Source organism: Bidens hawaiensis, unplaced genomic scaffold (assembly GCF_021521415.1).
Source record: "Bidens hawaiensis isolate Kalapana, Puna unplaced genomic scaffold, B.hawaiensis_p1.1 tig00028250_1, whole genome shotgun sequence".
NCBI lineage: Eukaryota > Viridiplantae > Streptophyta > Magnoliopsida > Asterales > Asteraceae > Bidens > Bidens hawaiensis.
Window position 1 is genome coordinate 2,956 of NW_027494601.1, and position 62,465 is coordinate 65,420.

The following is a 62,465-nucleotide window of genomic DNA, read 5'->3' on the forward strand; positions in this document are numbered from 1 at the left end:
GCACCACAATCTCACTCAAAAAATAGATACACAAAACATAAAACAAAAAATGCATTAAAATTGGTCAAAAACTAGTCAAAAAGAGTCAAAATTGGTAAAAATCTTTGAAGTACTTGAAAATTAATAGCTAACTTTAAAAACCTATATATATAATTTAGTGAGTGTGTGTGTATGTGTATATATGTATATTTATCTATATCAATTTAAGCATCAATTCAAGGTTAAAATGAAACCCTAACGTTGGTTTCTTGAAAAATCAAATTCTTGCTGATCACAACATAAACTCATAACAATAATAACACACTCCACAAGTAAACAAAACCCCAGAAAAACCCTTCAAATTAAAACCCTAAAACCCCCAAAAATGAAAATTTTAAAGTGATTAAAACCATATAAACCCCAAAAATCAAAACCCATTTGTTGAAATCATGTGGGGAAGAGAAAGAACCTATGCAATTGAATCACTGTGAAAGGAGAACGTGTGGTTAACTAAAACTAAAACTAAAACTAAGTTTATATGATCGGCATTGTGATGTTGTTAAGGATCGTACGCAAGCCAAGCCATCAGGAAATGAGTACTAATATTTATTATAAAGTGAAGAAATATTAATTATTATATATATATATATATTACATTTGTAAAGATCTTTGTGCATAATAGGTTGTACATCCTGCATTCAAACATGTATACCACTCCACGTTATTCACCGCCTCTCTATCACACCCATGTGTCCCTCCCGTTCCTTTGTCACCAAAAATACCTTCTGCTCTCTCTTTCTCACCAAAAATACCTTCTTCTAATCTCATACTAATTGTCTGATAGTGATTTCCTCTTTCGTTAGAACTTTTCTGATATCGAATTTAACTTATGTATCATGATTTAGGGTTTTGGGATTTTTTGTTAATTGGGGAAAATCATCTTTGTTTTAACCTAACGTTGTGTTTGTTAGCCCGAGCGCTCACAATTGCTGAGCTAATTGTGGTTTCGGCTACAAAACACACAGATTGTGAAGAAGGTGAACATGACTCAGTTTTTCACTATCTCAAAATCAAAGGTAACCCTAATTTTATCCCCAAATTTGTTTTAGTGTTAAATAACATTAGATGTTAATGGAAGTTTTTATTCAGCAATGTTGCATTTCAATTCATCTTTACCTTTTGATTTTTTGAACTTCTGTTTGATTATAGTTGCCTATTTGCACAAGTTAAAGTCATGTTTGCAAATTTTTCTCCGTAAATATCAGCAATTGGGAAAACATCTTTTGGTAAGATTCAATACTAGATAGGACTTTAAGTGCCTTATATTTGTGTGTGTTATTATTTATATTGTTATTAGTATTATTACTAACAAATAAAAAAAATACACCTTCACAGGTGTAAAACAAACAGCTGCAATCAAATCAAAACTATTTGAGGCAATAATTGTCAGCCCAACCTCAACAAACATCAAAAAATACATAGACATGTATGCTCCTAAATAAGAAATAATTCTAAGCATGTGACTTTGCATTAAAACTTATCTAGATGTCTCAAAATTTAGGTAACATTGAATCGTATTGTTAATTAGACAACTTTATATATAATTTAACATTAAATGAAGTTTGTGGTTTACAAAAAATTGTTTGTGGACATTACTATTGAAACCTCGAAATGTATACAACTATAAAGTTACATTTAGGTCTGTAACGGGTCTGAGCGTTTGGTTAAAGATCTAATAAAGATGGACACTTACACATATATTGAAACTGACCCAACCCAATTCTCTAAAAATCCTGACTTGAACCGGGCAATCTAGCAGGCTTCCATGACCAGAAACAACCCGTGACAAACGGGCTTAACTTATTTTTTTGAACCTATTGTGTTGGAGAGGTGTGCATCGGTCGAAAAATAGTAAATTAGGCAGAATCAAAATGTAAAAAGGTTATTTGTTATATGCTTCACATGCATAGCAACAGTCATTGAGGTCTTCACCCACCGTAATACTACCATATATATATATATATATGAAACTGTTTTTTGTACTTATGATTTGTGTTTCTACCATCTCAAATGAGTCTTGAAGGCATTGAAGTATGCGAAGAACAAACTGCCTCATAGCCGGAGTTTTTGGGCGGGGTAATATATGTTTTTTAGTTTTAACCTTACACTTGGTTTTTGAAATTTGATCAACACCCTTACGCTGGGCCTTTACTATTTTCTCATTGTGGGTCATATTCTTTTACATATCACATTAAGCCTATAATAAATTTACAATTTGCTCAAACATAAGCCTATAATAAATTTACATTGTTTTTCCAGATCATGAAAACTATGGAAGATGTAGAAGAAGCCATTAGCCTAAAAGCTACCATATGAGGCAATAATAAGCCAAAATAGGCCACTTTTGAGGACATTTCATTTGGTCAAAACAACTCAACTCTAAAGTCAAATCTGACATTAAAATGTGAGACAAATGAGCTCAAGGTCATGTAAAGATGGCAGTTCAATCGTTTGTAAAATTGGCAGGGATAAGCGAAAGTAAAGGTGCTGCAAATGTCACTAAGCAACTAACATAGGTAAGCATACATCTTTTGTAAAGTTTGACAATGGAAAGGAGTTTATGTTTATTGTTTCAAGATCTACAGTTCGTTAGTTTTGTTAATCGTCATCAAAACACCGCCGCATCGCGGCGGGTCAAGTTACTAGTTAAAATACAAATTAAAACAAAAATGAGAATTTTGAGAAAAATTTAATCAGTTTATCTTAAATTTGGATGTTTAAGATTAATAATAAAAATTGTTGAAAATGTAATAACTCATTTATGATAATTTTCTCTCTCTGCATGCAAGGCACATGTCAATTCCTTCATAATTTTAAAACGTCAATAATTTTTTCATACGTCTATAACTTTTTCATACGTCATTTTTTTTTAAATTTTTTTTACCGTAATAACAATCGTTTTTGTATCTTTAATATGAATATCATGTTGTTATATAAAATTAAAAAAAAAGTTGGTGGGTTTTTTTTATATTGTGTTACTAGCTTTAGAGCCCGTGTAACACACGGAATGATCTAAATAATTAAGTTATAAATAAAGCAATACATAATGCATATAGAAAAATGCATTACATCTATGCTTGTATCATTATACATAAATTGATTTTATTTAGGAAAATTGGATTTTAATAATCCCTATTAAATGGTATTAGCCGATAATAATCCCTATTCGTTTTATCGCCATTGGCGGTCCCAAATTCAAAAAAGTTGGCCCCCAATGGCCCCCCGTTAAAAATGACTTAACGGCGTTATAGTTTTTCCTGAATTTCAATCCAATGTTTTAGGGCTTTTGATTGTTAGGAGGATACGAGTCGATTGGTGTAAAAATTAGTTTGAAATAGTGCTTCAAAATGACGAAACAATGCTTCAATTCGGGTGTTTGAACTTACAATTAACCAAAATCGAGTCGTTTTGATCATTGTTTCGAGCTAAGTTTTACACCAATCAACTCGTATCATCCTAACGATCAAAAGCCCTAAAACATTGGTTTGAAATTCAGAAAAAACTATAACGCCGTTAAGTCATTTTTAACGGGGGACCACTGGGGGCCAACTTTTTTGAATTTGGGACCACCAGTGACGATAAAACGAATAGGGATTATTATCGGCCAATACCATTTAATAGGGATTATTAAAATCCAATTTTCTTTTTATTTATATCACAAAATGATTTTTTCAAAAAAAAAATGAACTTAATAAAAAAATAATGCACGTGCAAAAACATACACAATAACACTCCGCCTATTGAAAAATTTATTCGCAGTATCATTGATGTATAAGAAATTTGGTTATGAACCATTTTCAGAGAATACTTCTCTTATAATAATAGTTTGCTTCACTTGAGCGTAATTTTGTATGACATGTTTCACATACAACATTCTGATTACTATTCAATAAAAAGTCAATGTTGACACAAATGTTTCTAATTTGATAAAAGTTAGAAGTATTGATAGGCCTGGAGGTGGCATGTCAGAAGTGGTTTTCATTTTTTTTTAAATTTTAATAGTCATGTGAAAAATACTCAATGTGCAAAATCCCGAATATTTTGACTATTTCCAAAAATTTCATTAAAAATAAATTCGAAACTCAGTCACATTTAAAATTCTAACTTTCATTTATTTTACATTTTCAAGTCCAAACTTTGAACCCGTAACAAGTTTGACGATAAATCTATTTGCATTCTCAAAATTTTAAAAATATTCAGATTACCCAATTTTTACGCGTAACAAATTTTAGCCAAATGTTGTTAATTTGTACAAAACGATCTATTTATCAGCATTTAACCCGTAACAATCAAATTTAAGTTTCTCCAACAACTCGAAACAATCCTTGATAAAAAGAAACCCAAGAAACTAAATATGATAAACTTTATTATATTTGAAAGTGATTGATATATACTATACTTACAATTTAACACATATATGTATAGTTTACTAAATTAACCAAAAAATTAAATATATAGATTTAAGTCATATATTTATAATTTATAAATTTATATGACAATGTACAATAAATAAATGAATTTATTTTAAAAAAATGGATCAACTTTTAAGCATATTTATAATTTAATGATTAAAAAAATTACTTTGTAAATTGAAAGCATATTAGTGATTTTTTTTTTGTTTTTTTTATTTATAACCTTCAACAATATACATAGTATAATATGTTAATGAAAACACTTAAAACTATATTCTTTTCAATTTTTAATAAACATGGTTTGTTATAGATTTTTGGATTTCACCAAGTATGTTGTGAAATATATTCTAACAATATACATTAATATAATATGTAGATATTTATTTGTATAAAAGTGTGTAAATATAATATAAATAGAGTTTAAAGAAAAGTGCATAATTTAATTAGATATAAATAAATGGAGTGTAAAAAGAAAGTGAGTAATTATTGATTTATGTCATATATTAGTTTTGGAGGGAAAAAATTGTGAGGATTAACCACAAACTGGCATGTGTCACATTTATTTTACTTTATTAGAATAGGTAGATTTGGTTGTCCATTGTGTTATTTAATTGAGTTTATATGCATTGTGTTATAGATTTTGCTCATTGTATTTTCAATTGTTACCCATGTTAAAGATAAAAATTAAAACAATGATTGCGTCATTGTGTCTTTGTGTCTTTGTGCTCAACATTAGTCTTTTTACTTATTATTGTGTTTTAGTCATTGTCTTCAACATTCAATTAGTTTGAGAAAAATAGTGGTATGTTCAATGTGTATTACGTTCAAGACATTGTGTAATATGTAGTTTTCATTGTGTTTTACGTTTAAGGTCATTGTGTTATATGTATCAATTATTATGTTTTACGTTTCAAGTTAACGTGTAATATGCATTCATTATTGTGTTTAGTATTAGATAATTTGTTGGTATTTTTCATTACATTTACATATTATTATTACACAACGGTGTTATTGGTATTTAAAAAAAACACAATGGTGAGTTGAAAGACACAATGACGAAAAAGCACTAACAAACAGAAATACATAATAACAAAAAAAGACACAATGGTAAGCAAAAATACACAATGGCGTAATTTTTTTTATTTTTATATAACAAAATCATACTCATATTAAAGACAAAAAAATGCTTGTTATTATGGTGATCTTTTTTTTAGAAAAAAATATATGAAAAGTTATAGACGTTTTAAAATGACGGGGGGATTAACATGTGATTTGCATGTGGAGAGAGAATGTAACACCCCAACTTAGGGCCTAGGCGTGTGACCAATAGTTGGTACATGTTTTGTAAATAGATCAGAGTTGCGGGTTTTATTTTAGCGGAAGTCTTTAATTAGATATTATTATATTAAAAACTCGGGTTTAAATACCCGTTAGATATTTCAAATACTTTCTTTAGAAAACATAACTCTTTTTTTATTTTTAAAATAAAATATCTGAGCCACCAGATAACATTTAATGACTATATCTCCAATCTTTAATCATGTCTTGCTTGTCTATTTTAACCTTTCTATTCTCATGTAAAATGGTTAGAAAATACGTCAGCACACAGCTGGTGAATAACGCTGACTCTTTGTAAAAATCTTTTCAATACCTTTGTGATACCAACAATCATACATTTGTGACTACTCATTAGGCATCCAACTAAATTGGGATCAAATTACCCTAAGTACATTGTACAATTAATTATATACACAATATCATTTATCTGAACAGTCCCGTAGACTTTCAGAGGCATGTTGATGATATGCATGGCCTCGGGGAAATGCCGAGTCACCATGTATGAATGGATCCAGACACATGTATACTTTTAATCAGAGTGTCCGTTTCTTATTATTGTAACACAAGGTTTTAAGGATTCGTAAATCCTATGCAAACATTCTGACTTTTAAAGAGTTTATAAAAGGTTTGAGGCGTATTCACCTTTTCTGTTTATAATCAGTTTCTGATACCGATTCTTATTTTCTGATTCTGCTTCTTGTTTGGTTACCTCGGACTTACAGTATGAGAATAACCTTTGTATAAATAACTAGATCATCGATCTAGCTTCAGACATTTAGTCTATTTTGTATAGCTTTAACCTTGATAAAATCATTTGTTTTATATAAAACATTTGGACCTTTAGTCCCTTTCTTTATTTACCAATTATATATTTGTTTCTTCTTCAAGAAGAAACATTCATTTCTTAACTATAACCTTTTGTATAAATATTATATTTCTTAATCATAAAGAAATATTATTTGACTATAACATTTGCTTAAGAAAAGTTATATTATACTTAATCGTAATCAAGGTTTGGGCTATACCCCTGACTATGGTGTAAGCCATTTATAATAATAAAATAATAACTTAGACAAAACTCCTACCTCACACGGGTATTCGGAGTTAGATATTTAAAACCTATCGAGCAACACTTCTATTTTATATCGCGTATCGAGTTTAAAACGTCACCGCTTATTATATACCTCATCTCAAAGACTCAAAACCGGCCGGGCATCGGGTAAGTTTGGAAAAAGGTAAATGTGTATCGAGTCAGCCACTCATGTAGTCATGTAGTTGAAAACCCAAAGCTTAAAACACAAACCAACCTCCATCTCGCCGCTCAAATCATTCTCAACCGGATTTATTTTGATGAGGATCTTAAACCGAATGTGTGAGATGCTCAGCTGTGAATATGGTAATGGTTTGGGGATTGTTGTTAATTGAATTGAGTTTATGTGTGCAAATTAGATAAGGTGTGTACCGTTTGGTTATTACTATTAGCCTCAACAAAATTAACCAATTGGTTTTTGGTCAATCGGTTCGGTTTATTTGGTTAATAACCATTTATCATATTAGAGCTAAAACTTTAACTTAGAAATACATGATATTGATGCATAAATATATTAAATGAAGGTATAATTGTATGAAAATATGAATGGTTCGGTTAGGTTAAATTTACTTAACCACGGGTAAAAAAATAACCGCTAACCGGATTTTGGTTGATTCGGTTTTCGGTAAATTTTGGTTCGGTTATTGCTCGCCCTATGTTGATTATTGTTGTGGTGTTGCAGGTGAGTGAATGGGGGAAACTGCTTGCAGAAAATAGTGATGATGAAAGCAAACGAGACTTGTCGGATGCATTGTATGTACAGGTATCAGTTTCAAATGTTACAGTTTTTTTAATGAGTTTTTGGTAAAATTTCAAAGCTCTATTAGATAGATTACAGAACATAGTTATGGTAGAAGTAGGGGTCTAAACGAGGCAAGTCACACTTGAGCTACTCGAGAGTCGAGATCATCTTGCTAAAAGTTCGAATCGAGCCGTACTTTAACGAGCTCGAGCCTAAATATAAGCTTGAGTAATAAACAAGCCTGAGTTCAAGCTTTATCGAGCTGGCTCGTGAGTATAAACGGACCTATCATTTTTATAATTGTTTTTCATTTTTTTACATTTATATTTACATAATAATCATAATTAAGTATAAAACTATAGTAAAATAACAAAATAATGTGTTATGTTATATATAAAAATTATAATTAAAATATATGTAAATAATATTGATAAATGTATATAACAAAACAAGTTGAGCTCGAGCTCAAAACAATACTCATGAGCTGAGCTCAAGCTTTAGAAATAGAGCTAGACACGAGCCGAGCTTCGAGCTCCAGTAAGTTAAACGAGCCGAGCTTTAGCTCAGCTCATTTACACCCCTAGGTAGAAGTAGAACTCACTCACCATTACCATACCTATTTGAGGGAAGTAGGTTCTGTTGGTAAACCCAAATAGTCAAAGGGGCATGTGCGCATGGGACAGGAAGATTTAATTTTGGCCAAGGTTAAAGCATACCAAGTTATGGATATTATTGAAAAAGTGATCCTTTTTCTGTTAAAAGAACATTAAAAGCCTATAATTTTGTTTTAATAGCCAGTTTGTACTGCGATTTTGCTTTGATAACATTTTAATGATAATAAAATAAATAATATTACATATTAAATATAAAACATTATCACCGAAAAAAAACATTAATTTAAGAATGTGCATAGATTATAGAAAAATACAAAGGCGAGGATGGGATTCTTAAGTAATGACAACTAGTCATAATGTCTTAACCGTTTATGCTCTCTCACTTTTCAATTTCAAATGCCTCTTAGCCAACTAAGGTATTAAGAAAGCTCACATCTTTAGATATATCAAGTCATCAAATTTATATCATGGGAATCATCCGCAGGGCACTCGTTAGATGATTTATCCAAACCAACTTCAGGTGAATCATCTGAACTGATATTAGGTGGACCATGATTTGCCTCAGAGGGGCCCACTTTACTTTCTAACATCATACAGCGGTCTTTTAGATGCCTGTTCTCGTTTTGTGCATCAGCCTGATATTTAAACATGAGAAAATATTAAAGAAAATAATTTAGTTGATAAAAAGGAAATCATCAGATTTATGTGAGCTACTAAAAATACCAGATGCTGGTTCAAGAAAATGATATTCTGTTCCAAACATCCAATTCTGTTAGCTTGCTCGCCTGTAAACGCCATCAGATATTCCACCTTCTGGGCCAACTAATAATATCTACAGAGTGATGTTTAGAAAAAATTACATGATACTTATAGATAATCAGAAAAATATATAACAGAAAGAGTTAACGTGGCGATTTTTTTTATTTCTCTCTAACGGGCCGGAAGCTGCCCAAAATGTACTTGTAATTTATAAAAGCTCCTAAATTGTCGTATTAAGAACAATTAGATTGTTATTAATCATTAAAATAGTATTCTTTTTGTGATCATATTAACACACTAATTATTGTAGAAAAATCTTGAATTTCGTAAGCATTGTTCAAAAAGCTTGCAGCTTGCTCAAAATAGGTCCGTTTGTAAAAGAGCCTAGCTGAGCCCGAGCCAAGGTAAGCTCACCTCGTCGAATTTAAATCCCATATTTTAATACATAAAAAATATAACCCAACTTTTAATATATATATATATATATATATATATATATATATATATATTTAAATAAATTATAGTTTTTGTAATTTATTGATTATGAATTACGTGTATGCAAAAAAATATTATTTTCTCTTTTTACATACATCAATAGGTGTAAGAATATAAAATTAGCTTTTTTTTTTAAAAATAAGTGAGCTGGCTCGTTTGCCCGTTTAAATTAAATCCCAATATCCCATAATGTACCACACACACACACACACATATATATTAGATAAACAAGTTGGGTCGAGCTTTTTACGAGCCGAGCACAGGCTCAACATTACAGCTTGTTAAACCGAGCCGAGCCCAAGCCAAATTGGCTCCACTCGGCTGGTTTACAGCCATAACGACGAGTGTTAAGTCAACCCAAGCAATAGCCATTTTGACCCGTCACATAACCCACCCAACCCACCACCTCTAAATAAACCATTTGCAAATAAAGACCTGAGCTATAACAGAATCTTCCATTGAAGAAGTATTGGCTCCGACAGTCTTATCATCTTCACTGGCTGCAGCAAACGAGACTCCAGTAAACGGGTCAAAGAATTTGCGGTTTAATGCGGGCCCTTTAAGCTTCATGTTCACATTTCCCACTACATCTTCTTTCCCAACTGTATCCGAATGTAGTACATTCTTGCCACTGAAACCCATACTCACTTTTTTCTCTTTAGGCCCACTTTCCGCTCTTTTAGGAACAAATTGGAAATTCGTTGTGAAAAGTGAAGCAACAACAGGTTGAGATGAAAACAAAGATAATAATCTGTTTGTTTGAGCGTGATCTAACTCAAACCAGAAATGGGTTCGATTATAATAATTGTCCACAATTGCGGGTTTAAACTGATCCTCGGTTAGCGGTTGGCGTGGTGACCGTACACGTACTTGAACCTAAATAATGATAATAATAATAATAATAATAATAATAATAAGTTTTTAGTGTTTGAATAATTTTGAGTATGATTATCTTGGTCATATCAGTTTCTTAATAATAGTATTTCAAGAAATGATTATTTAAAAAAAGTTACATAATTACTTATATTATTTACCAACATTTTTTATTCTTAATAATTATCTTCCAAGAAAGAAAAGGCAGTACTTTATCAAGTTGCATACCAACAGTCTGTTGATATCAGCGAGTACCGTAAATATGTAAAATTAAAATAAATGTTTATGCATCTCTCTACGTGGTGCATAATGATTTAAAGAGACGGTGTCTTTTGTATAAAACTTAAAGCACAAGGAACAAATGCATCATGCGGTTTTCACAGTTCTCAACATATTTCTTGGCTCGGATTTGAGCAATCTCCAATGTGTGTGTGTTGAGAACTGTGAGAACCACATACTGATTATTGCAACTTTAAAAGACATTCAAAACTCAAAACTTGAATGAAGAGTAAAACAAGCATCAAGATACCTGAGCAGCAAAAGGTGTTTTTTGTTTGCCTTCACTAGTCCATGCGTATGGGTCTATATTTTTTTGGCCATGGCTTGCGGCTTCAAAAACACTGTGCAGTTTTTTATTCGTGTAGTTGAATAGAAACAATGGCAAACCGGGACCAACTCTTTCAACATATTGAAGGTGCTCCTTTGGTAAACCTAATACAATTTCAAGCAATACTTCAAAATTCAAAATTGTCATTTCCTTGAGAGAGAAGGGGGTGTGGTTAATGGGTCATAATGGTTCAAACGGGTCATTTTGAATACAGGTCAAATTGACCTTAAACAAATTTATCAAAAGTTTTTATTTGTTATAATTAGGGCTGCTAAACAGGTTGTGTTCGTGGTTGAATTGACGTAAAACAACTTTATCTAAAAGTTCTAATTCGTTATAAATAGGGCTGCTAAACGGGCTGTGTTCGTGGTTGGCAAGTCAACCACGTACCTAAAACTCGTGTCACGCATATGAACCCGAACACGACATGTGTATTCGCGGATTGACACGAATGCAGCCCATTAAAATTCTAAATTTACATTCTTGTTTTGAAGCAATTATGTTCAAAATATGCCATATTATTTTAAAAATAAATAAGTTTTGGCATAAGAATTACACTAGTAGCTTAAGTAATTATATGAAAACATCTTAAAAAAATTATGAAATAACAAACGCGTCGACTAGCAAGCCCGCCAGATAACACGACCCTTTTAGCGTTACGTATTTGTGGGCTCGACCCTAAACTGATAATTTTGCATAAGAAATACACTAATGCTTACATTATTATACATAAAACATTTTATATAACTAAAGAAATAAACTAAAGGGCCCACGAACCTGCCGGGTTGACACGAACACGACCCCTTTAGCTAGACGTGCTCACAGCTTCAACCCAAAACTAATTATTACTAAAGTAAATTGTTTCATACAAAATAAATTATTACTAAAATAATAATTACAGGTCAAATAACAGGACTAACCAAAGAGTTGCTTAGAAAGGCATTCGTTGATTGTGAGATTTGTCACACCAAAAATTACACTGCCAAGTTGATTTTTCCCTAAATTTCGATTTGTTGACCAACCGTAATTTGACTCTTTCTTTTTTGCCCCCATCTTCAATTTCAAGTTACTGAGAATATAAAATGTAAACATAAGTATAAAATGTTGATTTGACTTTTGAGAGTCAAACAAGCTTTTGTGTACATATAAAATTGACATAGTTTATTAAGCCATTTTAACATGTTGCAACCGATTTAATCTGTGTAGGAAGCACCACAATCTCACTCAAAAAATAGATACTCAAAACAAAACATAAAACAAAAATTGCATAAAATTCAAATCTGAGAAGAGCAGAGTTAGATTAGACACCATCACACCAAAAACAAAGAAGTGAATATATTATTCAGCAATATTTCACACCAATAGAGCACATAGCAAGCACATGATAATGAGATCATACACTAAAAATAAACCCGATCAGACGCGATTTGATTTCACCTAACCGGCCCCTAAAACCATAACAGTCAACCTCGGTCAAAAACTAGTCAAAATTGGTCAAAAATAGTCAAAATATTTGAAGCACTTGAAAAATTATAGCTATTTAAAAAAAAACCTATATATAAATTTAGTGTTTGTGTATGTGTATATATGTATATTAATCTCTATCAATTTAAGCATCCATTCAAGTTAAAATGAAACCCTAATGCTGGTTTCTTGAAAAATCAAATTCTTGCTGATCACAACATAAACTCATAACAATAATAACACATTCCACAAGTAAACAAAAATCCATAAAAACCCTTCAAATTAAAACCCTAAAACCCCCAAAAATCAAAATTTTAAAGTGATTAAAACCATATAAACCCCAAAAATCAAAACCCATTTGTTGAAATCATGTGAGAAATAGAAAGAACCTGTGCGATTGAATCGCTCTGAAAGGTGAACTTGTGGTTAACTAAAACTAAGATTATATGATCGGCATTGTGATGTTGTTAAGGATAGTACGCAAGCTTATCATGCAAGCCTCAGGAAATGAGGACTATTATTATAAAGTGAAGAAATATTAATTAATGGGTTTATTAAATACCCGTTTTATTTATTTATTTAATGAATAAAACGGGTATATTAAGTTAATATAATTTTTGTGTAATATGCTTGAAGATTGAGCATTAAATGCGGCTTGTTTTCGTGTAGCGTGTGGCTCGTTTGGATCTCACACGCTATATGTTGATAGATATGGAAAAGTTTGATGATATTTGACAAATATGGCGTTACTAATAATTGCTAATAGTTGATAACGCTCTCGAATGTGTAAAATTATGATTTGTTGTGGTGTATCGTATGTGTTTTTTGGATCTCACGCGCTGCATGTTGATAGTTAAGGACAAGTTTTGATGTTTTTTCAAGCGTTTTTTTGTTGTAAGTTTTGGTATGATTGTGTTCAAAATGTACACATATGGATGTTATAATCCTATTTGAGTGAATTTACTGGTCAATATATATATATATATATATATATATAATTTACAACTTGTTTTTTCAAAGTTAGTGCATTATAACATGTACTATGTGCTTTCTATATTGTATCTTTGTGCTAATAAGTTGTTCCAAGTGTTTTGTATGTTGTACATTTTTGGTTGTAAATTTTATAGTCTACACGTGTTAGCTGAAAGCCTACATTTGTCCATGCTTTTCCTTTTAGTCATAAACAACGTCTACTCTTATATTCTCTCTCATTACTCCAAATAAGTCACGACTCTCCCCCCCCCCCCCCTCTCTAATTGACTCTCGATCACTATATCTGAGCTTAGGCTAATTGTGTGTTTAAAATGTGCGTGATTCTTAGAGTGTGTGTAATGGGGCGACAAGTTGTGGTATTTTGGGCGATGTTGGGCTACAACACCTCCCCTCGGGCTACAATTGGGCGATATGTGGGGCGATTAGGGGGGGGGGGGGAATCTATATCGCCTGTGTGTATGTGTGTCTTTGCTAGAAATAGTAATAAAAAAATAAAAAAAAATAAAAAAGGTTACTACACCTTTAAAATAAAAATCGTCCATATATTAACGTGACGTCACGTGTCAAAAATTGACATGTAATAACATGATGCTAGTAAGATGTTGACATGTAATAACATGATGTTTACCAAACTGGAGTCTTAAAGTGAGAACTCATGAGGTCCAATTAGGATGACACACATTATGGTAGTAACCAATTATGAGGCCAGTTCCATTCTATATTGTGATCCCTATGGTCCCCCCCCCCCATACTGCATGGTGCATACTGTTGAACGCATTCTATGTATCAAAATCCATTAAACTATCGAAGTTCATTTTACAAGAAAACCGATGAAAAGTTTGAACGCAAAAATATATTAACATTAATAAGAATGAAAATCAACAGTAATCAAAAGCCCAAAATGAAACTCCTATGCTATTTTTTTTAAGATCGTGGCGAGAAGAGATTCTATTTAATTGTGAACGATGATGAATTGAATATGCATGAAAGATAAATGTGATATATATTATCTTTAGGGACATAAATCGTTAGAAAAAAGCATGGATGTTCTTTGTGTTGTGTATCCATTATTTTTATGGACGTGAACTTTTCTTTTTAGATCTATAAAGTGATATAACAACAGATAGTACATGCTAGGATGATTAAGATGGTTCATAAGAATATGATGAAAACAACGGAAATGATTTAATCACATACCACACACAACAAATGAATAACGAATAAGAATATATCAACCTATGTATATTCAAATACTCTCAAACAATTGCTAATGAAAGTGACATGATATACTAAATGTACCTATCCAACTCATCAAACTAGACAACAATAATGAAAAAAAACATAATTATAAGAATACGACCAATCAAATCAAATAGACTGTCAATATCCTTAATAAGTACACACAAAAATAACTTCATCATTCTCTATGACACAAGTCTTTATCTTTGATGCTTGGTACATTAATCTTCAATATTTTTGAAATTGCATGAGACAAATCAACTTCTTTATAAAGACCCCAATACACTCTACTTAATCCTTGATAATATGACGATAACCCAAGAAATATTAAGTTGAACAGAGCTAAATAAACACTATTGACATTCTAGCTACACATCACTAACATGTCATACGGCCCGAATGGTAATACAACTGTATAAAAGGAAAAAAATTAGTCATTACAAGCTTGTATGACGTGTTATACTAACACATCATACACGTCATAATGTTTTTGTGGGCCGAATGAGGTGATGCTTGTTTACATTATATGAGTGTATGATGTCCTAAACCCAAGTCAATGACCCATAGAACCTTTTTTTATATGGAGGACAATCAATCTTGTTTGGAAGCGGTTTCGGTATTCCCAACCACATACCCGCTTATTATAGCTCATCTCAAACTAGGGGTGAGCAATAACCGAATCGTATACTGAAACCGAACCGAAATAACCGAAAAGCGAATTAATCGAACCACACCGAACTCGTCATTTTTTTTCTCCATATTTTCAAGCCTTTTTTCCTCTATTTCATCTATCATATGTATAGTTTAATAGTTAATATTATCATTTTCATGTACAAATATCTCAATTTCATATATTTATACCCTCATTTCATGTAGTTATACATTTCTTTCATCTATTCATTAATTTCATGCATTTTTAAGCAAAAATTTACCCATGTTTGATATTGGTTATTAACCGAAATTAACCAAACCAAACTAATAACTGATCAGTTCGATTCAGTTTGGTTAATGCTAATAACCGAACCGTACACACCTCTATCTCAAACTGATCGAGCAAGTTTGGAAAAAGGTAAATGCAAAGTTTTAAAAACCGGTTTTTTACTCATATCTAATTTGGTTCAAAAATGGTATAACTGTTGAAACGGGATGTACTAGATAGTTCAAACAGTCAAATAGTTTATCTTGAAATTCCATATAAATGCAACTTCAATTCAGTAAATAACCTAAAAACTACATTAATAACATCACAAATAAACCAAACATTACACATTAGCAACGATTGAGTCAAATAGGAAGTTTATACTGTTTATATAAAATTAATCAATTACAAAATATATAAATAAGCCAACATTGGATTTGCAAGATACAAAATTGGTTGATTAAGTAATCGTTGTTTACTGTGTTTACTCATTTAAAATTTATCCGTTAGGTTAAAAGTCAATTTAAAAAATATAGGCCTTAAAAAACATAAAAAAATGTCTTGGTTTTAAAACTGGTATTTTTTTAAAAACCTGTGACACGCCTTTCTAAAAAACCGTCCAAAAATACCGGGCCGCTTCCCAAAATCCGGTATAACCCGTTTTAAAACATTGGGTAAATGTGTATCCAGTCACTCATGTTTAGTTGAAAAACCCAAAGCTCTCCATGTCGCCGCTCAAATCAAGGTGTGGCTTCGACGACCAATTTAATTAATAATAATCAATCAGCTGTTCATGTTTCTTCACAATCACACTCCTCAACTCAAAATCGGTATCATCATATAATCATCCTTTTCGTTTTTTAATTTCTTGTATATTCTGATAATTGGTAGCTGATGAATTCAACAATCCTTTTTCTTTACAACTTTTTCCCAATTTAGTAACCCAGCCATTACCCGAACCGTTTACATGGTATCGGGTAACTTGGTTGTTGTTTACTCTGGTTTCTGGTGGCTTTGGGTCGGGTTGGTTTCGGTATTCAATTACGGTTAAAAACGACATCCCTAAATCCTAATGCAGCGAATGCTTTACCGAGTAAATTGAATTATAACTCATGGTGGTATGTAAGCATTCACTGCATTAGGGATGCCGGTTTTAACTGTAATCAGTTACTAAAACCGACCTGAAACTACCCGACCTGAACTCGACCCAAAGCCACCCAAAACCTGATTAAACAACACCTGACTTACCCGAACTCAATTACCGAACCCCACATGAACCTACCCAAACTAAATTAAGATCATGTCTTACTCAATGCAAACCCACATAGTACTAGTTGATGCGAATTTAGAATTGGTAATGTTTATTCTTTAATAGAATTGCCTTGTAGTTCCGGTTTTGTGGTTTAATGCATGTCTTTTCTGTTCAAGTGTATCATACACTTGATACATAAATTGATATGATGATGCTATTAATGTGTATGAATAGTTGGGCTATTTTGATAATCTATTTTTAACCAACTTTTGTGGACAACTTGTGTTATATGATTTCTGATAGTTTATAATCTTTTACAGAGGTTAAAAAATTCTAAACCGTGAAACCAAACTGGAACCAAACCGTTAGTAACAGTTTCGTTTGCAGACCACCTTGTTCCTCCTCCCAACCTCCATTTCCATGGAGCAAAACCTTCTCTCCAATTTCAACGAAACCCTCAAAACCCAAACAACACTTTCACTAAAACCCTTCTCCATAGCCAGATCTTTGATCATTAACCCGTCCACCACCGATCAAACAATCTCCTCCATCATAGAAACCCTTACATCAAACTCCCATTCCCACCACCACGTCATCACACTCCTCACTGAAATCACCGCCATCCGCCCCCAATTCTCCCCCACCGTCACCACCGAACTCCACTCTCTCCTCCCCAACGCGCCCCCACACGCCGCCACACTAGCACTCTTCACTCTCTCCGAACATTCGGAGGGATTGTTTTTATCTCTATGCTTCGGTTCGTCCGTGGCGGTCCGTCAGAGGCTGCTACCGGAGGCTGAGAAGTTTAACGTTCGGCCGTCGGTTCTGCTGACGGTGTTTCTCGGGTTTACGAAGGACCCGTATCCCTATGTGCGGAAAGCGGCGTTGGATGGGTTGATTCGGTTGTGTGATCGAGTTGTTGTTGAGGATCGTGGTGCGATTGAAGGATGCTATTTGCGTGGTGTTGATTTGTTAAATGATGCGGATGAATGCGTGAGATGCTCAGCTGTGAATATGGTAATGGTTTGGGGGATTGTTGTTAATTGAATTGAGTTTATGTGTGCAAATTATGGGTGTGTACGGTTCGGTTATCAGCCAAAACTATATTAGCCAATCAGTTTTCAGCTAATCGGTTCGGTTTATTCGGTTAATAACCATAATCAAGTTTTGGCTATGAAATTTTTACTTAGAAATACATGAAATGAAGGTATAAATAAATGAAATACATGAACCGGATGCACAGAAGCTAGAATTATGTGAAAATATGAATGGTTCGGTTAATTTAAATTCGCCTAACCGGGGTCCTGGGGTACAAAAAATAGCCGATGTTCGGTTATTGTTGGTTTGGTTATTGTTGGTTTGGTTATTGCTCACCACTAGTGCAAATGTGTTGCAGGTGAGTGAATGGGGGAAACTGCTTGTGGAAAATAGTGATGATGAAAGCAAAAGAGACTTGTCAGATGCATTGTATGTACAGGTATCAATTACAAATTTCATTTTTTTAATGAATTATTAGTCATGAAGATGTAACATGGATATTGGAATATTCTTTGACAATGCACCTATATGACAGTGCTGAAGTAGTAATTCAGTTAGTCTTGTAGTTGTGAGGCATGGATATGGTAGAACTAGGGGTGTAAATGAGGCAAACCGCTCGTGAGCAACTCAAAATTGGCTCGCTAAAAGCTCGAATCGAACCGAGTTAAACGAGCTCAAGGTTCATTCATACCAAATTATGGATATTATTGAAAAAGTGACCTTTTTCTGGTACTATGATTCATAATCCTTGTTTTTGTATAAAGAATGGTTTTAATAGCCACGTTTGTACTGTGAATTAGCTTTAATGAGAGCACATGCATTTAAAAAGGGGATGGTTCACCATCACTTCGCTTTGGTGACATTGGCACATGCTGTAGAATAGCAATATACTTAAGGTTTTTTTGGTACTTCTATTCTGGTATGAAATGGGTGCTGATATGTGATTCACAAGTTGCATATTCCCAAAATACCCTTATTAGACAAAAATTAAACGGATGTGGGAGTGTGGGACGTACCTCTTTTTTTTGGTAATTTGACAACCACCACCATTTTTTTTCTCTACTTGACTGAATTGATAACATTTTAATGATAATAAAATAAATAATATTACATTATTCAATACAAAATATTATAACTGAAAAAAACATTAATTTAAGAATGTGTATAGAAAAAACAATGTCGTGTCAAAACTATTGTATATGAGTAATAACTGATTAACCGCAAAAAAGCACAACTGAAACGAGTTATTGTATAACTCTCTAGTGTATCCTGTCGCATTTTGATTTTCCGGTATCAATTAATTTGAATGTATTTTCAGCTCTGTTCAACGGTGAGAGACATGAGTATGAAAGTTAGAATGGAAGCTTTTAACGCCCTCGGTAAAGCAGGAAAAGTGTCCCAATATCTTCTGATGCAAACACTTTCTAAGAGAGTTCTAGAAGAAAATAAATTTATTGGTCAACCCTCAGCCAAACATCTTCGTTTACGAGCATTAACCGCTGCTGGTGCCTTTTTACATGGGCTAGAAGATGAGTTTTATGAGGTACGCCTGACGCACTGCAATTATTATTATATTCTAGATGTCACAATTTCCATCCATTTACTTAAGAATGAGTCAATTTGGGTTGTGTTTTTATCTCAAACGGGTAAAAGTAAGGGTGTGTATGGGTAAAATGGGTCTAAATCTTTTTGTTAATTAATTATTATTCATTTGGGCGAAAATATTTGGGTACCATCTTTTATTTATATTATTTAACTTGCTTGAAATTCACGACTAAATATGAATATCGATAAAATCAGTTTCAATTACATGCAAAAGCTGAAACCAAACCGAAAGTTCAGGTTGTATGAAAACTTAAAACCAAAACTGTTTCTTTTTTGTTTTGGTTTGGTTTTTCGGATACGGGTTGTTTTTTCGGTTAAGTATCGTTTTTTTTTTGGTTTCATGCACACCTCTAGTTAAAACTAAACAAAGTAGTTCATATAGGAATCAGATTATAAGGGTGAAACGAGTTAAAAGTCTCCAAAAGTGTGTTTTTCTAATGCCGAAAGCCTCTGCGTGTTTTTAATTTGAAGGTACGGAGTTCTGCGTGTTATTCTTTGAGGATCCCTGCCATTCTTTGTGGTGATTTAGCTGAAAAAGTTTTAGGTTTATTGATGGATGTGTTGAATGATGATTCGACAGTCGTTAGATTGAAAGCTTTGGAAACCATGCATCACATGGCGGTTTTTGGTCACCTAAAAGTGCAAGACATGCACATGCACATGGTAAGTTTCTGGTTAGTTGATTGATATATTGTATTGATAAATCATGTTTGATAGAATCTGGATTCTGATTGGCGATTTCAACACATTAAAATATGAATGATTTGGTTTGGGTTATGTGCTCTAACCAAACAGGTGAAATAAAAGGAGTTAGCTTGAAAAGAAACAGGCCAAAAGTGTTGAAAGTGTTTTTGCTGAGCCTGAGCTTGTCAAATCTCGAGCTCGGCATGTTTAACTTAAGCGAGCTTGAGCATGACTCGTTTTTTATTAATTGTTATTTTTATATACATTTATTTTTTATGTATATTTACAATCATAACTTTTGTATATAAATAAAATATATATTGTTTAGTTATTTTATCATAAATTTATGCATGATATTTATTATGTGTGTGCGCGTGTGTGTTTAATATTAAATAGAATTATATAAATAACAGGATTGTTTACACTCGCGAGCTTACTTCAGCTAGATAGGTGAAGCTTGTGCTCGGGCTCATTTATTAAACGAGTTATGTTTGAGGCTCGAGCACTTTTAAGATGGGCTCTATTCGAGCTTTTAGCGAGCCGATCTCAAGTAGCTCATAAGCGGCTTGGATCGTTTACAACTATACAAAAGACCAGATCATTTTTATCAAAAAATGTTATTGGAGTAATTTAGATGTTGTTACTTTATCAAGCTCACTGTTTTTTTTATTGTTTGGATATGCAGTTTCTTGGAACTCTAGTTGACATGAACTCATCTGTAAGATTCACAGCAAGAAAAGTTCTTCGATTAACCAAGTTTGATAACATGCCTATGTTTAAGTTAGCTGCTGACAGTCTAATCAACAGTCTAGAAATCTATCCACAGGTAAGCTGTTATTATTCTTCTCATTTTAATTTTGTTTTACAAAAAGTAATTTTTTGTTGATCAAGATTTTGATTCTTGTTACAGGATGAACCAGATGTTCTCTCTGTTATGTTTGAAATTGGCCGGAATCATGGAAATTTTGCTGTAAGCATCACAGAGGAAACCTTTTTAGAGGTTGGATACTTTTGTTCTTTTTTTTTTTCTATCAGAATTTTTAACATGGAGTTGCAACATTAGTCCTCAAGTTTCAAAATGTACAACTTTAGATGCACGAACGTAACACCATTGACCTTAAAAGTGGATGGACGTTAAGTGTACATGTAAAATGACAAAATTACCCTTTAGGATAAAAAAAGTAAAAGATCTAAAGTTGTAGTTTTTGAAAGAATATAAGGGATCCCACCATTCTGTTGTTAAAGGGTAGCTTGGTCATTTTACATGCACTTAAATAAAAAAACTTATCGTCTGCGTGAGCTACTATAGGCTAACTAAAAGTTCGAATCGAGCCGAGCTTAAATGAGCCCAAGCCCGAGCCTAACAATAATCTCGTTTATTATATGAGCCCGAGTTTCACTTATCGAGCTCAAGTAGGCTAGTGAGCCCAAACGGGCTTTTCTGTTATATAGTTTATTAACATATTAAATATATATTTACACAATATTAATTATTATATATCAGATTATAACAAAAAAACTAAATAATTTATATGTGTTGTAATAAAAGTTAATAGATCTAAATATATTTAAATATAATTATAAATATACGCAAAAAAAATTTCAAAAATATATATTTATAATCTGATAAATATATAATAAACGAGCCGAGCTGATAGCTCGGCTAGTTGTCTAAGGTTGTGATTTTTGAAACTTGGGTACTAAAGTTTCAACATGGCCAAACTACAGGGACTATCAACGTATCATTTTTTTTTATTAATTACTTGCCTTTTAAACTTTTTTTTTCTTAAATCTATATACCTTTTAATCTGTAAACGTGTTTTAGATGGAACCATGTTCTGCAAGCAATTGGGATTTCAACAGCTCAAAAATTGCTTCAATGCTCACGTTAGCGATCTCTGCTCCGCTCTCCCATGAAAAACAACATTTTCACATAATACCATCGACAATATTTTCTTACGCGGTTACAATGCTCGGAAGAATATCTAATGGGTTGACTGAAGTAATGGACCGGGCCACACTTATGTCTTATTTGTCACATTGTAGTATGTTAACTGGGCCCTACCATATAGAGACCGAAGATGTGGCTACAGAGGTCAACGGTCAAATATCGGTTTCCCGTGTGGTTGATCCACTTGAACTGCATGATAAAGAATATAACTATGTGAAGTTTGTTCTCGCTAATGTTGAAGAAATATGGCAACCTTTGATGAAGCTCGGATGCATCAGTGAATTGCTTACGGCTCTAAGGTTAGTTTACGTTAATTTTTTTTAAATTTGTTTTTATTTATAAGGGTAATACGGTCAATCAACAAAGATTGACAGAAGAACAAACGATGTTAGAAACGTATAGTTAATTGAAACAAGAATGAACTCACATTAATTGAAAAAGATAAATTTGAATTTTGGACTAAAATGGTTATTTTAGCCAAACCATGAGGACTAAAACCGCAGTTTTCTCAACGAACTATCATATCTACTAACCATATAGAGGTAAGTTTTGTCGGGGTTCGCCCCTTTTACCCAAAAAAAAAAGTTTTTAATGTTATTTGTTGAGAAGTAAATTTATATCTGTTTATATCATTAGCTAGTATTGTTGTACAGGCTAAATTATTAATGTGTTCACACAGGCGTTGGAAGGAAGAGCTAACAACCCGTATTACCGACTCACATCAATCTGATGCTGTTTTAACGTTTACTTTACAGTACCTTGGCGTCATTAAACTGCTTTCAAAGGCATGGTATCAAGTTATGTGCCCGTTAGACTTCATATGTAACGAGGTTGGGGACTTGGCATATATTTTACAAAAATTAGACACAAAACTCAAAGAGTTAAGATATCGTTTCCTCGGGTTGAATAAAGAAGACGAGTTGCATATTATTGAGCTCACACTCGTCGCGTGCACACTTAGTTTATCAACTTTTGATCCCTGTATTCACGAACCCGCTTTAAAGAAATTGCTGGCTTACAAAGCAACATCAATGGAACCTTCCAGATTCTTGATCGAACTAATGAAAACGTTGCAAAAAAAACGAGAGTGATGTATACAGTTTTCGTGAACCACTTGAGTTCTTCTCGTTAACACAACTTGTATTATCTAGAGAGTTGAGATACATGAGGGCGGAAGTCGAAATAGATGACAATGATTGGTTAAAACCTGTTCCTTTTGTGGCGGGGCTACCCGTTGGAATACCGTTAAAGATGAAGCTACATAACATGCCGCTTGATACTAAGTTGTGGTTAAAGATGTCGCGATCGAAAGACGCGGTTGATTACGTGTTTATTGATTTGAAAGAGTTTGAAGGTTGTGATGAGATGAGAGAGTTTAGATTTATAGCCCCTTTCTATAAGACCCCAAAAGTTGATTCTTTTGTATTGTTGTTATGTATAGGTATAGAATGTGATGAAGTTTCATGTATTAGAGATCATTATGGTGGGCCAAATCACGACCTTGTTTACCTTTGCAAGCAAAAACAAGTGTTTTTGTCTAAAGTTAAACAATATTAAATTATTTAGATGGGTTTGTAATACTCTATTGTTTATTGATGAAGTTTGATTCGGAATATGGTGGGTTTGTAATACTCTATTGTTTATTGATGATAGATGGGTTTGATTCGGAACAAATAGAATATTGTTTTCCAAATTACAAGTGAGGAAAAACACTACTAGAAAAAGAGACATTTTTCTAGGATTGATTTCGTAGGAAATATGTTAGAAAACCTACTTTCAAACAGTTTTTAAATAAAAAGTTGGGTTGAAAAAAAACATGCTTGATTGCTTGAAAATTGTTTTCAACTGTTTTTCAACAACTTTCTTACAAAATTGCTACAAAAATAAAGCGTTGCAAACTTCGTACAACATTCCTACAATTACTATTTTCTAATTTGCAACAACATTCCAACAAAGACAAAACTAATGCACTAATTAATTTGGCATGACCGCATGAGACCAAACATATGTTTTCTATCGGCGAAGAAACATACTCTGGTCTTAAACTGACTTTACAGCTAAGACCTTCACACATGCATTTAATAGGATTTGAACCCACAATCACTTAAGGAGAAAACCACTTTCACATCAGGATGCCATTTGTGCAAGATCTTGAATTTCTATACAACATATTAATTATATATAAGTATATAAATTACAAGCACAACAGCGCCAAATGTTTACTTTACATGCAATGTAAAAACACCTACTACAAAATCCTATAGTAAGCTTGAATTGCAACTGTGGAATGAGTTATTTAATCATTAAAGAGTACAACGGTTTAGCTTGCGCATTGTTTATGATCTTTTACAACGTTAACGACTTCTTTAGTAATTTGTTGAGGATGGGGTGTGTGTTTGTACAAGATTTTGGTTTGCCACGTACGGGCTTGTTCAACGATATTACTTCCATTAAACAGATGTCTGAGTTACACTATTATGATGCTCAAGAACTCGATATGGTGCACCAATAACTATAATTTTCGTTCATTCCTTCAAATTATCTTTGATAAACTACAACATATTAGTTATAAAAAAGTATAAATTACAAGCATAACCGCCAAATGTTTATATTACACTCAATATATAAATATATATATATACAAGTATGTAATACAAAATCCTATAATAAGCTAGAGTCGCATCTATGGAAACGGTTTGCTAATCATTAAGAGTACAACGCTCGTGTTTGTCTTGGGTGATGTTAACCCGGCCATCAATCAGGCAAGGTAAAATAGTCATCAATGACAATTAGTCATAGTTTTCTATATATATCCACTTGATATTTTAAGTTTGTAACATGAAACAGAAAGTGACATCACATGCAAATTGAAAGCTCATGCAACATGCGTCGGCTCACCTGATGTTACAATATTAATAAAAGATCCCATGCACATAGAGAAATAATATATATTCCAGATTTGACCAGAAATAGAAGCTTCAAACGAGCAAATTGCACACAAGCAAACGATTACCAAACTCTTTACGTTTCGCAGTTGACAACTTGACACCAACTGAATTGTGATGACGCCTTATATGCAACTGTTTTATATAAAGTTGTTCATGCAACCAAACGAATGGAGGCATGCATGGGCGCTCTTGAGTTACACAAGCAAGATGAAGAGGTCTCATTCCAATAATAAGTTATTGATCCGTAGTATAAATACAGGCGGAGTTAGGACACCAGAACACACACTCTGCATTCCATCCATTGCTCGTACTCATTTCGTATATCAACTTCTACTGAAATATAATCTAATCAACCATGTCATCACCCAATGGAGATTCCGTTAATGGCAGTTTTTTTGCAGAGACAAGGAAACATCGTTTCGAGGTTAATGGAAAGCCGATGTATTTTAACGGGTTTAACGCCTACTGGTTAATGTGTATGGCGGCTGATCCGTCCACGAAGACCAAGGTCTCAGATGCTTTTCAAGAAGCTTCAAAAGTTGGAATGAACATCGTTAGGACCTGGGCTTTTAGTGATGGTGGCAGCAAACCCCTACAAACCTCTCCTGGTGTTTACAATGAGGACATGTTTAAGGTTCTCCTGATAGATATCAATTTCATTACTTTCTGGTTTTTTTTATATGTGCCTGTCATTGATTTTATTTAAACTCAACTATAATTAGATATCAAACAAATATATATACTCCTAGGAGCAGCTAGGATATCAAACATCTAAACCTGGCTTTTCTTTACAGGGATTGGATTTTTTGATATCAGAAGCCAAAAAACATAACCTTCGCTTAATTCTAAGCTTGGTCAATAACTGGGACGATTTTGGAGGTAAAAAACAATACGTTCAATGGGCCAGGGATCATGGAGGGCAGTACGTTAATAGTGACGACGAATTCTTTTCTAACGCTGTCGTTAAAGGATACTACAAGAGTCATGTGAAGGTATATATATGATCTGCATGCTGGTCTTCAATCACATTAATTATATATTTCCTACAACATCCATAATTGGTTGTATGTTGTTGCTATTCTTGAGCATGTTTAATATGTAACTTACTTACAGAGCGTTCTTACGAGACTCAACTCAATCACCGGTGTTGCCTACAAGGACGATCCCACCATCTTCGCATGGGAGCTGATGAATGAGCCCCGTTGCCAGTCTGATCTGTCGGGAAAGACGCTTCAGGTTCATATATGCTAGCTTGTTCTCCAGCTAGCTAACCGCTAACACACATATATATTTGGTCCACGCGTGTTAAAGTGCAATGACACTCCTAACACCTCGATCGCTCTTTTTCCTATAGGAATGGATCGTAGAAATGGCGGCTGAAGTCAAATCCATTGACAGGAATCATCTTCTTGAAATTGGGCTTGAAGGGTTTTATGGAGAGTCGATGCCTGATAGTAAACAAATCAATCCAGGCTATGAAGTTGGGACTGACTTTATTTCAAACAACAAGATCAATGACGTAGATTTCGCCACCATCCATCTCTATCCGGATCAATGGTAGCATCTGTTCCTTACGGCCATCTAAACTCAAACACAAGTTTGCTCATTTGTCATGTATATAATCTGAAACGTACACCACACCAGCCATTTTATTTGATTGATTGGCATACATACACGCATTCTGTTTACAGGGTTTCGGGAGGAAGCGCCAAAGCTCAGGCCGAGTTTGTAGAAAAATGGATTAAAGCCCATATCGAGGATTGTAAAGCTGTCCTGAGAAAACCATTACTCATTGCGGAATTTGGTAAGTCCTCATGGTCATCAGGCTACACCGTCAAAGCAAGGGATGATTACTTTCAAAACATATTCAACATGGCTTACGAAAGTGCAAGAAACGACGGGTCTTGTTCGGGCACGACGTTTTGGCAAGTCATGGCTGAAGGAATGGATAATTGGGGCGACGGATACCAAGTTGTGTTGGAGCAAAGCCCCTCAACTGCTGCCGTGATTGCACAACAATCACAAAAGATTTCTTCACTCAACTCGATGATGAACATATAGTTCTATGCTTACCACACAGGAACAGTGATGGCCGATTAAATTGGATTCTCGTAAAATAAATATCTGTGTGGCAACACTAGCTGTCGCATTTGATTTGAAGCTTACATACCTTTAAAATTTGAATTTTAAAATAAGTTGAATCTAGGAACATTTTATGATTTAAAGATTGAAATTCGTAGTGTAATGCACCATCCCTAAACCATGGATGGATGAATGAATTTGTTGGTTGTAATAATGCATGATAATTAATGAATATTATTTTACAATTAAATAATATGCTAGTATCCGTATGTATTTATTGAATACTTTTGCTAACCAAACAGCTTGATAACAAAGACTAAAATCTGATATCCGTTTAAAACCACGATGTCTTAAATGAATTATAAAGCGACACTTGCACCCAAAGACAAACTAATGATTCAAGTTAGAAATAAAATTTAAAAAAAAAACTTATACATGCGCCGTGATCTCCCAGCTATTCTCAGCCTAAAACGATAGGCGACGCAGCTTATATAACTCCACAACCACTAGCAAGGCTAATAAAAATAAAAAGTAATTATGTGTTTGACAATCGCATATACAATTTAACATTATCGCGAAACTAGATATCGGAGAATATATGAAGACGCGATTCGAGATTCCCCGTCGACAACGAAGACGGTCTTGTAAGCGAAGGCGCTTGAGGGTAGGCGAACGTTTAAGCAAGAAGAATTGAGCTAAAAGGAGCAGTTGAATGTCTAGATTAATTTTGAATGTCAAAGTAGTATTAAACCGTATGGCTCGTACAAATGAGTGCTTAAATAACTAAGTATCAAAGTTAGTATCAGGCTGCAGCTGCTAAACAAGCCGGTAGATAGCCAAGCGCACTAAGGCCGGCCAATTGACCATGAGTATGTTTTCTTAGTTAATTTTTCAAGTAGAAGGGAAAAAATGGCGAAGCTAAGCACCATGGAAAAGATTTAGGCGTAGAAGAAACCAAACTCTATCACCATCAACCTATGAAGAAGCATAACGGTTGTGGAGTAGTGAAATATCTAACACATCGGCTGCAAATGTAACACCTCGAATTTTTCGTATTTGTATTCATTTATGTTTAACTTGATTTAGGATTTTATTCGAATATTTTGTTATCATTAAAACGCTCATTTATTTAGTAATTATTGGTGTTAAGTTCATTTTCTATTAACATGTCCTCTAAACATGTCAAACAACCCTTAAAATCGCTTAAAACAACAAAAAATCGTGTTTATGGGAGTATAGTGACTAATTTTGTCAAATCTTTCGTATTTTCGACTACAATAATGAAACTTAAGCTCTATAATTTGTACATTAATGTTTTAAAACATCCCAATTAGTTTTCTTGTTGTCCAAGCTGAATCTGTTACGTACCGATTTTCTCATTAATAACTTATTTCGTTTCCTAATCGAGTGGATTACTTCATCAATGCATTATAACTCTCAATATTTAATCAAAACACATCTTTAAACCCTAAAAACTACTGACTTCTAGCCATCCTCCCCATATCCGACGAAATTTTCATTTCCCATCATCAAATTATTCAAGATTTAATCGATTTCATTCAAGACTAGTTGACTTTGGTGTTCTTGACCTCGTTGACCATGAATTTCTCTTAGTTCTAGTCATCGTTTGGGTAAGTTGTATTTATCAATATTGTAGGTTTTTATCTCCTTTATAAAAGCCCTCAATCAATTTTGAGATTGAGGGGATTTACCTTGTCAATTGGACTCCGACCCGTTTAAGGGCAAAATAGTTAACAAGATTGACTAATCAATTTCTAGCACTTCTTATCGGAATTAGCTTTCGGACCAGAAAACTTTTATATTTTTTAAAAGATTTTGAGTGTATTGACCAAAACCCAGCTTCCGACTCGCAGTTCAGATTCTGGTCAGTACCAGCTTTCTTATTTATTAAAAATCTCATAACCAGAGTTATATACATCCGGTTGGATTGATTCCAGCGGCTTTGTTTTGGTTTTGACTATAATTTACTTTGTATAAGTCCCATGTCTGTTTGGGTTAGATCACTCGTCGCGTTAACTTTGCTCGTTTATTCTTTCTCTGGGTTTACTGATTTTAAACGTTTTGGGGACATATGCTTACCTAGTAGTATTTACATATTATATTATATACGCACTAGAAAACTTTGTACATTGTGTGTTTACCAATTGAATGACTAATTGCTACTTGTTTACTATTTTTATTTTATTGCATTCGGAGAGGTCCGTCATAATCACATTATAGTATGATCATACGACTGTCATAGAAGCCATAGCCCGTGTTCATGAGGCATGGTCAACTGCACCCTTATTCGCATTTATTTTGTCATAGTAGCCATAACCCGTGTTCGTGAGGCATGGTCAACTTACACCCTTTATTTGCTCATGGTTTGACTGATTTATACCTACATTATTAGTTTTGACCTTATATATATATATATATATATATATATATATATATATATATATATATATAATTACTATATCAAAGCTGGTGACTTTCTCACTCAATCTTGTGTTGATATTTATATATTATTTTGTACGCATATGCAGGTTATCATCTGGTTAAAGTTAAGGTGAAAAATCATCTAAACAAGCCGAAAGCTATTAGAATAACTTTCGCTATTCTAATAAAGTGAAAGCTATTCTAATAGCCCACTAATAAAGCGAAAACTATCATACAGTTCTCGTTTTTTCTAACTGTCGAATACCAAGTTCGTGGGGAAACATTCAAGCGACCATTGTTGAACTTCAAATATCAAAACAGAAAATTGAATAAAATTACATGAATGATCCATCAAATGGATCACCGAATCTGTCTGAAATCGGTTTACGCACTCCAATAGCACACTTTTATGAAAAAAAAGTCATATTTGTTCTCCAAATCCATCAAATTGCTCCCAAACTCAACCAAAAGTCTGAAAACCATCTTTGATATGATTTAAATCAATTTTTCTTCACTTGATCACAAATGCTTCTTGATCTAGCCGAGTATCAAGTCGGACTCTAATACCACTTACATAGTCCTAATGGATCTAGATTGTTCGCGAATTACTTTGTGACGGGTGTGCATATGTGATACATCAAACAACAAACGAATAAGAACTTGCATGTAGTATATTATAATAGAATATTGTCAATCCCAACCCAAAGTGAACTCCCTGATGACTAATCTTACACCTCTCAAAACACACACAAATGAACACACCAGTGAAACTACTATATATACTAAAACAAGCTTTTGCAAAAACTTCATTAAACTTATCTCTTTTCCTTTTATCTTGATGAAGTTTTCACTTTTGGTGAACTTCTCACGAAATCCACCTTTTGTCTTGTCCTTACATTTTTCATGTGAACTAAAATGATCAAAATGTCTTCATGTGCAAATGCCCAAGAACAAACTTAACCAAAAAAGTAAATGAGTTTAGGGTTAAAGGAGATCACATGTATAGAAACCAAAACATAAAGGCCAATCACTTTAAATGCCTTAGTTAAGCGACAAAATCTGAAATTTGATCAAAACATAAAAAGCAAAATAATGTAATTTACTCCGTGAACTAATTTGATGTATATACATATATAAATGACATTATAAACAAGGCCAGTCATAAGGTGTGACAAGGTAGTCGATGGCCACCCCCGACACCCCGCTAGGCCTGGATTTTTTATTTTTTATTTTTAAAATAAATGTTTCTTTATTAAACAATATGTATATTTAGGGTTTAAACTCAGTTATATAACCACTAGTTTCGTCTAGTGGCAAAAATGTAATACTCCCAACCAAAAAGTTGTGGGTTCTGGTCTCATTTTAGATATGTTTAATCCCATTTTTATACAAAAGTTTTTTAACACAACTCAAGTTATAACCAAGTAAGCTCATATAAAAATTAAGTTGTTTAAACCCAACAAAATACTCTTTCTACATAAGGTCCAAAAAAATTTTCGCCTTCAGCACAAAATTTTTATGCGTTCTCGGAACCTGCCCTGATTATAAACTACTAAATTTGACCAAAGTCAAAACTTAAAGTATGCTGGTTAGTTATTTATATGGTTCAATTATGAAGTTTCAGTTTGATTTTTTAACGGTTAAGTCAACAGAATTTGAGACTGTGTGTACGTAATTCTATAATACATATAAACGAAGACATAAAAATCCTATGTTTCACGATGTGGTCGCTCCCCTTTCTTTTGGAGTCACCAGATTTGCTTGATTTTTAAATGGAAGCTTCTCATGCATTTGACCCGAATTCATGGGTATGGGTCTTACCAAACCAAAATATTCCTTAAACGAGTTATAACATCTCATTAAATTAAAAATTATTCTCGTCAAATTATTGATGTAAAAATCCTATAAAATAGGATATAATAAAAATTAATATCTTATTTATTTTAAAAAAGATATATATATTATTTAAATTAAAAAACCAATTTTATAGTAAAAAAATAAACGGGTCTTGGGTCTCAAAAAAACCATATAGCTTTAAACCGGGTTATAACATCTTATTTATTTATGAAACAATTTATCATCAAATCATAAGTATATTATTAACTTTTATACAATAAAAAACCATAAATTGAAAAAATAAATAAATATTAGAACAAATAATATAAAACAGCCACGTGATACAGGGATAAAAACTAGTTTGTAATATATTTAAATATAAAATAGCAACCATAAATTATTGCTTTATCATTACTTGACGCTATAGTCAATGATTTCGCATCTTTAGTCTATTAAAACCGATCAAACTAGAGCGTAAAATCCCTACTTTGAAGACCCTATAAAGACATAAATCTTGTAACATGAAATTTGTACCTTTCTCTAAAATCCCTACAAAGTACAAGTGACAATGCATCCATGTGAAACAGTAACCAAATAGATTCCCCTAGTTTAAGAAACTTTTGCTATGGAAGCAAATCACATTCTATAAATCAATATAGCCAAATTCTAGTGAGAGAAACTACATTTTTCTAGAGAGAAAATTAAATACACACAGGTTTAAACAAGAGACAATGAATATGCGGAATATGAAGAATAGAACACTTATTATTATTGGTTATATTTTTATTATCCTATCCTTCATCTCAATTGATCATGCTGTTGCTGATCGTGAAACAAAGATGAAAAAAACTAGCAATTTGGAGAAAATTGAAGGTCGGTTAGCCAAATCTCGAGCTTTGATCAAAAGCTATGCAAATCAGACGATGGAAGATGATGATTATGTGCCTTCTGGTTCAGTTTATTGGAACCCAAATTCATTTCATAGGTAACTTTTAATTTCAGTTTTGGTTGTATTGTTCTGTAGATTATTCGTTTATGGTGAATCATCGCTTGAATTGGCGGAAAGCAATAATTTATGATAAAAGAAAGGTTGTTATTTTCATACTAATATTAGAAAATAATAATTGTCTTTAACATAAGAATATAAAATTCTGATATATTTTTTTTTTGGTGCCTTTAAATCTTTTAAGGGATTATTGCAGTAGCAATTTTGGTAACTAATTAATAAAAAGAAAGAGTTTATATGGTATGAGTTACTGAGTTTATATAACTTTGTTATTGTGTTATTTGATAATAATTAAAAGAATCATTAAATTAAGTTACATATTTTCAAACAAGTAGGACACTCAAACACTTCATTGGAGATATTGGGTTTTAATCTCATCTGTAACAAAAAAAAATGAGTTTTAGGTTGGGTCAAAAGTTTTTTTCACCGAAGTTAGACTTTCTCCTAAGAGGGGGCGGGACACTGCGTGATATGCCTCCCATCACGCGTGATATGCTTCCCAACACCGCCACCGGTCCTTTTTCAAGCGTGATGGGGTATGGCTGCGTGATGGCCATCACGCATTTAGTGGGTTTGGGTGATGAAACTCTCTTTCTCTCTCTATATATACCCCAAATACACTCCTCTCATTCACACAAAAACCTATATATATGTATGTATGTATACCAAAACCTATCACACCACACCACACCTCTTATAAAATCCATCAAATGTGATAGATTTGAAGATAGTGATGTGGCACACCACCATTGGGTGGTGTGTATGAGGAAAATGAAACCACCCCTCCCCCCCTAAGAATGAAATGAAGATGAATGGGTGGGTCAATATTATCTTTCAGTTATTAAAATGATTAAAAGAATTTAAAAATATGTTCAAACAAGAAATACATGTATTAACTACTTCTCCTAGTAAGATTAAATGCGGGTGGTGTTTAGATATTTTTAAAGAGTATTTTAATGCTAGTTTTTGGGTATCACAAAAGTACTTTGCACACATATTAATGTAACGTTTTAAACTTTTTATCAAATCCCCACGGTGTAATTAAGTTTACATATTATTATATTTTTTTTAAAAGACAAATAAAGAAATATCATAAAAAGAAATGCAAGCTAGCAAGAAGTTATAATGATAATATGTCTGTAACAAAAGGGCAAAAAGATAATTAACATCTTTTGAAACTTAGTTATTATTATATGAGATATTCCCTTAAAAACTACCACATCAATCGAATGCCTGCCATTTAAAAACGCAATAACAATTTCATGAGTCTAATTAACCCTTAAATTTTTAGGAAAAAAAATACTGTATTAATTATTGAATCTTTTTACTCTTTATTAAAATTCTGATAATATTACATTTTATACAATGGTAAAAATATCGATTTTATTTTGCTATTTTCTTTTACCACAGGAGTTACCTAGTGATGGAGAAAGAATTGAAAATATATGTTTATGAAGAAGGCGACCCACCAGTTTTCCACAATGCACCTTGCGATGGGATTCTGGGAATGGAAGGAATCTTCATAAATGACATGGAAATTAGTCGGTTTCGCACAAGAGATCCCGAAAATGCTCATCTTTTCTTCCTCCCATTTAGCATTGTGTCGATTGTTCAGTATGTTTTTGTTAGAGAAACACGACTTTGGAGTGACATGATGAACACGGTTGTCGACTATGTCAATGTCATAGCCGAGAAACATCCATATTGGAATCGAAGTCTTGGAGCTGACCACTTCATGCTTGCATGTCATGACTGGGTACTTTTAAATACATTTTATTGATTCGTTTAAATTAACGTAACGAAAATATATGTATATAATTTCATATAGAGTTGGCTAGTGCCAACATGTCAACGTTTTCAATAAAATCTCACTCATAGCATCATGGAGGGAGGGTTAAGATATTTTTGTCACTTAATATAAATATGTTGCACACACTCCAGGTAAAATGACCCTAATTTTGACATGATGTAGGGACCTATAATCTCGTCTGCGATTCCTACCTTATACAAGAATTCAATCCGAGCTCTTTGTAACGCGAATACCTCAGAGGGATTCAACCTAACAAGAGACGTCTCCATCCCAGAAATATATCTTCCTCGTGGTACAACCGAAGGGTTGCTAGGTGGTCCATCCCCATCTAAACGAACCACCCTAGTCTTCTTCTCAGGTGGTGTTCATGGCTACATTCGCCAAGTGCTTCTTGATCATTGGGAAAACAAGACTGAAGATGGGGTCAAAATTCAAAAATACCTTCCAAAGGGCGAGAATTATTATGACGATGTAAGTTTTAATAAAATCATAGTGCTTCATATTTAAAACTTAGACGTGACAACTTTAATCTATATTTACTAGTAAATAAAAAATTTGGGCTATCTTTTTTAGTCCTAATTGGCCACATGGCTCACATTGACTAAATCTTATAGTCCTTGTGAGTCATGTGACTAATTATAATTGTTTTTAGTTTTCTAAAAAGGTAGATTATGGTAATAAAATAGTTTTATGTATTTAACGGAATAATTAAAATGCAAATATGTTGATTGGTTTTTATTTCTAAGACACTGATTTGTTTTCAGATAAGAAAAAGCAAGTATTGCATTTGCGCAAGTGGGTGGGAAGTGGCTAGCCCGAGAATGGTAGAAGCGCTATACATGGGTTGTGTGCCCGTCCTTATAAAGAGTCATTACGCAAACCCTTTCAACGACGTATTGGATTGGCGAAAGTTTTCAGTTGATATTGGACTTGAAAACATCCCTAATTTGAAAACCATTCTAATGGGAATTTCTCAAAGAAACTACATAAGATTGCAAAGAAATGGTGTTCAAGTTAGAAGGCATTTTGTGGTGAATTATCCTCCCAAGAGATATGATGTTTTTCATATGATTCTACACTCAATGTGGCTAAGAAGATTGAACACTCGTATTCATGAGCATGATCCTCACCAACCATGATCATCAACTATTAAGCTTCAGATAAATTTTTATGTATTTATGAGTGAGAAACAACTTATCATTTAGAAGTTGGTTTGTATATGTCTCGTCCAGTCTAGTTTCTTACTAGCGGGTTTTGCTTAATAATATTATCTATGCCGTTCAAGAAAAAACTTTATCATTTATATCTATGCCGTACAATTTAATGAATGATTTGTATCTTTACCTGTGCCATTTTTATATGTAATATAGTCCAGATTTACATCAAGATTAAGATTAAACGCCCCTTGTTCTTCAAACTGGGGACTTCCAATTGTTTTGGATGTCACAGAACGTCACAGTTGTCAATGGTGGCGCATTTGCTATGAAAACATTGTCGGTATTAATCAGGCTAGTTTAGATGTGAAATAGATTTTTTTTATTTTTATTTTATAAATAGTGTCTTTTTCAGGTTGGTAATCACTATGGGGATGACTTTTTCCTTTGATCACAAAGCCATTAGTACTATCGAATAAGCATTTTTTATGTGTGTAACTAACGGTTCAGAGAATACAAGAAAGAGGGGTTATGGAATAATACGGTTGGAAATTTGGGTCCCAAAAAAGGTTGTCATTCACACATGGAGAGTGGAAATGGAACGTATCCCAGTTATGGTTGAGTTGGTTAAAAGAGGAGTTATGGTGTCATCGGCCATTTGCCCGATTTGTGAAGAGGATTTGGAGTCGGCGGAACATTTGGTGGTCTCGTGTCAATTTGCCCAATCGGTGTGGTGTATCATTTCGTCTTGGTGTAAGATAAGTCCATTTTTTGCCTTTTTGGTTAAAGATTTGTTGGAGTTGCATCGGTTTTATCAACTATCACAACGGAAAACAAAAGCTTTTAATGCGGTGTGTTTGACAACGGTTTGGTGTCTCTGACGGGCAAGGAATGCACTCGTGCATGAGGGGAAACCAATTAACTTTGGGAGTGTGGTCAGTAGATTAAAGCGTTAAGCTTCTTGTGGGTAAAGAACCGGGGAAAAAATGCTGGCCTAACTTGGGAAAAATGGAGAAGTTTTAATATTACGTTGTAATGGGCGATGGGTTAAGTGTTGTTTGTTTTTTTGGTGGAGACGTTCTTTGTGATTGTTACTAGAGAATGCAAGAAAGCTTTCCAGGCCAAAACCTTAATTCTCTATGGTATTGGCGAATAAGGGTGGGTTATTTCTATATGGTATTGGCAAATAAGCAGAGGTGGACGCATAAAGTTTTGGTAAGGAGGGTACAATTTAAGGTGGCACAAAATTTGAGTCGGGTTAAAATGGTCGAGTCAAAGTATTCCCTAAATTGGCCACTAAGGCCCTCAAATGACCAATTAAGCATCTAACGTAGGCTTAAATTGTTAAACAAAAGAAGGAAAAAATTATGTGAATTGGCAAGTAAATATGTAATTAAATCAAGTTATCAAGAATTCAAGATTCAAAAGAGAGAACAAAAATGGAAAAAAATGTTAAAACTTACTAGTTCGACTCTTTCAGGTTTTGATTGGGCTGCGAATCCTTCTATGTTCTGTTGTCTCTTGCCAAACAACAACTTCGGTAGGAAAAAGTTATCAATTCCATTACTGCACAAAGCCTTTTTTAGCCTAATATTAATGAATTGAAACAAACAAAGTTTAACAAGGTATACACAAATGAATCAATTCCATTTCTTTTTGTCAACAATCTAAACATGATAGGTCATCAAATGATTCATATTAATTAGCAAATGAAATTAACTAAATTATATTTAATCATTTCTAAACCAATTAAAAAAAACTAAAATTGAAAATTATATTTAACCATTTCCAAACGAAAATTGACTAAATTTTTTACTATACACATTAACATTTTAAACAAATTTACATTCTCTCGGTTAAAGTTACATGTGTTTCAAATTTACATTCTCAAAGTTATGTAATTTCATAACTTGTTAACATATGCAATCACTTACACACCTAATTTTTTTTTTTACATTTTGCCAATGTAGTTGAGTCTAAAAACTGTGCCCATCGATTCTAATCCAATTTGTTTACATCCATTCTCAGTGAGCACGATATCACCATGTCTATATATATATTGCATATTTGCATTATTTAAAACAGTATAGCAAGTACCAAAAAAAAACCACATCTTGATCGGTAACTAATACTTGTTGAATTCCATGCTTTAACAAAGATTATAAGATAGTTTATTTAAAGTACAATACCATACAACATGCACAAATTCTTAAGAGCGAACAAACAATCGCGTTCTATCCAAAAGAATTAAACGTAGTGGGAATCAGCGGCGACTGGCAAAAGGCTAAACCCCAAGGAAATATGTTGTCTTGTGAGGGAAACGAATCACCACCTTTTGGAATGACAATGCTTTGAGTGTTGAGTGAAGGATGTTTGAATATCTGAGTGGATGCGAGATCATGTTCATCTACTCTAGCCCTCTTTGGTAACCGTTGATCTTGTCGATATCTCATCTCGTTTGTGTCGACTTCAGAATCGGATTCGAAGTCCTTCATGATTGATTCAGACACATCACACAAAGATGGTAGAGATATTGGAGACATCTTAATGTTGATTTTGGTAATATGTGTCCTGAATTTTTGATCCTCTGTGAGTTTCTCAAGAAATTTTGATTGTGCTTCAATTTTCAGCTTCAAGTTTTTTTGTACCTGTTACATAAACAATATATTGATCATTGTTATAATTCATAAATTAAGTATCTTAATTTTATGTCTTGTTCCTATCATAAAAAGAGAAGTATATAAAAGTAAAGTGAATAGGTACCTCAAGTTGATCATTTAATCTCTTTTGAACTTCCATTTGCATTTGTAATGCTTCATTTAGCTGAGCGCCACTGCGAAAATTTTGACATAAAAAGATTATAACGTGAAACTGAATAAATTCTTGGTGCCTCATAATCGATGTTAAAAGTTGTCACGAAATTACTCACGATGTTACACTGAAATTTGGAAACATTTCGGACATGCTTCTTTTCTCAAACTTGTCTCCTGTTTGTCACACAACATCAGTTGGCAAGTACATATAAGTATCCATGCAAATGCAAAACCTAATTCTAGCAATCAAATTATTCTGATACAATATTAACTAATTCAGAAGCATGTGGATCCTACTCCACCCTCAAACTCACTACAAGAAAATGAGGTGTTTTTCCACAACAAATTTGGTAAATAATTTTTTGGAAAACACGTTTTTTAACAATTTTCCAACAAAAAAGATATGTTCGATAAACACATGCTTGAAAATCATTTTCAACCGTTTTCCAACAACTTTTCTAACAAATTGCTACAAGAATATCTTGTTGCAAACTTCCTACAGAATGTTTGCTACAACATTCCTACAAAATTCCAACAAAAAATTCAAATGCAATATAAATAAAAAAAAATCTGATAAATGTAACTTTTATTGGATTTTGTAGGAAAGCTAGCAACAAATTTCCAACGAAAAATCGTGTTGTCACTATGTTGTTGCAAAAATGTAGCATAATTATAGCTATTTTTTTTGTTGAAAAGTCGTTTGAAATTTGTTGGAATTACTTATCGTAGAAAATTTGTAGCAAAATGTATTGTTTTCTAGTAGTGACTCAAACAAGACCGTTTAAAAAGTAAGGGACTATGATGTTAGCCCTAACCTTCAAACGAACATTCAGTTGAACCTCAAAAGGCCATTTGCAAGTCGTGTGAGATTAGATTGTGAGTGGTGCGTGTATAGTAGACCCCTTAATTTATATTAGTGTTTTTTTGTTTTTTTGAAAGGTTAATTTATATTATTGTGTTTTTAAACTTAAATAGTATGATATATTTATATGAGCTATCTTTGTTTAGGATTGAAGGCTTTGGAGCTTACTTCTTGATGATTCAGGAATAAATTTTGACATTCTGTATTTCTGCATAACAAAAAATATAATAAAATTAGAATGACTAAATCAGTTCGTAACACAAAATCTTTGAGAATAGACAACACAAGCATCATTATTCTAAGTGTTTGTGTTCCTTAAAAGATAACATATAAAAACATTCAATATATAGAACCTGCAAGGGGCTTTTAACATGGTAGATTGTAAGTCCATCAATCCCCATAGCCTTCAATATACCCCTTCGGTGTCGCCCCTGCGATTTCACATCACTCAGGATTCATTATACAAAGATGGGCTGCTAGCCGAGATCAATGATATGATGTAGCCTATATGAATAACATGTTTTATGGTTCAACATTATAAAACAACACATCTATGTACTTACTATCAGGACCGCCAAGCTGATTAACTGCCTTTTCAAACAAATCATGGAGTTCTTGAGTCCACTTTAACCGCTCTTTCCCAGACCCTTGATCACACCGATTCAAACCCATGTTTCACTAGCCAAACACAAGTGGTTCAAAGGATGTAATAAGGAAATGTTGAGACGATTTGGGCTAAGGAGGAAGATGCTATATAATGTCTGAATATTGTGAAAGTTCGGACTAAACTAAGCAATTTTGGTGGTGTTGAAAAGTTGTAGATTTCATTGTCTTAGTTTACATCAAGTGGCGACTTGCCCAATAAATATTACAATATGTATGAAAAGCTTCGGTTAGCTTAATGGGCCACGTAAACAAGCTATAAATGATTTTTGTTTTTATTCTTGAGTGTCGTTTTTTTTATGAATGCAGATGTTGTTGACCTTGTGAAAAGTGGACTATTATGTCTTGGGTTTATAAAATAAACTTGTCATGACGTTAAAAAAAATATTCCTCTAATTGTCCATTACGAGACTTGTGGGAAAATGTATCATAGCCTACGTACAAAATAGTTGAGGTATACTTTATAATATAAATTAATGTTTTTTCTTGTTTTGATAACTGTGTTTCTTTCGTTTAGTAACTGTCTTTTGTGAAGGATAATAATTCAAACATTTTGAGCTGCAAGTTCAAAGAAAAGTTAAGGTGGGCTTAGAATCATATTAAACAGTGTTTTAAAAATCGGTACGTACAGGTAGGTTGAACCGGTTATAATGCATTTCGGTAAGGCAACTGGTATGTAGAGCCATGTATTTGGAACGGTTTATTAGAACATCGTTCCATCGGTTTTCTAAGAAATACCAGTTTAAACCGGCAATCCGGTTTTCAACTTGCGGCCCGTATTTCTTAAAATGACTTTTAAACTAGCGAATAAAATTGAAACAAGTTTACACTAACGGCGATTCATTAATCATCCAATTTTCATCATCATCGTCGTCGTCGTCGTCGTACCCGGTAAATCCCACCAATAGCAAAGCTATGGTAGGGTCTAAGGAGAGTAAAATGTAGACAACATTACCTCTACCCATGAAAATAGAGATTAATTCCGATGAGACCCCCCGACTCGATAGTAGTTTTGCATCAAACTTTGGGAATAAAGCACATAGCACTCAACATAACACTAGCCGATTGATGCATGCACCATGGTATTTCGGCTATTGTCACACCCTCAAAATCCACTAACGGAGTTTTACCGTCAGAGGGTGTGAACTAACAGGATCGGAATCATTAGTTATAATCAAACCATAAAACAAAGTTTCAAAACCATGAAAACGTTTACGAGTAATTAAATGCGGAAGCGTAAAACCATAGAAAACAATGTTACGTCACGCAGGACGACTTAAAACCCAATGATAACAGTTAAAAATAAGTTTGCATAGTTAAAAGTGTTTCAAGCAATGCATGATCCTAAACCGCGCGCCCGCCTCGGCTACCTGAGAATAACATACTAAAAGTGTCAACACAAGGTTGGTGAGTTCACAAGTTTATATAAAATAACGCGTTTAGCGTTTGCGTTCAGTGTTTTGCGTTAAGCGTTTTGCGTTACAGCGTTTTGCGTTACCAGATAGTGTTATGTCAATTATATATCTATAGGTAGCTAGCCTATAAAACAAGTATCACTAAGTGTTCGATACCGAAGCTGACTGTTTATCATTTGCCTTGCCACCAGGTCTATCCCGACTATGGTATGTGTTTAGCCAAGATTACACCCACTCGACCTCCAGTCGAGTTTAGCGTTGGGTGGGGTTTGTCAAACCCAGTAGTACTACTCAACAATGACTCGCTATTATCCAATATTAAACGGTTCGATGTGAATGAAGGACTTTAGTTAACGCGTTTGCCACTTAGTCTTTACAAGTGATATATAATCTATATTAACAAAATCTTAAATGCGTTTTCGGAGTATGTTATCTCCCCCAAGTGAAAAGCGTTTGAAAACAGTTTAAAAAGGGGAAAGTGAAACTCACTGTTTGCGAAGTATTCTCAAAATAATTCACCAAGATGCGCGTCACAGAAAAACTCTCTCTAGCGTTCTAAAACAACAAAGAGATTTTTCTAAGTGTCGGAATATTATCGAGTCTCTAGACCCGGCACATAATACTTATGCACATAACATGTTTCGTGTTTCGTTTGTGAATCGTGTGTGATTTTAACAAATGTATTTGTGATACGTTACATGTGTAAGCAATTATATACGTGTCATGTATTCATAAAGTACATCACTAGCAATTACTCCCCGTAAGGGCAATTTGGTCAACACATAACAATTAACTAGCCATATTTCCCCACGAGGGCAATTTGGTCAAATCATGACAATCAATTAGCAATTATTCCCCGCAAGGGCAATTTGGTCAAAACATAACAATTATATAGCAAGTATCATGTTTCATGCATTTTCACAAAATTCAGCAGCTAGTTTCACCGAGACAGAAATTCTACTTGAAAGATTGTACTATCTCACCGATCATAGCATCACAATTAATTTACCAAAATTCATCACAAAAACATATATGTCTTAGGTTTCCATAACATATTTTATTATATTTTTATTCCACATAGGTTTCTCACAATCATCAAATCATTACAACAAACTCATAACAGGCAAATTCATGCGCAACAGAATGTTATTTGAAATTCCCGTTAAACGAAAAATCCAATAAATGCAAGACCACTTGGGTTAGGTTCCTAACTCAATAAGTCAACTTCCAGAAGTGGAACCAACCCAATTGGTCTCGTAATTCATGAGATATAATATTTACAAAACAACCTAACAGCAGGTCTAACAACTCAGCTTTGCACAACGTTTTTGTAAAATCATAAAAGTTAACTTTTACAAGTCCAAAAATTTCAAATTTATATTCTTTAGAAACTAGACTCAACCTAGTTTACTGTAGTATCAATAATCTTAACCAATTTTCACATTTACACTTATTTACAGTCAATTAAACATCAATAACACAATCTGTCCAGAAACTGTTTGCATCCAAACTCAACATATTAACTATCTATGGACCATCATTCATTCATATAACACTCTAGACTCCATAATCACTATCCATGCACATCAATTACACATTACATACATGATTAGGGTTTTTGTTTGAACTCAAATCAAAGACACAACAACTAACATGTAGCAATATCAATTCTAGTTATCAAATCATCATCTATACATCATCAAATCAAACAAACTCATATGAACACTATAACATGTAAAAATCGGAATCTAGGGTTTGAAATTAACCCAATAAAAATCAAGATTAAATATAAAGGATGCATAGGATAGTCGTTTATACCTTCCTAGCACCTTAATCTTCAATCAAAAGCTTGAAATTGATTGTATGTATGTGTGTGTATGTCGACGGCAGCCAAGGGAGCCAAGGGGAGGGCCGATCGGATTGTGTGGGGAGAGAAAGAATAAGTTAGGGTTTATTATTATTATTTATAATAATACTATGTTACACTTTGGCCCCTCCACTTCTAAGTATTACTTATCTAGCTTAAACTAACTTGTTTACATCTTGAGTTAGTGTTTATAACGATGTTATCACACAACACATAAGTCTAACACATAATTATCACATAATTACTGTTTTGACGTTTTTCGTTTATTCACCAATTGTTTGCGTCAACTCGTTTGCGTTTCGGTGTAATTCCCGAAAGACTACACATGTAGTAAGTGCTAAGCGTCATTTAAACCCTAGTTTAAATGTAATGAGGTGTGCGTTATAGATTCAGTGATCTTAAGTTTGAATTGACGGAGTTGAGTTAACGGAGTTAACCTGAAATTGACGATTGTCACAGCTATCAACATCGTCACATGATGCATGATTAATCTTCTGCCACTTTTAACGTTATTTTCACGAAATTATTAAAATAACATCAAAATTAATACAATTTACATTTGCCCCCGATGGCCCACACACATACATTATATGCCTCCACCTACATAGTTTTTTTTAATATTGTTAGATAAATAATAATGAATTGTCTTTACCCAAAGCATTTAGATCCGACTTATTTTGATTTCATCCATTTAGATTTTAGACCCAACGTGTTTTCACCCAATCGATTTTTTCCCGTACTCACAAAAATGAAAAATCCCTGGAATCAGGATAAATGTTTAGATAATGCAAAGCTTACAACAAGCTAAATATATGTCAGTCAAATTTAAGTTATATCCAACATGATTTGGTGTTATTGGATCTACTTGATAATCTAGTAAATATTGTTAATTATTAACGAGTTAATTAGTTGGGCATCTCTACTTGGGTTATATATTTTAGTTGGGTTTTTAAATTAATAGACATGGACTTGGGCTTATTTGAGCATTGCAATTAATAGAGAGAAACTGAATGACACTTTTGAGAGGCCATCGACATGTATATAAGAAACCAGCAAAAATAGGTTACAAAAATGGAAACACTGCACACACTTTGCTCTCATGAATTATCTAATTCAATATTCCCAAAATCAGTCTTATATTTTGTTAGACATCATATATCAACAAATTGTTGGCTATTTTAGTGTAATTGATAACTTATTTATCAAGTTAATTATAATATGAATCGAGAAAAGTCGGGTACGGAATGCACAATTATTTGATATTAATTATTATGATTTAATAACCTTCTAGGTACAACCCCTAAGCAATAAGGGTTCCAAGGAGGCAACGCCCTATTGGCGGGGTCTGGTGCAGTGCCCTTGAAAGTGGGGTTCAAGGACCGGCGGGCAGATCCCCGAGCTGGGTCCAAGGGGCTAAAACCCCCTTTTCGTAAATTTCGTATGCTTTTTGTGTAAAAAATAAGAGCGTATTTTGTGTAATTTGGATTCAAATACGTGATTGCAGTTAGTGACTCTTAACACTAATAATTACATCTTGATCGTATGTTTCTCTTTAGTTTAAAAACTCTCTCAATATTCATACTTAATTCTTGCTAAATTCAATCTAAGGTTTATCCGATCAAGGATTTGGAAACCACAAATAGTTTTGATCTGAAAGTATGATATCACGACTCACAGAATTTCCAAGGATAACTCGTTTTTCTGTATTTTGATTTCTCCCCAACACAAATCAACAAAGATAAAACCAATTAATTGAAGATGGTGACAAGAGAATCGGTTTGTAATATGTCAAGTAAGGTTGCAAAGTTAGAGAAATTTGATTGTCACGATTTCATACCTCGGAAGAAAAAGATGCATATTCTGTTAACAACTTTGAAAGTTGTATGTTTATGTTCCGTCAACACTGATGCCGGAATAAGTGAAAAACAAAACTTTAAGTCAATAGAGGAGACTTAAATGGAAATGATGATTACATCTAGAGATGGCATATTTTGAATGTAATGGTAGATGCACTGTTTGATGTGTACTAGGAGGCTGCATCTGCTAACGAAGTTTGGGACTCACTTGAGTCAAAATACATGGTAGAGAATGCATCAAGCAAGAAATTTCTTGCAAGTAATTTTAATTCATACAAGATGGTAAACAATAGGCTATTATGGAATAATTTAATGAGTTAGTGCATGTATTGGGTCAATTTATAAAACAAAGGGGATCTTACGAAGCTATATCAAAATAACACCCTGGCGAAGTTTAAAGAATGGGAACTTGACACAACAACCGGTGAAATTGTTATAAAGTGTGATGAAAAAGAGTATCGTTACTTTGATGAGTTTGAGTTGATTCAACAAAGGGGATCTTATGAAGCTATATCGAAATCCATTACCCTTTCCTAGAGTTGAGTCTCAGTCTAGCTTCATAGGCATGTGAAGACCTCCCAGGAGGTCACCATCCCGATACTACTCCCAACTAAGTACACTTAACTATGAAACTCTCCTCTCGTCCACTAGCATTAAACCCAAAACTCGTTAGTGATTTAAGAGACGTGGTCATTACTTATGAACCAACGATCTCTCCAATCCACGGCCGATGTGGGATTCGCCTAAGGTGTTACATGTCATAGCCTTCAACAACTTCATTACAAAAGCAGTTAACAATAACTGATTCATTGAAGGTGGTACTTTCAAACACTTGGACAAAGACATCTATTTTACCTCAAGACTGAGAGAAGATACGATTGGATTGATGAAGGTGCCTCGACATACTCAAGCCTAGAGAGAGATTGTAAAACTAAAATATATTATAATACGCTTGTGTATGTATTTATGTTTTGCATTGAACTCGTTTAACGTTGTCACATCTCAGTTTATCCTTTGTAACGCCCTATGGGCCGCCCTTACGGACTTTTTAGTGTATTTTAGGCCATGGACTATAAATACCCTGGAGGCTGGAGGGTATTCATGAAACCTAAGCTTTTGGAAATAGCATCTTTCATTTTACCCTTTTTGCATTGGACGCTCCTTGAATATAGATTGATCCTATTCATTGTTTATATTCACGTACTTGGGACTTACACACGATCACCAGTAAAGTTATTCTAAAACTTGAAGGTATTTATTATATACAAACAAATATTTCGTAAAGAAAAAGCCTGCGTTGTATTCTTGTTTAGTATAATATAATAATAATGATATAAAAAATGTAAACCTGGGGAAGCTTTCATGATAGTAAATCAAAACCATGAAAGAAAATATACTAATGTTATTTATTTATTTGTATTAGTTTTCTTGTTTATGTAGGTTTTTGGTGTATGAGTTCTATGGATTAGACAAAAAGGAACCTTGTGTTGGGTATGTTCACTAAATTAATAAAAACAAGTCCCAAATTAATTTATTATGTAAATAATAAGTTGGTAAAACCTAGTTGATAGAGAAGATTCGTTTCTCTAAGTGTTGGATAACATGAGGCCATGATGGTGGAGTCTAATTTCCCTTCAATTACGATGAATAGAGTTATGGGAGAGTTCTAGGACCGCATGATCGAATTATGAAACGATTGTTGTGTTGTGACAGTTAAATTAGGGCAAGGACTCAATAATCTTTTAACTACCATTAGCTCTCATCAAATTAGAAACCATAATTATGGAGCTACACACATTTCATCTGTACAGATGCTAAATGGTCAAAAGTGAAAGCCGCACAAGTATTTCCAACATAAAAATAAAAGGAATGATTAATGGGCCATCAAATGTTGTAATCAAGTTGGGCTATATTAAGCATGTCACAAAGAAGGTAGGTAAAACATAAAAGCATAAATAAATGGTGACGGCAGGAGTCTGAAGAAACGCATAAAAGAAAGAATCAGAGATTCAGAGGACGGCATTTCCGGAAGGTTGACGGCTAGGATTTAACCGGGGATCAAAGGAGTAGTTTAGGAGTAAAGATCGGCAATTCAAGCTCATTAGATTGGGAGATTGCATTCGGTTAATGGATTCATCACGTTAATATCTTGGCTAATTTGTTTAACTATTTAGACAAGGATGATTTTCTAACGATGTTTGATTAGTTTTTCGAGTTTTAACAAATATATGACATGCTTGCTATTGAGAGTCTAAATTTTTGTTGATCTAATTTGTGTGTAACTATATTTAAATCTTGTATCTAGAATTGATTATTTTTCATTTTTCATTCATAAACTTAAATTTCAATCGTGTGAAGTATTCTGAGGTTTAAAAGTTGTATCGTGTTCATTATTTGGTCCGTGTAATACGCGCTTTTGAAGTAATTTATTTACTTAACCCGTGCATACATGAGTTTTTAACCTAGGAAAGATAATAAAATAAAAAAAAAAAAAAGTAATGGCGATTGTTTATTGGAATTACCGTTTGAGTTCTTTAATTTTATTAATTTAAAAAAATATGTTATTTATGAACAATGGCGGTAACTGCCGGTTGCGAAAGAGTTTAAAAGTTGTAATTGTACTGGTCACTGAGATTTTTGTTTTGAATAGGCAATTCACTGAGATCGAAAACGAAAAGAACTTCAAATTGGTCCATGGAAGGTACACGGTGATTGTGAATGGTGATGATAGTTATGATATGTTTTGTTTTTATTCTTTTGATTTTAAATTTGGTTGAATGGGTAGAGTGAAATGTGATAATTTTATTATTTTTATTTTACATATTGCTTTTAACAGTAAATTTTTTTTAATTATTGTTGTTTGTGAAACTTGAATCTAACCCCTTGCTCATTAAAACACAAATGTTTAAAAGTATTTAAAAACTTTATATTTGTCAAATGATCAATACCACCACCTCATTGATATATATTGGTTTAATTAGATTAGATTAGATTAGATATTAATTTAAAAGTGAATATTTTTTTAATGATATTTTATTTGATTCATTTATTATCAAAAAAAATGAAATAAATTTTTATCCAAGACGAATAAAGTGCCAGAAACCGGAAAAAGGCACGCTTCTGCAATAGATACCAGAAACAAAATTAAGCAGAGACGAAGCTGCAATCGAAATCATAGACAAAAAATGGTCGGAAGTGCAACTATTAGTTTTTTTTATTTTAATTATTGTAACAGGATTGAAGTGAGGCAACAAGGTTGTTGTGGGTTCAAGGGAAGTACCCGTCCACCTAATAACATTTTTCGACGCGTTGGCGGCCGGAATTCACCACAAACAGGAATATACTTATAAAACACAATCAAACATGTGTTAGAAATATGAATTTGTGAGTTATTGCACTAAGGAAAAATACTAATGTATTACAAATTTGAAAAAAAAATTGATTACATAAAAGGCGTGTACCGTAACAAATAAAATAAGTTATGATATATCTAAAAGGATATCGATAGATGTCATACATCGATCAAAAACCATAAAATATAGTACCGATATCGCTCTTGGTAATACAACATCGGTACATTGTTCGACCCGTGTGGTTCAGTTTGGTGTCAGCACTTGGTACAATTTACGATAGTAAAAATTGATTTAATTCAAATACAACTACATTTGTAATAAATCTTATATCGGAACGTTGAGAGATAACATAAGCACAATAACATTATTAGTTATTCTTTTTAAAAGTTAACGAACGAAAACAAAGAAAAATTAAATTAGTAAACCATGAAATGTGTTAAATGCGTATATCAAATATAGTACAAGAGATGAAATTGAATCTTTAAAACTGGATTGGATTGTTTCTTTCCATCAATGTGATGGTATGATACCAACAATCGGAATGATTTAGGATGCTAAAAAAACGTCTTATTTGTGAAACAACTCCGTTTTTTTATTACAATTCCGTTTGAAATGTTTACAAAGAAAAAGCATAATTGTGTATTTAATTTTTTTTTCTTTTATGAAAGTTAATGAACCAAAGCTATTTTACATTAATAAAAAGTTAGCAAAGGTGAAAATGGAATTTAAAATTTACTTTTAATAATCAAATATTAAAAAAAAAACTATACATACAATCTATGCAAACAAAGAAAAAATGTGATGTCATTATTTTTGTTTTGTTATTTGTAGCTTTAACTTACGGGTTGAGTTAGAGTCGAGTTGGAACTGTTAAGAGGGGAATAATAAGTTGGTTAAGTGAATAAATACAGATCCCGAAGGCGGCTAAGAATCAAGGATGCTAGCTAAAAAACTAGAGTTGCAGGGTAAGTTCAGTCGTGTTTGTCACGTATCGAATTTGTATTGGTTAAAGTGAGTCATAAGTACTTTTTACTAATTTTAGTGACCATAAAATGCCGGCTAAAACTTGACTAGCTACCATAACATATCGCTTGTTTATTGGAATAAAACTAAATGCTTGAGGAAATGTATGCTAAAATATGTCTATTTAAAAAAAAAATTGATCAAAGATGCTCTCGTTCTAGTAATAGTAATTTTCCTAGTATATTTTCGGGTGCCAAATTGGCGAATTGCAATAGATTAACTTATCTTTCTAACTGCATATAGGAAAAAGTAATCTGATTAAACAAATCATAGACAATTAGACAGCCCAGCCAACCTAGCCATACCTTCTTGTTTCTTTCTGATATTTGAGTGGCCTGCCATTTAAAGAAACTAGAAATAAAGAATATATATATATATATATATACTAGTTTTTATCCCCCGTATTACGAGGGTTGTTTTATATTGTTTGTTTTAATATTTATTTATTTTTAGAATTTAGATTTTTTTTTATTGTATGAAAGTTAATAATATAATTATGGTTTGATGATAAATTGTTTCACAAATAAATGAGATATTATAACTCGGTTTAAAAGCTATATGGGTTTGATGAGACCCAAGACCCGTTTATTTTTTTTACTATAAAATTGCTTTTTTTAATTATAAATAATATTTATGAAAGTTAATAATATACTTATGGTTTGATGAGACCCAAGACCCGTTTATTTTTTATTTTTACTATAAAATTGGTTTTTTAATTTAAATAATATATGTATCTTTTTTAAAATAATAAGATATTAATTTTTAGTATATCCTATTTTATAGGATTTTTACATCAATATGGTGAGAATAATTTTTTATTTAATGAGATGTTATAACCCGTTTAAGGAATATCTGGGTTTGGTAAGACCCATACCCATGAATTCGGGTCAAATGCATGAGAAGCCTCCATTTAAAAATCAAACAAATCTGGTGACTCCACAAAACGGAGGAGCGACCACATCACGACATATAGGATTTTTATGTTTTCGTTTATATATATTATAGATGGATATATAGAATTACGCTATCCACATGATTGATGACCTTGCTATCACGTCTTTTCCTCTCAGTTTCTTGAGCGTTCACAATCAGTACTTCATATTATGTGATAATCATTACTTTATATTATGTGTGTTTTCTATTTTTAAACTGTTTTGAGTGGAGAAGAAAGAAAATATTATTGTTCAGTGTTTATGGTTAAATCATTGTTTATTCATATTTTTTTAAAGTAGCTATAAGTGAATGATATAGAAAATATGATGATAAAGATATAAAATAATATTATTTAATTGAAAAGAAAGAAAAAATCTAATGATCTTATCATAATTTTATATTTGAAATTGAAGAACCGATTGGAAATGTTCTTATGTTTTGCATGATTTCTCACTTTCTACATTAACTCGACCTATATAATATTAATACTCGATCAAATTACATGCTACTATCTTTTTGACAAGTTGAAATTTAATAATCTCATATTTTTGTGTGGCCAAAAACAATCTCACATGTGAATAATCCTGTTAAAAGTCCCACTTTTTAAACAATTTTGTCCCATTAGACCTCCATTAATAATAATAATAATAATAATAATAATAATAATAATAATAATAATGACGACATTAAGTTTAGCTAAATTTGAAATTAATGGTTTAGGGCATTTGATCGAAAGGGCTATACGAGTTAATTGATATAAAACTTACGTTGAAATGATACTCCAAACGATGATCGACTTGATTAATTGGAAATTCAAATACTCGTATCCTCCTTCCAATCGTCGTTTGGAACATCGTTTAGAAGTAAGTTTTATATTAATCGACCCGCATCTTCTTTCCGATCAATAGCTCTAAAACATTAGTTTGAATTTCAGATAAAATTTAACGTCGTTAAGTATTTTTTTTAAAAAGGTCTAACTAAAAGAAAAATATTTAATAGGTGAAACTTTTAGCAGACATATCTGGCGAGATTATTAATGCGAACTCACTGTACAAAGATTGAATTTCAATTTCTTTTATTTTTTCCTTTTTTCTTTTATCAATCACATTATGCATCTACACAAAATTACAAACTATAGTTTTCTCAATCACATTATACACATTTCAACACAAGCACATGAGTGGACCATGCACATTAAAACAGGTAGGTGTTGAGTCATCTACAACAACCACCACTCTTGGAGCCTTATGCAAGACTATGGACATGACGTTGGCTACCACTCAAACCTTGGTGTTCTTGATCATGCTCACCACGACACTACTACTAGCCAATGGCAACCCTCAAGTCCCTTGTTACTTCATTTTCGGTGACTCTTTAATGGATAACGGCAACAACAACCACCTTGCTACTCAAGCAAAAGTTAACTTTCCACCTTATGGGATCGACTTCCCGGACGGTCCGACCGGCCGATTTTCCAATGGCCGGAATACTGCCGATGTTATTGGTATATTACTATATTAATATTAATATTAATATTAATATTATAGCCTAAAGACACTTGTTCAATTTACATGTATGTTAACTTCATAATTTCATATTACCATATGTTTTCTTGTTTTAAATAGCTCAACTACTTGGGTTTGATAATTTCATCCCACCTTTCGCAACTGCAAAAGACATGGAGATCGTAACCGGGGTAAATTACGCGTCTGGGGCAGCCGGAATTCGAGCCGAAACTGCACAACATTTGGTACTTTTTCTTTCTTGGGATATCTTGACTCACTAGCGGAACAGGGTCGTCTTCGATAATTTATCGATAATTTAAATGTGTTGTACAGTTGATATTAGTTGCGGGTAGTCATCCAACTTTTAAAACATTTGTCACAATAGAAATAGAAAAATTGACCAATCAAGAGAGATATTTTTCTTTTACAATTCGTACCACCAAGATACAAGCATTTGGTAATCATATTTTTGAATAAATAATAACGTTGGACAAACTTCTTGTTTTTCTAATAAATAGGAGCAAACACTTGTATGACTACCCAACACTAAGGCTATGTGTAGTGGTGGGGCTATAATTGGGGGTGAATTGTGACACGTTGCGCCCAGTCAGCAAAGGGGGCGAATTTATTTTTGGGGTGTAATGGTGTAGGGGCTATAAGTTAGGCCTACAGTATCTTTTTTTAATATTTTCTTTTTATAATTAAATTAATCAAATAAAACAAATTTATTTAAATAATTAAATAAAAATGCATTAAAATAAAAAAAATACCAAAAAAAATAAATAACTAAAAATATAAAAAAAAAACATATAGCTCGGTTGGCGTACATGTTTAGGTTCGGGTCGAGAAATTGAAACGGTTAGCTCGGTTGGTTTAGGTTCATCGGGTTCTATTGTATGTTCACGTTCGGTTGGTTTTGCGAACCATGGTGTTGACCGAAAGGAGGGAATGGGTGGTTCGGTTGGTTCGGGTTGTTTCTTGGATTCATTTTGCATATACATATATACACACACAACATATATACATATACAAATATATATATATATACACACACACAACACATATACATATACATATATATATATATATATATATCTCACACACAACATGTATACATATACATATATATATATACAATAGTAATATAATAAGTAATATAATAATATATAATATAATAATAATAATCTCATCTCTTCCGGGCGACAAACTAACCCCGCCCCCGCCCCTAATCGCCCCGGCGGTGTTTGCGCCCTTTGTCGCCCCTTCTCGCCCCAAATTGTAGCCCACTACACTTGGCCTAATACCAAATGGGCAGTTGATTACGTACGACAATGACCGAACAATGACCAAGTTAACGTGGACTGAGATATGGTCATATATTGTTATTTAGTTATATACATTATATACTTGAAATAATTTTCGAAATATACAAAAAAAATCATCTGAGCAGAAATGATTTTCGAAATATAAAAAAAAATTCATCTGAGCAATTTAACAGACTAAGATTCTAATTTTGCCGTTTAGCTAATAAGTTTTTCTTGGTTAGACTTGATTATTAGTCTGAATACATATCTTCACCAGAGGACTTAAAAAACCTTTTTTCACCAGGTCGGTTTTTTCTCTGTGCTAGGAAGTATCTTAACTCGATGTCCGGAATTTTAGTTTGTGACGGTTTAGTCCCATAAATAATAATAACTTGTTGCATCCGGTATCACTAAAACTACAATTAGGTTTTTGAGGTAACTAGGTCAACGAAAAAGTAATGTATGTTTCCATAACCATTTAGAAAGGAATAACTGAATGTGTAATCGCGCGAATTAGATATTCATTTTTATTTTATGCTTTTCACTTTGTTTTTCAAACACAATATGTATAGATTAAAGTTTTATAATTTCAAAAACCTCTGGTTGAGTCGAAAAACCATAGTATAGGTTACATATAAAAAAATAAATTATATGTTGCATTTAAAATCTATTTATATACTCTCTAGTAAAAGTTTACAAGTTTTGCCACTTGTCACTCCTACATTAAACCTCATCCTTTTTAACATATTTATAATAGTAAAATAATAGTTACAATTCTTAAAATTTATGCTTCAAACTTTGTTAATTTAATAATTACTTCCTATTTTTTTTTCAAACATTTAATATTTATAATTATCTTTTATTTTAAAATTGTTTTAAAAACTATTGTACAACGACTGTATTAATAGTGTTTAACGGGTTTATTGTTTATTGTATACTGATTATTTATTAAATATTGTATTTTCAAGAACTACTCGTGCATTACACGGGCCTCAAACTGGTAGTAATAAATAAAAGCGGGTCAGTTATACTCGCATCCTAGGCCCTCCATGCATTTAATTTGTACCTTAAAAAAATGAAATGGTCCAAGTTTAACGGATTGCAGTTCTTGATTATTTGCTCATATGATCATACTAAACATAAGCGATGGTTGGTCGTTGCAGGGTGCTCGAATAAGCTTAGATAACCAAATCAAAAATCACTGGATCACGATTTTACGGCTCACTTACTTGATTGGAAAGGGAAGCCTCTTTGAAACAAAAAAGTACCTTAAAAAGTGCATATACACTGTCGGAATGGGTAACAACGACTACCTTAACAACTACTTCGTTCCTGAATACTATAACACGAGTAATGTTTACACGCCCGAGCAATATGCCGAAGCTCTTGTCAAACAATATTCTCAACAACTTCAGGTTCGTCGTCAATACCCAATCACAAGCATCATTGTTTTATAACAAATATTACATAAAAATAACATTAACAAGCTATAATATTCATCCATAGGTATTGTACAAAAGTGGAGCTAGAATGTTTGGGATCTTTGCAGCTGGTTATTCGGGTTGTACCCCAGGGATCATGACCGAGTTTGGCATGAATTCATGTGTGGATTCGGTTAATAGTGTGATCGCATTATTTAACTCCCGTCTTAATGCCACACTAGATGATTTGAACAATAAACTCCTTGATGCAAAGTTTATCTTACTTGACACTTCCTTAGATTATCCTAATGGTAAGTTGTGGTTTGATCTTATTAACAAATAACTTTGTTGTGGTTTATGATCAAATCCAATAACCTAACTTTGGTTGTAATAATTGTTGAATTTAAAAAGTTCAATTTTCTTTAGAAATCGAATGAATCTTTTTTTTCTTTTTGAGCGTCGAAAATAGTTGAGTCGACATGATCATTTTGATAGTTATTACATCTTGAATCAAGGTTTAAATTTTTAATTAAACATGTCAAGTTAAACATTTTCTTTATCTACAGATATGAATGTTACTGATAGACCATGTTGCCGAGTTTCAAGCACAAGCGGCAAAGGGCAATGTGCTCCAAATGAACTTCCATGTAGTAATAGGGAAAACTATTACTTCTGGGACGCATTTCATCCGACAGAGAGGATTAATGTTATTGCGGGGAAAAGGGTGTATGAAACACTTTCTTCATTTTACGGTTCCAAGGGTATTGCATTATCGAATGACAAAGTAACTGGCTATATCAGTGACGCATAAGGGTTCGATCAAAGACATTGGTTCATATTGATTCGCGTATATGGATAAAAAAATATGTATGAAGTTCAGAGTCTGAACTTATTGTTGTACTATAGATTTAATATGCGGCCGGTAAGGTGAACTTGTGTAATAAAAACCTTCACCTCATAAATCCTTCCGGACAAGTAAGTAGTGAGATATATAATGTGGGCCGTATCATCTTGTATTATGAATGTGGTTGCAAATTTCATATTTGTTGTAAAATTTAGTGAAAGATATTGTTTTTTTGCTAACTATTTATTATTAATATATATAAATTTAGAACGGTTAGCTCACATATCCTTAAAACCTCAACCAGTAGATAACACATGTTGACATGTCCTTTAAACATGAGTCAAATTGAGACTATAATAAAAAATTATCCAATCACATATATAATCATGATCAATAAATTAGGGATACTTGTGGGAATCATGATCTTTGAAGAAGATGATGATATCATGATTGATTCCTATTATGATACCTTAATTTGATGGATGAATATTTCACTAAAGAAAGCTTACTGTGTTCTCAAAATGTTCATAAGGAATACTAAAGATCTCTAATAATGATCTGTTGTTACTAATTCATGTAACTCTTCCACAATGAATACGTATCTAAGGTTAATCAAGATTGCCCCCATAAGTATTCATTATTTATATTCACAATCACCTTCATCAAGTAATTGTCAAGAATCAGTTATGTCATATTGGTAAACTTAATCCAAATGCTTTATAAGGCCATACTAACATGTTATTTTCAATATTCTTTCACTTGACCAAGTGATCATTTGTTATGAGTAAGTTGTTAATTAACTAACTAATTAAGTTAAACAATTAAGTTTTGCAATAAAACCACAACATAGTTATAGTTATTCGTGTTGTTGAAAACTCTTTGACCCCCAACAGTTAATACTAAAATTCCAACATAAAACATTAACACATAGGAATAAACCAATTAAGGTAATTATTTAATTTTATTTGTATAAGTTTTGTTTAAAGTCATAAGGCCATACTAACGGGTTATTTCCAACATTCTCTAACCCGACCAAATGATCATTTGTGATGAGGAACTTGTTTAATTAGTAATTGATCAAGTTAAACAATCATCAAGTTTCTTAATAAAACTGTAGCAGAGAATTACAGTCCTTCAAGTTGCAGATAACTCTTGACCCCAACCCAACAGTTATACTAAAGTTCCAACATAAACATTAAAACACAGGAATAAATTAGCAATTGAAGGCCATTATTTTATTTTTTATTTGCATAAGATTTGTTTAAAGATCATAAGATGCACATAAGCATTGGTATAGATAAAGTAATGCATTTGAGGAAATAATATATACGAGGCTTTACTAAATAGGGTGGTCTCTGTGATTTTGATGCCCCATACGAATGAAAAAAATATAAGCCGGTATATTAAATATTTTTAACCAAAATTTTAATCATGTCAGGGTTAAGGTCATCCCAGTTTCTTGGATCAGATAACGATATGATGAACATTCAAACTTTTCAAGTTGTATAAAGGTAAATGCCCAAGACGACTATGCCATATAAAACCATTAATGGTATTTCAACAAGCTTCGGGAAATGAAAAGTACTACTTATAAGCAATATTAGTAGTTATCTGTTTTTTTCTGCGACTCACACACTCATCTACTTCCTATTTCTAAACTACTCCTACAAAAATAAATACCAAGATTTGATCTCTAGTCTTTTTCAAAGTCAAAAGCCTTACCACCAAGCCAAGGCTGGATTAATGGCATTAGTATGTGCCAAGTGCGGGTTAATTTTTCTTTCTATAAACGTAGGCTGATCATCTATAAAAATGAATCATTCCGTCATACAGTATTTCTCCCAAAATAATTTAATCAAACAAGGATCCATACGCAATTCATTTCAAGTGTCGGTGTACACGCAATGTTTGTACATGTGCTCATTTCTTTTATCCATGGTTTACTTTTCCATGTTTTTGTTAATATATTCTCTCTGTATCCTTGGTTCCTACACGCACACATAGCTGGAATATAATGTCGTTTCAATAAAAAATCATAATACCCCTACGAATAATTTAACATGTGAAAAATGCTTACCAGGCGAAAGTTAACCTATAACCGAGTAAGATTTCGGATAAGACCTCTATGGTTCTTAAGTGGCCATGGCGCCAAAATAGACTAGCAGAGACAGTACGAACACTGTTCCGCTAAGGAACAAAACAAGATCACATGCACACAATTATATTGATATGGCATATATGGCATGGCATTATATATAAAACAATAATTCAAGAGTTTGTCTATATATAAGTATATCACCTTCTGAAGAAACACTAAGTGACCCCAGCAGATTACGGATAATCTTAGGGTCAAGTAGATGTTTTCCACGAGGGTTAGGTCCGGCAAAGATGGTTATTCTTCTGATGACCTGCAAAACAGACACCGTGAGCTCGTCACTGAGAAGGGGGGTACCTCCTTGTGACCACCCTCCGGCGTGAGAATCAGACTAGATTGCTCTGAATATAAGTGTATATTGAGATAAATAGCTAGAGCAGATTATATAAGATAAGATATATAAGATAATGATACCGTTCCAAGGTGTTGGAGTATTTATAGCCGAAGGTAGGTTTCCAAGCAGGTACAGCCAGCTGTATAATATTCCTTTTCCACCAACTGTGGGCTACGTACGTGCCATGCTGGTTGGTGGGTAGGCAGCGGCTGATAGTGACATGGCCGGCTGTGTACTATTCCTTTTCCACCAACTACAGGCTATGTACGTGCCACGATGAGGGTTGGTGGGTAGGCAGCGGCTGATAGTGACATTTTGTACTAGAGCGTGCTCCTCCTCGTACTGTTGTCGGTGAGCTGTCACCCTGTGATTGGTTCATGGGCTGCTTTGGTCAGATCTTGTCTATTTTGTCCATACCTTGGCAGGTATAGTACAAAAGATCTTCCAGAAGCGTACGGACTGGCTCATTTGGGCGGGAGTATTCCCGCCTTGCTCATTCCTTCTTCAGGTGACATTACTGAATTATTGAGAGTTAGTGCCTTGTGCGTGTAGCCTTACTATTAGTGCGGGTAGCCTTCCCTGATGGCTTGTATCCGTAGCTGCGGGAACAGGCGGGGTACTTTACCATTGGGAGGCTTTTCCTGCGGGAACAGCTGGCGTACTGCGCGTAAGGTCTTCATCTCTCTGAGCATGGTGGGTCCTGCGGAACCAGTTGGTCTTTGCGCAGACGTCCCTCTTCAAGGTGAGTCTTGCGGGTCCAACTGGGCTCTGCTGGGACCTACCTCTTCAAGTCCCCCCAGTCCATTGTTCTTCTCATGAATTGTTAATAAGTGAGGTGAACTTTTGGACTTAAGCAAGGGGTTTTGAAAAGGGTTTTTAGTTTTAAGGTTTTCCGTGGGGATTCTTCCCGCGGTTTTCCTAATGTCACGTGCAGAAATTCCCGACTTTTCTGCTTGATCTTTGGGTATGATGCGGGTAGGTGTGTAACCTCCTCATAAGTCAGGAGCGTTGAGTTTCACTTGTGTAGATTCTCCACGAGGTTTTGGTAGTTTTAGACATAGTGATCAATTATGTTAAACAACCAATTCCATCTTGGAGCTTCAAACAATCTAGTTCTCAACGTTCCCGCTATGCGGGGATGTTATTTCCCTTTCCACAAGCATGGCCCAGAAGATCCTTCTTGGTTTTAATTCCCTGCAAGTGCTAAGTATGTGAAGGGTTTCGCCTTGACACTGTACCCGCACTCGTCTTATAGTTTCTTGACTTCCAAGGTATTCTTGGCTTCAATTCCCTGCAGGTGCTAAGTATGTGAAGGGTTTCGCCTTGACACTGTACCCGCACTTGTCTTACGGTTTCTTGGTTACCAAGGTATTCTTGGCTTCAATTCCCTGCAGGTGCTAAGTATGTGAAGGGTTTCGCCTTGACACTGTACCCGCACTTGTCTTACGGTTTCTTGGTTACCAAGGTAAGGGGGTATATTCCCTCTTACTTTTGAATCTTTGTTTCACGCATATTTTAGTTTAACTTAGCAATTTCTTGAGTATTTTGGATAAGTTAACCTTCCGACGTGGCAGATAATAGGTTAAAGTTTTGCTTCCTCTTTCGTGATTGTGCGGGTAAGACCGTCACTTTCACTTAGTAGGATGGCTAAACTTTACCTATATCTGACCTGCGTGAAGGTTTTCCTCATCTTTTCCTTAGAAATTTTCTAAGTGTTTTGAAGAAGTTAACATTTCGACGCGTGGTTGTCAATAGGTTAATGTTCAGTTTCCTCTATCATGATTGTGCGGGTAGGACCGTCATTTTCATTTAGTTGGATGACCAAACTTCCCCTATAACTGACCTGCGTGAAGGTTTTCCTCATCTTTTCCTTAGAAATTTTCTAAGTGTTTTGAATAAGTTAACCTTTCGACGCGTGGTTGTCAATAGGTTAATGTTCAGTTTCCTCTATCATGATTGTGCGGGTAGGACCGTCACTTTCATTTAGTGGGATGACCAAACTTCACCTATAACTGACCTGCGTGAAGGTTTTCCTCATCTTTTCCTTAGAAATTTTTACCGTTTTTGTGTTTATGCGGGTTTTGCCGCCTTCCACACGCAACGACTTACTTCCCCACTTATTTATGCGGTGAATACCGGCATATCAGTGTGGTCAGATCATAAGTATAAATGTAAGACCATCAGCGTCAATGTGATAAGGAGAATCATTTCCATTAGAAGTGGCTCTAGGCCTTTTCTTTGCAAGTTTGGAATTGATCTACATGCAGCCTGCGTAATTGAGCTCCCTTCCCTGTTCTTGGGATGGGGGTGTCATCGAGCCTTTCGAGCCGATATGCACCTGATTCGGAATCTCGTTGTTTACGCAGTATGTAGTCTCCAACATTGAAGCTACAGTTTCATCCGTGTTTTCCCCAACTGGGGTTCTACACGCATTAGCCTGCTTAGCGTCCATTACGCCACGAGGTGAGTGAGTTTCCCATTTCTGACGAATGCTTCGACGACGTCTTTCAAGGATACGCATTCCTCCGTGGTGTGGCCTTTTGTCCTGTGGAAGTCACAGGATTTGCTTTGATCAGCGTTTAGACGCTGTCGGATTATTTGAGCATCTGGCCATGGGAGCCTCTCGGTGGCAAATATCTCGGTGACGCTTTTGGTGAGTGGCGTCCATCTGGAGTTCCGGTTCGACGACTGCATGTTATCCTTTCCGCCTAACCGAGGGTGCGAGCCGGATGAGGTGTCAAAGTTTACCCTTGACTGCCAAATACCAAGCTTCCTCTTTTTGTTTTGTCGGGCGGTAAGGACGTTGTTTTCTCTTGTTTTCTGAGTGTAGTGGTTTGTACTATGGGGAAGATCTCTACCCAGTTGCTTTTCCGTTTCCGCGAAGCGTTTAGCTGCTGTCATGATGGCATCCCACGTGGATGGCATGCCATCTTTACCCGTCAAGGTGCGGATGAGCTCTGGGTCTTCCGCGCCCTGGATGAAAGCAGCGCGAACAAGATCTTCGCTAATAGTGCCCAGACTTAGCTTCTTTGAATTGAAGCGCATGATGAAGTCTAGTAAAGACTCATCTTCCTCTCGGATGCAGTTGAGGATCGTCCATTGCTCTTCGGTATACTTTCTTTGTTGACTGAAGTGTTGGCTGAACTTCTGCTGGAAGTCTGCCCAATCGTAGATGTGGTGGACCGGTAGACGGTCGAACCACGCTCTGACTGCCCCAACAAGCGTCATTTGGAACATGTAACACCACGTGGGTTCCGTCCAATTGCTGACGGTTGCCCCCGCTATGAATCTGTTCAAATGATCGTCTGGGTCAGATATACCATCATATGTGCCTATGTTGGACATTTGTTTGGCACTTTTCGGGGCAATTGCTTCCGCAATGTCCCTTGCAAATTTGGACGTTCCCGCATTTGCAACAGTTGGTCTGAAGGTTTTAGAGAAGTCACATGGGTTTCCACCCGCGTTTTTTGGTTTAAAGGTTTCTCCAAAATTTCTTCTGTGGAAATCTGCTTGTTTACGCTTCCCTTTCGCCCTATGGCGCGGGTTTGCGTCACTGTCAGATTCTTTCCAATCTTCATCATACTCGCACTCATTACTCATGTTGAGCTGTTGTCGAGTGTTTCCGAACTCGTCATTAGCCTGTTGGAGTGAACGTAAACGTTCATCCAACTCGGCTTGGAATTCTTTCTGACGTGCTTCTGCCCACGCTTTAACTTGATCAAGTGTTTGGCGGGGGGGCCTCGTTTGTTGTTTCTTCAACTGGGTATCGGTGAATCCCAGTGAAGGATTGTTTACTGCACTTGGCCTGACTTGGGTAACCGGGGTAGTGTTCGTAAAAATTGTGTACTCGCCGGTGTTCCCCCCAGTAGCTGGGGTTGTGGTTACCGGAGTTTCTTAGTCACTCGTTAGCCTTGGCATCGGAGTAACCTTAACCATCTTTCCAGAGGTTTTGAAAAAACTGAGAAAATTAGTTCTAGCTTTTATGCACGGATGGCGCCAATGAAGAAACACTAAGTGACCCCGGCAGATTACGGATAATCTTAGGGTCAAGTAGATGTTTCCCACGAGGGTTAGGTCCGGCAAAGATGGTTATTCTTCTGATGACCTGCAAAACAGACACCGTGAGCTCGTCACTGAGAAGGGGGGCGTACCTCCTTGTGACCACCCTCCGGCGTGAGAATCAGACTAGATTGCTCTGAATATAAGTGTATATTGAGATAAATAGCTAGAGCAGATTATATAAGATAAGATATATAAGATAATGATACCGTTCCAAGGTGTTGGAGTATTTATAGCCGAAGGTAGGTTTCCAAGCAGGTACAGCCAGCTGTATAATATTCCTTTTCCACCAACTGTGGGCTACGTACGTGCCATGCTGGTTGGTGGGTAGGCAGCGGCTGATAGTGACATGGCCGGCTGTGTACTATTCCTTTTCCACCAACTACAGGCTATGTACGTGCCACGATGAGGGTTGGTGGGTAGGCAGCGGCTGATAGTGACATTTTGTACTAGAGCGTGCTCCTCCTCGTACTGTTGTCGGTGAGCTGTCACCCTGTGATTGGTTCATGGGCTGCTTTGGTCAAATCTTGTCTATTTTGTCCATACCTTGGCAGATATAGTACAAAAGATCTTCCAGAAGCGTACGGACTGGCTCATTTGAGCGGGAGTATTCCCGCCTTGCTCATTCCTTCTTCAGGTGACATTACTGAATTATTGAGAGTTAGT

The 62,465-nt window shown here is 34.0% G+C and overlaps 6 protein-coding genes and 2 long non-coding RNA genes across 9 annotated transcripts in view; 5 read left to right on the forward strand and 3 right to left on the reverse strand.

Annotated features, from left to right (window-relative positions):
* LOC143576634 (uncharacterized) overlaps nt 1-557 on the reverse strand; it is a gene marked incomplete at its 3' end in the record, with an annotated part of 3,500 nt that extends 2,943 nt beyond the window's left edge. Inside the window, exon 1 of the mRNA XM_077060679.1 lies at nt 449-557. The remainder of the gene's footprint in view (nt 1-448) is intronic.
* A 1,377-nt stretch (nt 558-1,934) lies between these two features.
* On the forward strand, nt 1,935-2,511 carry LOC143576648 (uncharacterized). The gene is made up of 3 exons (XR_013142979.1): nt 1,935-1,963; nt 2,063-2,115; nt 2,299-2,511. It is a non-coding gene; the product is annotated as an uncharacterized LOC143576648 (long non-coding RNA).
* A 6,019-nt stretch (nt 2,512-8,530) lies between these two features.
* LOC143576636 (uncharacterized) lies at nt 8,531-12,933 on the reverse strand. Of its 2 annotated transcripts, XM_077060681.1 has the most exons (6): nt 12,823-12,933; nt 11,890-12,038; nt 10,892-11,073; nt 9,925-10,365; nt 8,959-9,057; nt 8,531-8,870 (listed from the first exon to the last, which is right to left on the reverse strand). In XM_077060681.1, the coding sequence occupies exons 2-6, from the start codon at nt 12,020-12,022 to the stop codon at nt 8,682-8,684; spliced, it is 1,044 nt and encodes a 347-aa protein (XP_076916796.1). In that variant the 5' UTR covers nt 12,023-12,038; nt 12,823-12,933; the 3' UTR covers nt 8,531-8,681. The 2 variants fall into 2 exon arrangements, with proteins under 2 accessions (XP_076916796.1, XP_076916795.1); XM_077060680.1 differs by lacking the exon at nt 12,823-12,933 and having other exon boundaries at nt 11,890-12,220.
* A 4,140-nt stretch (nt 12,934-17,073) lies between these two features.
* Nucleotides 17,074-23,671, forward strand: LOC143576637 (protein SIEL-like). Its single transcript, XM_077060682.1, is given in 9 exon segments — nt 17,074-17,853; nt 18,233-18,313; nt 19,193-19,417; nt 19,951-20,142; nt 20,849-20,989; nt 21,074-21,163; nt 21,989-22,413; nt 22,794-23,192; nt 23,194-23,671. Coding segments are annotated over 9 exon segments (2,628 nt in total). The 5' UTR covers nt 17,074-17,256.
* A 1,746-nt stretch (nt 23,672-25,417) lies between these two features.
* Nucleotides 25,418-27,123, forward strand: LOC143576643 (putative mannan endo-1,4-beta-mannosidase 9). Its single transcript, XM_077060690.1, has 5 exons — nt 25,418-25,696; nt 25,857-26,054; nt 26,176-26,298; nt 26,417-26,619; nt 26,754-27,123. The coding sequence occupies exons 1-5, from the start codon at nt 25,418-25,420 to the stop codon at nt 27,121-27,123; spliced, it is 1,173 nt and encodes a 390-aa protein (XP_076916805.1).
* A 5,030-nt stretch (nt 27,124-32,153) lies between these two features.
* On the forward strand, nt 32,154-35,544 carry LOC143576649 (putative glycosyltransferase At5g03795). Its single transcript, XM_077060693.1, has 4 exons — nt 32,154-32,407; nt 33,839-34,184; nt 34,401-34,709; nt 35,003-35,544. Exons 1-4 carry the CDS (start codon nt 32,154-32,156, stop codon nt 35,375-35,377), a joined length of 1,284 nt encoding a protein of 427 aa, XP_076916808.1. The 3' UTR covers nt 35,378-35,544.
* Nucleotides 35,545-38,055: 2,511 nt separating this feature from the next.
* On the reverse strand, nt 38,056-39,278 carry LOC143576650 (uncharacterized). Its single transcript, XR_013142980.1, has 3 exons — nt 39,236-39,278; nt 38,322-38,379; nt 38,056-38,225 (listed from the first exon to the last, which is right to left on the reverse strand). It is a non-coding gene; the product is annotated as an uncharacterized LOC143576650 (long non-coding RNA).
* A 12,066-nt stretch (nt 39,279-51,344) lies between these two features.
* Nucleotides 51,345-55,496, forward strand: LOC143576651 (GDSL esterase/lipase At5g45670-like). Its single transcript, XM_077060694.1, has 5 exons — nt 51,345-51,681; nt 51,803-51,927; nt 54,150-54,401; nt 54,493-54,718; nt 54,974-55,496. Exons 1-5 carry the CDS (start codon nt 51,354-51,356, stop codon nt 55,216-55,218), a joined length of 1,176 nt encoding a protein of 391 aa, XP_076916809.1. The 5' UTR covers nt 51,345-51,353; the 3' UTR covers nt 55,219-55,496.
* The last annotated feature ends 6,969 nt before the right edge of the window (nt 55,497-62,465 follow it).

Excerpts from the sequence above, each read along its gene's own strand:
- LOC143576636 (XM_077060680.1), bottom strand. The coding sequence starts at position 12,127 with ATGTCAATTTTATATGTACACAAAAGCTTGTTTGACTCTCAAAAGTCA. Across the intron at positions 11,074-11,889 it reads CCTTTCTAAGCAACTCTTTG|GTTTACCAAAGGAGCACCTT; the intron begins GTTAGTCCTGTT and ends AAATTGTATTAG. Across the intron at positions 8,871-8,958 it reads TTTTCTTGAACCAGCATCTG|GCTGATGCACAAAACGAGAA; the intron begins GTATTTTTAGTA and ends TTTAAATATCAG.
- LOC143576651 (XM_077060694.1), top strand. The coding sequence starts at position 51,354 with ATGAGTGGACCATGCACATTAAAACAGGTAGGTGTTGAGTCATCTACA. Across the intron at positions 51,928-54,149 it reads CCGAAACTGCACAACATTTG|GGTGCTCGAATAAGCTTAGA; the intron begins GTACTTTTTCTT and ends TGGTCGTTGCAG. Across the intron at positions 54,402-54,492 it reads AATATTCTCAACAACTTCAG|GTATTGTACAAAAGTGGAGC; the intron begins GTTCGTCGTCAA and ends ATTCATCCATAG.
- LOC143576643 (XM_077060690.1), top strand. The coding sequence starts at position 25,418 with ATGTCATCACCCAATGGAGATTCCGTTAATGGCAGTTTTTTTGCAGAG. Across the intron at positions 26,055-26,175 it reads ACTACAAGAGTCATGTGAAG|AGCGTTCTTACGAGACTCAA; the intron begins GTATATATATGA and ends ACTTACTTACAG. Across the intron at positions 26,299-26,416 it reads TGTCGGGAAAGACGCTTCAG|GAATGGATCGTAGAAATGGC; the intron begins GTTCATATATGC and ends TTTTTCCTATAG.
- LOC143576649 (XM_077060693.1), top strand. The coding sequence starts at position 32,154 with ATGAATATGCGGAATATGAAGAATAGAACACTTATTATTATTGGTTAT. Across the intron at positions 34,185-34,400 it reads TGCTTGCATGTCATGACTGG|GGACCTATAATCTCGTCTGC; the intron begins GTACTTTTAAAT and ends GACATGATGTAG. Across the intron at positions 34,710-35,002 it reads GCGAGAATTATTATGACGAT|ATAAGAAAAAGCAAGTATTG; the intron begins GTAAGTTTTAAT and ends ATTTGTTTTCAG.